Genomic DNA, 71,230 nt, shown 5'->3' on the forward strand with positions numbered 1-71,230 from the left:
AGAGGCAGAAGCTTTGCCTGTTTCCCTCCCTCCTGTATCCCCAGACACTAGAAAAGGAGCCAACACATAGGAGGCCCTTGATAAATATTTATTGAATAAAGAATGGAGAAAATGAGCAAATATTTATTGAGCTCCTATTATATACTGATTAATTAGGTAGACTTCATCCCTACCCTTTAGAAGTTTGTATTCCAGTGGGAGAAAAGGATAAGTAAATGTAACACTGCCACAGAGCAGAGGTACGTAGTGCTGTTCAAGCTTTCAGCAAGGTGCTGACCTAGTCTGGGAGATGGGGATGGCTCCTGGCTCCACTGCAGAAGTGAGGACTGAGCCGAGATTGAAAGGATGAATAGGAGGCAACTAGGTAAAGACAGCAGGAAGAGAGGCCCAGCAGAGGGACTGGCATGGGCAAGGGCCCTGGGGTAGAAGAGAGTATGGTGAGTGTGAGGCTTGACGGACACCAGGGTGGTTGCCCTGAAGGGCTCAATAAGGAACGTTGGAGATGAGGCTGGACTGTCAGTGAGTCAGGTCACTGAGAATCCTTGTAAGCCAAGCAGTTGGTTCTTTATCCCCAGAGCAGTGGGGAGTCATTGACCAGTGAGTAAAGAGTTAACAAACTTTTCCTCTTCTGCATGAGAATTTGACCTTTGGTTAACTGTCTAGCTCTGTTTCCTTGGAAACAGATAAACATATATCACTCTGTTACTAGGCAACATTGCTATGATAAAAATGACCCCAAGGAGGAGCCTAGAATGATCCATGTGGTAATGGATTAGAATTGGAGATATCAGTATGAACTCATGTTTAACATAATATTGATGTAGATGAGTACGTATTTATGATACATGTGATAGATAACTATAAATGTATATATACACAAGTCAGTATACACTATATTTCCTTTCTCTGTCAGCTGAGAGAACCTAGCTGCATGACACTGCATAGCAACAAGCGCACCTGGTTCCCATATCTTGGTTTCTAATACCACTCTCCAATAAAAGGAACCAGGGAGAAATGGCTGATTCTGGAGCAGGAAATGTACAAGACAAGCCTGGAGCATCTGATAGTGCCAGAAAGTAAGGAAGGAACAAACCACACGCACACACACACACACGCACACGCACACACACACAATGATGGGGGTATGTCAAAGGACATAGGGGCTGACTAAAAGAGCTCCTAATAGCCAAAGTTAGAAAAATTTGATCAAAAAAAAAATATTGGATTGTAACCTAAAATATGATAAATGAAAAAATGGGGGGAAAAGAGAAATCTCTGATGCTGAATTCCAAATATTCCATCCTCAAGGAAGCAACGTAACACCCCAATTCTTTTTTTTTTTTAGACTCCTGTGTAGAGATTTTTTATACAATTTTTAAATGTTACATTCCATTTACAGTTATTACAAAATATTGGCTATATTCCCCCGGGTTGTACAATACATTCTTGTAGCCTATCTTACACACAATAGTTTGTACCTCCCACCCCTCCACCTCTGTATCGTCCCTCCCCTCTCCCCACTGGTAACCACTAGTTTATTCTCTATTATTTGTGCATAACTCCCCAATTCTTAAGTGTGGGCGGAGCATAGTGCCTTTCAGAGAGTACAGTATGGAAGTGGGGGTGGAGATAATTTTATAGTGGAGAAACTGACAAACCTGATTACCTCAGCCAGGGGATCAAAGTCAACATCAACAGTCCAATTATGTTAATAGTATGTATCCTTGATATGGTGTGATGGGACTGGCACTTTACCTCTGGGATCTCTCTCACAAAACCCATAACCCCAGTCTAACCAGGAGATAAACATCACACAAATCCCAGCTGAGGAACATTTTACAAAATACCTGACCTCAGAACTGTTGAAACAAGGAAAGTCTGAGAAACTGTCACAGCCAAGAGGAGCCTTAAAGATGCATGACGGCTAAATGTACTGTGGTGTCCTGGATGAGATCCTGGAATAGGAAAAAAGGACATTAGGTAAATACTAAGGAAATCTGAACAAAGTGTGGACTTTAGCTAATAATAATGGATCAATATTGGTTCATTAATTATAACAAAGTTATCATACTAATATAAGGTGTTGATAATAGAAGAAATTGGGTATGGGAACTCTTTGTGCTATCTTCCCAATTTTTCTGTAAATCTAAAACTGTTCTAAAAACTAAAGGGTTTTTTTTTTTTCTTAAAGACCCCTGATTGGTAAATTGCATCTGGGATGAGAGGAACTATAAATACCTGGTGGGAAATCATATTTTGGGCTTCATGAGCATGGTGACTCCTGTAATTGGGCAGGTACAAAGGTATCGGCTCCCAGGGGACATGAAGCTTTTAAGCCACGATGACTCCTGCACCCACCAGATGGGGATTCATTTCCTTGAACCTGTGCTGTACTGCTCTGGTACACATGCAGCAAGGACTCCCCCGCTGAGAGGGAGAGTTGAGTGCTGGTGCTGACATTGAGTGCCATTCTAGCAAGCTGAGGTTCCTGTCTTCCATCCATCAGAGTATGTCAATGCCAAGTATGGCTTGTGGTCATCTGTTGAGTCTGAGTGTGTAGTTGAACCTAAGAAGACTCCTTGTGGACATTGCAGTGGGTGGTAAGCAGGAGAATGACGTGATCAGATTTGCATTTTGCAAACCTTCTCCCTCTGGCTGCTCCCAGGTGCGAGGGGACAAGAGAGAAAGCAGAGACCATCAGGAGGTTATTGTGGTCATGTTGGCATGTGATAAGTCCTCAATCAATTCACTGCAGTTATGTGTCTATGAGACGTGTGGGTCTGTGAGAGAATGTTCTTGTAGAATATTAGAATATCACTTAATCCAGAATTTTCCAAAGGGTATGGTACATGACATGATTTCTTGGTGTTATATAGATAAATGTGTTTGGTTATCTATGGCTGCACCCCAAAATTTATCAGCTTAAAAGAAAATTATTTATTTGCTCAGTTTTGCAGTTTGGGCTGGATTTGGTGGGGACAGCTCAATTCTTCTCTACATGGTGTCAGCTAGGGTGATACAAACAGCTGGGAACTGGCTGTGGGTTCTCCTATTATCTGCCACACTCTCCAGGTGGCTAGCGTGGGCTTCCTTATACAGTGGTGGTCTCAAGGTAGTCAGAGTTTTTATGGCACTCAACTTTCCCAGAGTACAAAAGCAGAAGCTGTTGGAGCTTCCTAAAGCTGAGGGAACAGTCACAATGTCACTTCTGCTGCATTCTATCGCTTTAGTGAATGTCACAGGCCAGCCCAGAGTCAAGGGGAGGGGTCTACATAAGTGTATGAATACTGAGAGGCATGGATCACTGGAGGCAGTAACAGTCTCCCACCATCTATCCTGTATCTGTATACACACCCCCCCATATGTATATGTATTCATTTTAATGGCTAGGTATTTATTTTATTCTAATGTGTTTTAGAAAAATAGATAACTAGCTCAGGAAACTAAAGATATCATGGATAATATTGCTTAGAATGAGGACAGAAAAATATATGCGTCTATATGAAGTTGGAGCAACATATTCTGCTGGTTTCCCCCACTATACACTCTCCTTTTCTTCCACTGGGATAGACTTGTTGACCGATAGCTAGCACAGTGCAATCAGAATAAGGATTCCATTTCCCAGCCTCCCTTGCAGTTATGTATGAACAAGTAGGCAATGAGCCATTATTCATCATCAGAGGAGAAGGTGTGGGCAAAATGTATTAAGTGTTCTTAAAGGAAGGGGATATGACCTCCTTCTCCCCTTTTGTCATTCCTGCAGCCAGGATGCAGACCTGATGGCTGGAGCTGGAGCAGTAGTCTTGGACCATGAGCTGGAAGCACGTTAGGATGGGGGAGCAAAAAAATTGAAGGAATCTAGATCCCAGATGACCATGGAAACACCAGCCTGGGATAGTTTCCCACACTTTTTTTTTTTTTTTTTTGCGGTACGCGGGCCTCTCACTGCTGCGGCCTCTCCCGTTGCGGAGCACAGGCTCTGGACGCACAGGCTCAGCGGCCATGGCTCACGGGCCCAGCCCCTCCGCGGCATGTGGGATCCCCCCGGACCGGGGCACGAACCCATGTCCCCTGCATCGGCAGGTGGACCCCCAACCACCGCGCCACCAGGGAAGCCCTTCCCACACTTTTATTTGTTAGAGAAATAAACTCTTGTATAAGCTATTATTACCTGGAATTTTCTGTCACTCAGAAGAGTTTTCCTATCTAATATGATCGGTTTAAAGACAAATACAAGTAAGTCAAAGTAGAGGTGGTAGGCAAAACCGAGAAGCAGGTATGTGAGTAGCTGAAGTTTGAAAAATACAGATCCAATCTGACCTCCTGTGTTCCAGGTGAGAAAACTCTGAATACAGCCTTCAGTGTGTCCAAAAGGGTCATATGAAAGAATAACCCAGGCAAACTTAAAGTTTCACTAGGGGAAGAAAGGGGGAGAAAGGAAAAGTATTACTGGAGGAGGGAATAACTCTTAACAGGCTCAAGGATGAGGTAATAGTAATGAATTACTTGTGTGTTTATTTTAATTGACAAACACTTATGTAGCCCTCTCCAAATGCCAGGCAATATTCTAAGTGCTGTACAAACATTAACTCACTTAATTATCGTAACCACCTGTCATGCAGGTGCTATGATTATCTCCATTTTAAGATGAGGAAGTGGAGGCAAGAGTGGTTAATAACTTGCCCAAGGTCACACAGCCGGTTTACGACATTTCTGGGATTCAAATCCAGACCCCAACTAAGTGCTGATAGCCACTATGCTGAGTTCCATCATAATTTTCAAAGCATGTGCAAACTTCCTGAGCTGTTAATGTTATTCTCCCCACTCCCCCCCACTTTTTTTTTTTTTGGCCGAGCCACAAGGCTTGCAGGATCTTAGTTCCCCAACCAGGGATTGAACCCAGGCCACCGCAGTGAAAGCGCCGAGTCTTAACCACTGGACCGCCAGGGAATTCCTAATCCCCTTTCCTACATTTAGGAAAATTGAATGCCAAAGAGAGGAGATCGCTCTGTAGCCACACTGAGGGGTAGTAGAAGTACAACCAGAACCAAGGGCCTGGACTTCCAGATGGATTGGGGAACCTCAGATAGACCAGGGCTGATTGGCCGCATGCCTACTCTCCCTACCCCATTCAGTTTTATCTCCCACTCATTCACCTGGCGAGGGAATTGGGACTCACATCAACTGGGCAGCTTGCCTCAGAGTCACACCCAAGGCTAGTTGCGGCCAAGAAACACTTTTCCCACAGTTCCACTCTGCTTCCAGAGTCTCCACCACCTCATCAGGGTCAGAGGCTGTGCTTCCCTGACATAAGGACATAGGGTTGTGTACTGGGTACCTGGGCATGGGACAGGTGTGTATAGGATACACGTACACAGGGTGCCTGTGTACAGAGCAGAAGGGCTAGAATACCCATATACAGGACACTCATGCACAGAAGAGGTGCACGGGACTCATGTGTACAGGGCACACAGGGATAGGATGTGTCATAGGTTGAGTTCCCCCAGAAGCAAACCCGAGACAAGAATTTGAGGGCAAGTGGTTTATCTGGGAGGTGGTTCCAGGAAGCACTGCAGAGGAGTGGGGAAGTTCGACACGGAACGGAAGGGAAGGCTTCCGATGTACCAGTGGGCAAGCCCATGGCTGCTGCAGGCAACTGGGACTCAGTCCTGCTGGACTGAGTATTGTCCCACCAGAGAGCTGAGGGAAGGGAGGTATTTATCCACCAACTCCTTTTTGCCAGCACGTCCAGCCTGTCCTCTGCACAGGTCAAGCACGTTCCTTAAGCAGAGAGTCAGATGTACTTTGCAGTAGGAAGCCCTGGGCACACATGGAGAAGGGGAATGTCAGGGAGATGTGGGTGGAGCTCTGGAAGCATTTGCTACAGGACACAGAGGTGCAGGGCATGTTCAGGACCCATGAGTACACAGATAAAGAGCACAGGCAGAAGACAAATGATCAGATTACCAGCCTTGCTGTCTGGGGTGAAGCGAGGGCCTGCTGGGAGGGGGGAAATAGCACAGAAGAAGAGGCAGTGTTGGGACCCCCAAGTCAACTGGTCCTCCATCCGCTGTGATGGCACGAGCTTGCGTGGTAAGAAAGGTGGGCTTAAGGGCTCTCACAATGTGGAAGCTTCTCTCTGCTAAACTTCCACCTTATTTGTATTTTACAAAGTGGGGATGAGGCCGAAGGTGCCCAGGATAAAAGAGGGACCGCCCTCAAGGCTGGGTAGGGCCCTAGATTAGGAGTCAGACACGGAGGCAGTGAGATCACTGAGCCCACCTGCTGCATCCAAGAGATGGAAATAACTCTGCCCATGTGTCTCAGGGCAGGTCGCCTACTACTCTTACGCCTCGGGTTCCCTGTCTGTCCAGTGAGCATCACGGAAGTCCTCTCCCTGCTATGGACTTCACAGAGCTGTTGTGAGGAGCAGATCAGGTCTCAAACAAGAAGACACTTGGAAGAGAATAAAATATATAGGTGGGGGGATTATGGAAGGGCCTGAGTGGGGGCAGTCAAGGAACCTGGCTTCTCCCTCTAGCTCTGCTGCTATAGTTTTAGGATATTGGTTTGACTCCTGTAATAAAGAGGCCCAAAATGATAGTGCCTTTAATAAAACAGAATTCATTTCTCTTTCGTGTAAAAGCACACACAGCAGTTAAGGCTGATACGGTGGCTTCACAAGTCGCAGGGGACCTCAGTTCTTTCTATCTTGTTGCTCTGCCATCCTCCACCTGGTGGCCCAAGATGGCTGCTCCACCTCCAGCCCTTATGAGTATATTCCAGTCAACAGAAGGAGAAGCAGGGGGAGGTGCAGGAATCCTCCTCCCTCCTTTTAAAGGCACAGCCCAGAAATTGCACACATCACATCCATTCATATCCCACTGACCAGGATTTAATCATCTGACCACACTTCCCTGCCGGGGAGTCTAGGGATAGTCTTTTGCCATGTGTGAATGGGAGAAGGGATATTGAGGAACAACCTGCAATTTTTGCCACAGCTGCTGACTTGTTTGGGCAACTCACATCACCATCTGAGCCATGGTTTCTTCATTTGCACATTTATTCATTCATCCATTCATTCATATATTCATGTATTCATATATATATTCCGGGTTTGTGATATAAAGTATGATTTTTGAACCACTTGATGGCTAACGAATTCTCCTACTAGCTGGACCATAAGCCCTGTGAGGTCAGGTGTGAGGTCTTTTTACTCAGCGCCATACCTCTGGCATCCAGGGCAGAGTCTCGTCTGGCACATGGAGGCCAGCTGCCCATGGATGAGGCATGGATGGCCATTCTGGCTTTGATAATTGGTGAGGACATTTTTCCTCGCTGAGGAGTTTAAGTTCTTTCCTTTCCTAGGCCTCCTGGTTCCACCTCCCCTTCTCCCCATGTGCCAAGGCTTTCCAAGCCTATGAAATAAAACGTTCTCTGAGCCAGGATCGTGAGAGTAGGATTAAAAATAAATGAAAGTGTGTCAAAACAAGTTAACCACAAGAAATGTCTTCCCAGGATAATTCAATGTTGGCACTGGAGGCCAAGGACAGAGCATCAGACTCTAATAGCCAAGCACTCCTATCAACACCACTCCTCTGTTGGGCAGAGAACCTGCTGGGCTGCCCAGGATGGCAGCAGATGGCCTAGCCTGAGCCCCCGCTTGACCCTCCACCCCTGCAAGACAACAGGCAAGACCCTCCCACACAGGTCAGGGAGAACAGGTTCTAATTCCAACCCTGTTGCTTACCTGCTGGGGTGATCCTAGGAAAATCTATGCCTCTTTGAGCCTCAGTTTCCTCACCTGTAAAAAAGGGTTAATAATAGGCTCTTCATCAGCTATAACATGCAGATAACAATGGTGCCTACCTCGTAGGCAGACGTTCCCAAATGTTCTCAGTTCATGGCATCCTTATCATCTCTGTAATTTTTTCACAGTGCACCAGGCCCGAAGAAATGTCTAACAGTTGTTTGTTAAATTAGGTTCAAACAACTTAATGGTAGTTTGTACAGTATTCAACAGATATTATTGTATTTCCCTCAAATTTTAAAAATATTTTGCAGTGCCCCTGTGAGTTTTCTGAAGTGCCTCTGGGTGCCTTGGCGCTCAGTTTGGGAACTGCAGTCACAAGGTTTTGAGGATGAGATGAGGTTGTGTTGTCAAGGGCTTATCACGGTGCCTGGTCTGGAGTCAGAGAGCAGTAAATGTTAATTGTCCTAAATCATCCTCCAGTCTCTCTAGTCCTTTCTGTGTCTCCTGCCGCTGCCACCCAGCAACTCTTCCTGACTCCAGCTCCTGCCATCTCATGGTTTCTGCTTGCCGCCTTCCGTCTGGACCCCTCGGGGTCTGTGGCCCTGCTTCTGAACTAACTTCCTTCTAGTATAGAATCGCCAGCCCCCCTTCTTCATTCCTCCCTAACTCCACACGTGGCACAATCTCTTCATAGGTGGAGTATACATTCTGGCCTCTTAATTTGGGGCTTGGCTGTGTGACTCACTTTGCTTACATGGCAAAAGTGACAGCTTGGGGCTTCCCTGGTGGCGCAGTGGTTGAGAGTCCGCCTGCTGATGCAGGGGACACGGGTTCGTGCCCCGGTCCTGGAAGATCCCACATGCCGCCGAGGGGCTGGGCCGGTGAGCCATGGCCCCTGAGCCTGCGCATCCGGAGCCTGTGCTCCGCAATGGGAGAGGCCACAGCAGTGAGAGGCCCGCGTACCGCAAAAAAAAGAGGCCTCACATGGTTCCACTTGCTCTCTATCCTCTGCCATTGCCAAGAGAAGAACTTGCCCCAGTAGCCCAGTGATTCTAGGAGGAGGACAAGAGACCCATGGCGAAGGCACAAATCTGCAGACCTGAAGACCGATGCAGACCACCTTAGCCAAACCACAAACTCAAGAGCAAAAATAAACAGTTGTTGTTTGAAGGTATGGAGTTTTGGAGAGTTTCATTACACAGTAGTCTTGGGACAATCCAACCCCTCTGACTGTGGCAAATTCAAATTCTCTGAGAGAAGGTCTGATTGGATCATTTGCTCACCACCCAGAACATAGCTGCTTTCACACCATCACCCACGAGCCGAGGGTCTCCCTCCTGTCCAGTCTGCAGGTGGCTGCCTTGGGCTGGGACACCCATTTCTGATCCAAGCAGTTGTCCCATAATTACATGGTCAAGTGACACAAAGCCTGGTGACCTGCCTGGAAGCAATCATTTCTGGCCCCTGTGTTCAGAAGGGGTGTGAGTGTGGTAAGCAGGAGATTCTTGGATCCTCTTTGGTTCTAAAGAGTAACAGCTAACTAGGAGAAATTGCACATAAAATTTTCTCTGCATGTGGCAGTCAGGATGCAACTTAAGCTGTAAAATCCAGGATATAAGAAATGTGATTTTTCTTACAACTCATTTCTGTAACTATTTTGAGCCTCATTATGCTTAAGATGGAAAGGATGAGGCTCAAGCTCACTTAGAAAATTTGGTACAACCGGCTTAGAACCCAGTTGTCCTGGCTTCCTATACAGTGTCCTGGCCCCCTTCCCTGTGCAGTCAGTCTCACACTTGCAAGGATGCTGCAGGTGCCATCTCTGAGCCAGTGGAGCCCCTTCTCCAGCCTCCCTGATCGTCTGGGCCGTGCTTCCCCACTCCACTGGCTGAGTGCCCACTGCCTGGAAGAATTCTAAGCAACACTTTCCTCCTACTGAGTCGTAATCTGCCTCCCTATGTCCTGTATCACCTGCCCTAACTCTGTCTTCTGGCACTACACTTAAATGTACACTCTTTTGTCTTTGATTTATAAACATTTACTATAAATTTTACTTCTATAAGTTCTATTTAGTTATTTTTCATATCTGCCTTTTTAAATAGTGTCTTTTTTCTTATGTTTTTGAATTCTTTTGTATGACTTTAATTCTTTTCAAAGTACTTTTTTTTTTTTTAATCTCATCTGAAGTTCTTAGGGGAAGTGGGTCTAATCCTGCTATTGCTGGTGTCTGCTGACTCTCACTTATAGTGGATGGTTTCCTTGTATAGTTTGTAATTTGGGGCTAAGCGTTCACCTTCAGTGGACCTTTATCTGTGGACAGCTTGTGTAGCCCAGTTGAGGGCAAGTACCTCCAAAACAGGTTACGTTTGCTTTGCTGGTCACCTCAGCTCCTTACCTGGGATCACTATGTTAATGCTTAGTTTGGGGTTCCTAGTTCAAGTGGATAGAATACATTTTTTTAAAGCCCGCATGAGACTAGATCCTATCTTTTGGCGTCATAATATTAACTTGATTATAGTTTGTTTCCACCCACTAGGATGTCAGCTCCAGCCTTTGTCTCTCTGATTTTGGGCTCTACTCCTCTATCTGCCTACAGCAGAATTTTAAACACCGTAGGCACTCAAAAGTATTTGTTGAAAGAGAGAATTAAAGGATGCCCACTTCACAGTGTGTTGTGAAGAATAAATGGGGTGTCAGTTAGAACTGTGTTTGCCCAATTAAAAATTGGGTTTCTTGTCTCATATAACAGGCAGATGATGTTGGGGGTTCTGTGACTGAGTGATTTCAATGACTCTGCAATTTTCTTGGCCTTTGTCTTAGGGTTGCAAGATGGTTACTGTAGCTCCAGGCATCACATCCACATTCAAGGCAGAAGGAAGTAGAAGAAAGTAAGAGTAAAGGGGAAGCACCCCCGACATTTTTCCTTATCGTGTAGGTAACATTTTCCTAGAAGTCTAACAGCAAATTTCTGCTTTGGTCTCATTTGCTAGAAATGGGGCGCATGGGCATCCAGAAGAAAGGGGACTTGGAAAGTGAGCATTTCCCTTATCTATAGACTCCATAGGTAGGTGAGGGAGGGAGGGAGAGGACTGGGGACAAAGCTGTGCCATCTGCCCCCGATGAGCTTTTATCTCTGTGTGTGTGTGTGTATAACAAAGCATTGAGAGCAGAACAAGCCCTCAGAAAGCGGACACCTATTTCCATAATAATTATTAATTTTATCATTTAAAGCTTTATAGTCTCTGTGATCTTGTTGGCATCAGATTGGGATTCTGGAGCCCACAGGCTCTGAGGCACCCATACCCCAGTGATCTCCCTCCCCCCGCCCCTTGTTCTATTCAGAGTACTGAAGCCCTTTAAAAAAAAAACACACACTACATTTTCCAATGTCAGCTACTTCCTGCTCTCATTAACTCCATCCTCAGTGACTTAGCCAGACTCTGCTCCTGGCCTGAAGCAGAGAGCAGACTGTCCAAATCAAAGGTCCCTCAGGTCCGTCACCAGGTCAGCATCAAGGTCTCTCCCAAGGACGCTGAGATGAAAACAGCAGAAGAGCCAACCTCAAGTCTTGGGCAGACCCTGGAGTGGCTGAGAAAGGAGCTGGTAAGTCTTTACATTTCTTTTTACCTGGTGCTTTCACACCATATATTCCAAGGCTCCCTGGTTCCCCACTCCCAGGTGCCCCCTAGGCTGGGGAAGAGCTTCAGGCTGGGGTATAGGCCCTGCAGGCACCCCTCTGGGACCAGCCACACAGTGCACAATCACCACCTCAGGTGCTGGGATAAGTAGGTCGTGGCCTACATAGGAGGCTCTGGGTACAGTACTTGCCTGACTGGTTTTAGAATTACACTGAGTCCTGGTATGTGCCCAGCTCTGCAGCTGTGTGACCTCTAGCAAGTGGCTTTACCTCTTTGAACTTCAGTCTCCTTATTGTAAAATGGGGATAACCATAGTACCAGCACCACAAGGGTTATTGCAAGAATTTGGTGAGGAGATGGTGTAATTCACTTAGCGCCTGCGTTGGCTGTTACAATCCTGACCCAGCTGGATATGGAGTACATCAGCTGTCTTAGCCTGGGTCTTCTAGAAAGCAGAGGCTTGCAAGGGTTGGGGTATTAACCGTTTATTTGGAGGTACAAGCCCAGAGTGGTGAGAGTGAGGGAAATAGGGAGTGGAGGCAAAGGCCGATGCTATTTGAGGAGATGCCTTGCGTTACCAAGCTGGCTGCCACTTAGAAAGGAGCCCTAAGGAGGCCCAGAGGCCCTCTCAGCAGCCGGTTTACCTGGCTGCAGGATTCTCTGCAGGGGTTGAAGGAGGATCTGCACCCTGGGGGAGAGAAGAAGAGGAAGTTTATCTGCCCAGCTCACTCCTGTCTCCCATTTCCTGTCTGTAAGGCTCCACCCCATGGGGCACTAACTCACCTGAACTTATGAGCTGTGTCACTTGGCCCCTCAGTGGCCGCTCAGGAAGCCAGGCCTTATGTCTCTCCTTGTGATGTTTTCTCCAAGTCCAAAAACAGAAGGGAGCCCCAAAGTATGTGGGGACACCAGCCCAGAGAGAGAAGGAGGTGGTCTGGGGAACCACAGAAGGCACCCAAAGTTTGTATTCCAATAACGCCAGCTTCTTCTGGGGAGGGACAGAGAGGATTGTCCAAAAATGACCTGTCTGGGTTGCCAGGCAACGGATGAGCTGGGAACCAACCCTGTCCTCACCTCGGTGGGAGGGGCTGACCCAGTAGGGCTTCTCATGGGCCCGGGGGACTCCAGCAGCAGGAACTGCAGCCACTTACAGTCCTCAGGGATCTAGAGGCTGGGTGGCAGTCCCACCCCGTGCTCCCCCTAAACACTAGGCACTATGCTGGGACTGCTTAGTACCTGAACCCAAAGTGCCAGCTTCCACTTGATAAAGTACCTCTCTTCTCTCCTACCCATGAGGAGGGAGAACAGGTAGGGGTGGGGGAAAGCCTACCCAGGGCACAGCCTCCCGGGGCCAAATGTCCTCTGCCTCCACATATGACAAGAGATGAGCCCTGAGTCTCCACTTGCTGGTCCCTGACTTGCAAATTTCTCAGTCAAGTGTGTTTTTAACCTCCATCACAGGGAATTTACATGACATCACAAGGGCTCCCCTGTGGAGCCCAGCCAAGAAGCCCCCCTTGACCATCAGTGAAGTATGTCAGTCACTTTATGCAGCAGAAGGAACAAGTCAGTAACCCCAGCAGCTACCACTGATGAGCACTGATGAAAGTCTGGTGCTCTCCCTCCTTTCCTGGGATTATATGAGCCCCCAAAGTCCTGGTGGGATCTAAAACAGGGAGAGAGCCTTGAAAGGCAAGTAATTTGCTTTCTAGTTTGCAAATGAAGAAACTGAGGCTTCGGTGGACATGGCTTCTATGAGGCTGTGGGCTTGTCTCCAATGAGACAATGATAGGAGCAGGCTTTCTGGGGGAACATCCAGCACCCTGGCCGCCCCCTCACAGACTCCTTCTTTCTCCTAGGCTGAGATGCAGGTCCAAGACCAGAGACTTCTGCTCACGCTGAAGCATCTTCACAGTGTCCTGCAGGAGCTGCGTGCGGAGAGTGCCCACTGGGAGGATGCCAGATCCAGTGGCGGAGCCTCCCCCATCAGACCTCGGGCGGGCTCTGAAGGCAGGGGCCACCAGCCCTTTTCCTCCAGGGACCTGGCCCAGCTCCTCCAAGGGGCAGACAGCAGACGAAGCTCCCTCCCTTAACAGGCCAGAGATGACCCTGACTTTAAACCCTCCCCCCACTAGTCTAAACTTTGATTGTGATGAGAGAGAGCACTGGAATGGGAGTCAGGAAGGCCGGTCTCTGGGTTCACCCCTGCCCTCATTCACTGTGTGTCCCTGGACCTGTCACCCAGCTTCTCTGTGTCACTCTTTCCTCTCCTGTCACTTCTCAGGGTTTTTGCACAAATGAAGTATCAGATGTGAACACATTTGGAAAACGCAAACATGTGACATGGCTTCTGGCAAGCACCACGGTGGTAATCCTATTCTTAGGAATTTCCCACAAGGTGATTGTTAAAACAAAGAAAGAGCTCAGTGTGCCCGGATGTTTATCTAGTGTTGCCATGGCAAAAATACAGAACCCCGTGCAGTGACTTGATGGTTGTTTTCTGTCTTCCCGGCAGGCCTTCTTATTCCCCTTTATCTGAAAGAAACAGGCCCTACAACCAGCCTGGCCATAAGGATGGGCATGTAACCAGGCCTGGCCAATTACAATTCATGGTCATCCTAACAACATGATTGGCCCAATGAGTGGGCATGTGGCTCAAACAGAGCCAATCACAGCCCTTCTCTGGGATTGCCCTCTTGATTCTTGTTCTACTGCGGTCGCAAACCTGGGGCTGCCAGTGGCCATGATTCCTGTCAGGTGAGGGAGACCTGCTGGCAGTAGGAAAGAAAGAGGCTAATCTTCAAAGAGAAGCAGAGAGAGGACCACACAAGAGATGGGCAGAGAGGAAGGGTGCTGGCTCTTTTTAGTCCCTGGTTTCAGACCCTAATTCTGTGAGTTACTCCTGCTGTCTTTCCAGAGCAGAAGCCAGTAGATTCTACCACCACCACCCACAAAGGCACACACCAGTTTGTTTTTGCTTAAGCTGATTTGAATAAAGTTTCCCTTATTTGCAAGCAAAATAGTCCGGATGGTCAAAGAAGCAAAGAAGAGAAATCATGAAAAAAAATGGCATTTCTGACAACCGAGTTTGGCAGGCAGGCAACAAGGTGTATGTTGTGGCAGAACCCTCAATTCTTTGGGGTGCAGGAGTCATAACTTTGAAAAATTATATCTTCCTATAAGAAAGATATAAATGGAACAGGTAAAAATAAAGTCCTGGTGTTAACATGGTCCGATTATCGTCAGGCCTTTTTATTTTTGAAAATCTTCTTGCATGTTGCTAGGATATTGCTTTTAATGGCCTTGAAAAAGTAAATCCATTGCATACAGAGGCAAAGGGTGGGAGGGCTGCATTATATGTACTATGGTTATGGTCAGACTAATCTGGGGTTTCTATATAATATTTGATAATACAAAAAAATAGTTCTCCATCAATGGCTGAATGGAGAAACAAAATGTGATATATACATGAAATGGAATATCATTCAGCCTTGAAAAGGAAGGTAATCCCGGCACATGCCACAAGATGGGTGGACTTTGAACACATTGTGCTAAGTGGAGTAAGCCAGTCACAAAAGGACAAATATGATTCCACTCATACGAGATACTTAGAGGAGCCAAATTCATGGAGACAGAAAGTAGTTCTGGTTGTCAGGAGTTTGGGGGCAGGGGGTTGGGGGGTCATTTAAGGGGTGCAGAGTTTCAGTGTTGCAAGATGGCAAAAGTTCTGTGGATGGATGGTGGTGATGGTAGTATAGCAACGTGAATGTACTTGATGCACTATATACTTTAAAATGGTTAAAATGGTAATATTTGTCATATGTTATATTTTACCACAATTAAAAATAAATACTTTAAAATTTTAAATTACCTGCTCTGTGATGCTAGGGCTGGAGTCCCACAAACCCTATTTCTGCATTACTAGCTGCTCCAGGTTAGACTTTGCCAATAAGCAGGGTGGGGCTAGAGGGACACCACAGGGCTGGAGGAGCGAGAAAAGACTTGCTTCTTCATCTTTGTTCTTTGTAGCTTCCTGTGGCCTTCCTACTCTCATGAACATCACCCAGCAATGCTCCTTCACCTCAAAGCAGCAATTCCTCCCTGTGGCACCAGCCAGAACCCCCTTCTCAAGGCTGTAGGCGCCAGCCCTGGGGGGCCCTTCCCCCAACCTCAGAGACACCAGCTCCAGATGGCCAGCATCCCCTCCCCTGAAGTCTCAGTTCCTGTCCTCCCTGGCTCCTCTCTGCTCTCTGAGACTTGAGCCCAGCTGAGCAGAGCTCCCTTCTCAGATGCCTGAAGTGGAGCTCTGCAAGGCTGAAAGCTTTAATAACTTCAGTCTCCTCTCTTTGCTCCCTCAGCCCTGGGAGTGGTAGATGCTTCCTGCAAGTGCTACCTTCATTCTAAGAGTTCTTTTTATAACCTTTCGGTCATCCAGTTAACAACTTTATACCTAGTTAGCAATTCTTTATATTAAATTCTCTCTGTTAAAATAATCAGTTTTTGGCTATAATTACCAATGCTGCTGTGATCACTTTTGTTCACGTGCCCCGGTGCACAAGCCCAGTGCCCCTAGGATATACAGGTTTTCTCCCACTAACTGAAAGTAAAGCATTCCTATGGAACCTTTCACAAGCCCAAATTGGGTATAGTGAAGAAGCAATTACCTTAGGACACATCTTGCTAAAAGAGGCCCAAAATAAATTGAGATAAAGCACAGATGCTCATAGACACAGGTCAAAGCCAGGTCAAAGCTATGGTGGCTTCGTGCAGAAATGCTGAGTGCCGTTCCTGGGGAAGTAGCTTGGCGGTGCCACTCCCCCCCAGGGTGTTTGCTGCCTCTGTAACGGCTCACCCCAGATCAAACGCTGAACACCATTTTCACTTTTCACCTGTTTTTGTAAAAGTGAAAATCATCTTTGGCTTTCTTTCAGTTCATGAAAACAGGTACTAATGTAGCTCTTTCATGAAAGCAAAGTGGCATAAAGTGAGCTTTCGAAAAACAACGGATACCTGTAGAGCAAAGAGTTGAACTGGAAGTACGTGTGTGAATACTCAAGTTTACAAGAAGCGTGTTTTCCAAAGTGGGGTATTCACTTAAACTCCCACAAGCCGTGTCCAAGAGTTCCTGTTGCTCAACATTCTTGCCAACACTTGGTATTATCAGTCTTCTTAATTTTTGCCAATATAATGAGTGCAAAATGGTATTACACTGTGATCTTAACTTGCATATTCCTACAAATGTGGTGGTTAACCTGAGTTTTAATTCCACCTCTACCATTTACTTACTTTTTGATCTTAGATGAATTACTCAACCTCTCTGAGCCTCATCTGTAAAAGAAGGGATAATAATATCTACCTCATAGGATTATTATTTATATTGTATAGGAGAATGCATATAACTCACTTTACACAGCACTGAGCATTGTAAAGGCTAATAAATGACAGCTTGTTATTATTGCTGTGTAATCACAAATATAATGATTTCTGAAACTATGACTATTACAAGTAGACAAGCTTGCTAGCAACCATCATTAGGAGAGATATCTGCCTGGCCATGCAAAGTAACAATGACATTGGTTTTCCATGCCCAATGCCAACAACCTGCACCCTCTGCCTCTCCCAGCTTCCCACAGCTGGGCCCCCAGACCAAAAACATCTGCCAGTCCCCCCTCTACCAATCTGCAAAGATAAACCTGACCCTCTGCTTGGGTATGTGTTGTTCTCCAGACCCCACCTCTGGAACCAATGTTCAGTTCCTGATCCCAGGTCAGAACAAGCTCAGTCTGAGCCCAGATGCTGGGGGACAAGGGGGTTGGAGTGGCAATGACATCCTCAGTGTCGGTTCCTCGAGGGCTGGGTTATAGATCATGTTCATCCACGAGAGCAAGTGAGCACTAGAGGGAGCCTGTGGATCATGGTCACAAAGGAAAATCTGGGGTTTTCTCTGCTGAGGCAGCAAAAACAGGACTGTACACCCAAGCCTCCCATCCAAGGGTGAGGAGAGAAGGGGACACAGGTGGGGAAAGGACGGATGGGGGTCAGAAGCTAAAAAATTAGGAGCAGAAGAAGAACAGTTCAAGATGTGATACCTATTGTCAGGGCCGGCAGTTCAGGACTCACCCTGTGACTAACCAGAAAGGATCAGAGGCTCACTTTTACCTGGGGCCAGCGTCCAGCCCTGGGCCAGGCTTGATGCCTTACAGTGCCCAAGTGTTCTGGCAGGTGTGTAACAAAATGCTCCCAAACTTAAAACAAAAACAGTCACTTCATTATTGCAACAACCATTCATCATTGCAGTAAAATCACACTTCCCACGGTTCTGGGGATTGACTGGGTTCAGCTGGGTGGTTCTTGCTTTTGGTCTCTCAAGTGGCTGCAGTCAGATGGTGTCCAGCTTGATTCATCTCAAAGGCTTATTCACATGTCTGGCAGTGGACGCTGGCTGTTACCTGGGACCTTAGCTGATGCTGTCACCTGAAACACCTACCCATGACTCCTCCCTGTGACCTAGGCTACCTCATAGCATAGTGGCTGGTGCCAAGAACAAGCATCTGAAGAGAGCCAAGAGGAAGCTGTATAGCCTTTATGACTCAGTCTTGGAGGTCACACAGTGTCACATCCATTGCATCTTATGCAGCAGAAGCCAGGCACCAAGGCCAGCTCACATTCAAGGGGAAGAGAATTAGACCACCTCTTGATGGGAGGAGCATCAAAGAACTTGTAGACATGTTTTAAAGCCACCACACCATGTAAGACTGGATGGGTTTCCAGTGTGGCACATCAGCTGCAAGGAATAGGCATCGACACTTTGTAACCTCAGGCAGAGTGATAAGACAGAATCCCATCAAAATCCACGGGCAGGAACTCCAGGAGGTGAAGGGTAGGTCTGGATCTACAAGAGTTCACTCCATCACTCCAGCATCACTGTGTTTCAGTGTGCTACTGAGAGGTGGGCTCAGCTCTGCTGCTGTGACAAACGAACTCAAGGCCTCAACACGACCAAGGTCCATTCCTGGCTCACACTACATGTCCTATGGCTCTATTATGGGGGGGGGGGCTCCTGCTCAGGGACCCAGCCACCATCTGTGCTGTCACCAGATGCTACAGCAGGGAAGATACATAAGGAGAGTCACACACTGTCTCTTCCACACTTTAGCCAGGCAGTGAAATGTGTCCCTTCTGCCCACAGCCCATTGGCTAGAGTTAGTCACGTGGTCTGTCCCAGCGTGGGGGCTGGGAAATGTGAGGAGTGGATGGAGAGTCTGGTGAACACCTCCATGTCAGACACATCCTCCATTCTCTCTCAACAGACCAGCTTCCTCAGCGTGTCAGAGTGGGTCCTCATCAGTCTCCACCACTGTGCGCACTACGAGTGCGGACCCCCAGGCCCACCCATGCCTGCTGAACCAGAGCCTCTGAATTGGGGTCGGGGGATTGAGTTTCCACAGCCCCCACTCCCCCAAGGGAAGTCTGAGAACCGGGGCTGGGGGCTGTTCTGCCATCTGTCCTAGCTCCTAGCTTCAGTTTCCTTTAACTATGTCTGGGCTTTACTTTGTCTTCTTTCTGCATATTTTCATTGTCCACTCCCACTGCTAAAGATAGCACTCTCCTGTTATTTCTCTCTGTCAAAGTCTAGAGAGAGGTCTAAAAACAACAAATGCTGGAGAGGGTGTGGAGGAAAGGGAACCCTCTTGCACTGTTGGTGGGAATGTAAATTGATACAGCCACTATGGAGAACAGTATGGAGGTTCCTTACAAAACTAAAAATAGAATTACCATATGATCCAGCAATCCCACTACTGGGCATATACCCAGAGAAAACCATAATTCAAAAAGACACATGAACCCCAAATTTCACTGCAGCACTATTTACAATAGCCAGGTTATGGAAGCAACCTAAATGCCCATTGACAGATGAATGGATAAGGAAGATGTGGTACGTAAATACAATGGAATATTACTCAGCCATAAAAAGGAATGAAAATGGGTCATTTGTAGAGATGTGGATGAATCTATAGACTCATACAGAGTGAAGTAAGTTAGAAAGAGAAAAACAAATATCATATATGTGTGGAACCTAGATATATGTTCCATATATATAGATATATGGAACACATATATATGGAACCTAGAAAAATGGTACAGATGAACTGGTTTGCAGGGCAGAAATAGAGACACAGATGTAGAGAACAAATGTATGGACACCAAGAGGGGTAAGCGGCGGGGTGGTGGTTGTGGTGGTGTGATGAATTGGGCAATTGGGATTGACATGTAAACACTGATGTGTATAAAATTGATGACTAATAAGAACCTGCTGTATAAAAAATAAATAAAATAAAATTCAAAAAAAAAGTTTAGAGAGAGGGAATCTGATGGATCAGCTCAGCCTTTGACATCTGAACACATCATAGGTGGTTGGTATAAGGTAGGTTTGTTTTCTCCTCCCCCTCCTCTTCTTCTACCTCTTCTCCTTCATCATCATCGTCAATACACAGGTAATACAATGTAATGATTAAGAGTGAGGGCCTTGACACCAGGCTGTCTGGGTTTGAATCCCAGTTCTGCTACTTATTAGCTCTGTGACGTTAAGCAAATAACATAAATTTTCTTGCCTCTCTTTGCTCCTCCATAAGGCAGGGATACCACAGAAATTACCTCATACGGCTATTGAGCAAATGCAGTGAGTCAACATGGTCCTGGCACATCAATCTTAGCTATTATAATTAATAATAACAGCTACCATTTTAAAGCTCAGGATAGTGTAGTGGCCTCACTGCCAGTCTTTGAATCCTAGCTCTACCATTTACTCATTGTGTGGGCTTGGGCAAGTCATTAAACTCTCTGTGCCTCAGTTTCACCATCTATAGAATGGGAATAATAATGTACCTACCTCCTGAGGATGATGTGAAGAACAATGAGTTAATACATGCAAAACGTGATTGGAACCAAGATGGTGGAGTAGAAGGACGTGTTCTCGCTCCCTCTTGCAAGAGCACCAGGATCACAACTAGATGCTGGACAATCATCAACAGGAAGACACTGGAACTCACCAAAAACGATACCCCACGTCCAAGGACAAAGGAGAAACCACAGTGAGACAGTAGGAGGGGCACAACCACAGTAAAATCAAGTCCCATAACTGCTGGGTTGGTGACTCACAGACTGGAGAACACTTATACCACAGAAGTTCACCCACTGGAGTGAAGGTTCTGAGCCCCACGTCAGGCTTCCCAACCTGGGGGTCCAGCAACAGGAGGATGAATTCCTAGAGAATCAGACTTTGAAGGCTAGTGGGAATTGATTGCAGGACTTCGACAGGACTGGGGGAAACAGAGACTCCACACTTAGAGGGCACACACAAAGTGGTGTGCACATTGGGACCCAGGGGAGAATGAACCACACCTACCTGCTAGTGTTGGAGGGTCTCCTGCAGAGGAGGGGGCTGGCTGTGGCCCACCGTGGGGACAAGGACACTGGCAGCAGAACTTCTGGGAAGTATTCCTTGGCGTGAGCCCTCCAGGAGTCGCCATTAGCTCCACCAAAGAGTCCAGGTAGGCTCCAGTGTCGGGTTGCCTCAGGCCAAACAACCAAACAAACAACCTGGGTGGGGAACCCAGCCCCACCCATCAGCAGTCAAGCGGATTAAAGTTTTACTGAGCTCCGCCCACCAGAGCAACAGTCAGCTCTACCCACCACCAGTCCCTCCCATCAGGAAACTTGCATAAGCCTCTTAGATAGCCTCATCCACCAGAGGGCAGACAGCAGAAGCAAGAAGAACTACAACCCTGCAGCCTGTGGAAAAAAAACCACATTCACAGAAAGATAGACAAGATGAAAAGGCAGAGGGAGGGACAGATGAAGGAACAAGATACCAGATGAAGGACCAAGATAAACCCCCAGAAAAACAACTAAATGAAGTGGAGATAGGCAACCTTCCAGAAAAAGAATTCAGAATAATGATAGTGAAGATGATCCAGGACCTCGGAAAAAGAATGGAGGCAAAGATCGGGAAGATGCAAGAAATGTTTAACAAAGACCTAGAAGAATTAAAGAACAAACAAACAGAGATGAACAATACAATAACTAAATGAAAACTACACTGGAAGGAATCAATAGCAGAATAACAGAGGCAGAAGAACGGATAAGTGACCTGGAAGACAGAATGGTGGAATTCACTGCTGCAGAACAAAATAAAGAAAAAGGAATGTAAAGAAATGAAGACAGCCTAAGAGACCTCTGGGACAACATTAAATGCAACAACATTCGCATTATAGGGGTCCCAGAAGGAGAAGAGAGAGAGAAAGGACCAGAGAAAATGTTTGAAGAGATTATAGTCGAAAACTTCCCTAACATGGGAAAGGAAATAGCCACCCAAGTCTAGGAAGTGCAGAGAGTCCCATACAGGATAAACCCAAGGAGAAACACATTGAGACACATAGTAATCAAACTAGCAAAATTGAAGACAAAAAAAAATTATTAAAAGCAGCAAGGGAAAAATGACAAATAACATACAAGGGAACTCCCATAAGGTTAACAGCTGATTTCTCAGCAGAAACTGTACAAGCCAGAAGGGAGTGGCATGATATACTTAACGTGATGAAAGGGAAGAACCTACAACCAAAATTACTCTACCTGGCAAGGATCTCATTCAGATTTGATGGAGAAATCAAGAGCTTTACAGACAAGCAAAAGCTAAGAGAATTCAGCACCACCAAACCAGCTCTACAACAAATACTAAAGGAACTTCTCTAAGTGGGAAACACAAGAGAAGAAAGGACCTACAAAAACAAACCCAAAACAATTAAGAAAATGGTCATAGGAACACACATATCAATAATTACCCTAAAAGCGAATGGATTAAATGCTCCAAACAAAAGACACAGGCTTGCTGAATGGATACAAAAACAAGACCCATATATATGCTGTCTACAAGAGACCCACTTCAGACCTAGGGACACATTCACACTGAAAGTGAGGGGATGGAAAAAGATATTCCATGCAAATGGAAATTAAAAGAAAGCTGGAGTAGCAATACTCATATCAGATAAAATAGACTTTAAAATACAGAATGTTACAAGAGACAAGGAAGGACACTACATAATGAACAGGGGATCAATCCAAGAAGAAGATATAACAATTATAAATATATATGCACCCAACATAAGAGCACCTCAAAACATAAGGCAACTGCTAACAGCTGTAAAAGAGGAAATTGACAGTAATGCAATAATAGTGCGGGACTTTAACACCTCACTTACACCAATGGACAGATCATCCAAAATGAAAATAAATAAGGAAACAAAAGCTTTAAATGACACAATAGACCAGATAGATTTAATTGATATTTATAGGACATTCCATCCAAAAGCAGCAGATTACACTTCTCAAGTGCGCCCGGAACATTCTTCAGGGTAGATTACATCTTGTGTCACAAATCAAGCTTCAGTAAATTTAAAGAATTGAAATCATATCAAGCATCTTTTCTGACCACAACACTATGAGATTAGAAATGAATTACAGGGGAAAAAATGTAAAAAACACAAACACATGGAGGCTAAACACTACATTACTAAATAACCAAGAGATCACTGAAGAAATCAAAGAGGAAATCAAAAAATATCTAGAGACAAATGACAATGAAAATACGACAATCCAAAACCTATGGGATGCAGCAAAAGCAGTTCTAAGAGGGAAGTTTATAGCTATACAAGCCTACTTCAAGAAACAAGAAAAATCTCAAATAAACAATCTAACCTTACACCTAAAGGAACTAGAGAAAGAAGAATAAACAAAACCCAAAGTTAGCAGAAGGAAAGAAATCATAAAGATCAGAGCAGAAATAAATGAAAGAGAAAATAAGGAAACAATAGCAAAGATCAATAAAACTAAAAGCTGGTTCTTTGAGAAGATAAACAATATTGATAAACCATTAGCCAGACTCATCAAGAAAAAGAGGGAGAGTACTTAAATCAATAAAATTAGAAATGAAAAAGGAGAAGGTACAACAGACACTGCAGAAATACAAAGCATCCTAAGAGATTACTACAAGCAACTGTATGCCAATAAAATGGACAACCTGGAAGAAATGGACAAATTCTTAGAAAGGTATAACCTCCCAAGACTGAGCCAGGAAGAAATAGATAATATGAACAGACGAATCACAAGTAATGAAATTGAAACTGTGATTAAAAATCTTCCAACAAACAGAAGTCCGGGACCAGATGGCTTCACAGGTGAATTCTATCAAACACTTAGAGAAGAGCTAACAGCCATCCTTCTGAAACTCTTCCAAAAAACTGTGGAGGAAGGAACACTCCCAAACTCATTCTATGAGGCCACCATCACCCTGATACCAAAACCAGACTAAGATACTACAAAAAAAGAAAATTACAGCCCAATATCACTGATGAATATAGATGCAAAAATCCTCAACAAAATACTAGCACACAGAATCCAACAACACATTAAAAGGATCATACACCATGATCAAGTGGGATTTATCCCAGGGATGCAAGGATTCTTCAATACATGCAAATCAATCAATGTGATACACCATATTAACAAATTGAAGGAGAAAAACCATATGATCATCTCAATAGATGCAGAAAAATCTTTTGACAAAATTCAACACCCATTTATGATAAAACCTCTCCAGAAAGTGGGCATAGAGGGAACCTACCTCAACATAATGAAGGTCATATACAACAAACCCACAGCAAACATCATCCTCAATGGTGAAAAACTGAAAGCATTTCCTCTAAAATCAGGAACAAGACAAGTATGTCCACTCTCGCCACTATTATTCAATATAGTTTTGGAAGTCCTAGCCACGGCAATCATAGAAGAAAAAGAAATAAAAAGAATACAAATTGGAAAAGAAGAACTAAAACAGTCACTATTTGCAGATACCATGATACTATACGTAGAGAATCCTAAAGATACCACCAGAAAACTACTAGAGCTAATCAATGAATTTGGTAAAGTTGCAGTATACAAAATTAATGCACAGAAATCTCTTGCATTCCTATACACTAATGATGAAAAATCTGAAAGATAAATTAGGGAAACACTCCCATTTACCATTGCAACAAAAAAAATAAAATTCCTAGGAATAAACCTACCTAGGGAGACAAAAGACCTGTATGCAGAAAACTATAAGACACTGACGAAAGGAATTAAAGATGATACCAACAGATGGAGAGATATACCATGTTGTTGGATTGGGAGAATCAGTACTGTGAAAATGACCATACTACCCAAAGCAATCTACAGATTCAATGCAATCCCTACCAAATTACCAATGGCATTTTTTACAGAACTATAACAAAAAATCTTAAAATTTGTATGGAAACACAAAAGACCCCGAGTAGCCAAAGCAGTCTTGAGGGAAAAAAATGGAGCTGGAGGAATCAGACTCCCTGACTTCAGACTATACTAAAAAGCTACAGTAATCGAGACAATATGGTACTGGCACCAAAACAGAAACATAGATCAATGGAACAAGATAGCAAGCCCAGAGATAAACCCATGCATCTATGGTCAACTAATCTATGACAAAGGAGGCAAGGATATACAGTGGAGAAAAGACAGTCTCTTCAATAAGTGGTGCTGGGAAGACTGGACAGGTACATGTAAAAGAATGAAATTAGAACACTCCCTAACACCATACACAAGAATATACTCCAAATGGATTAAAGACCTAAATGTAAGACTGGACGCTATAAAACTCTTAGAGGAAAACATAGGAAGAACACTCTTTGACATAAATCACAGTAAGATCTTTTTTGATCCACCTCCTAGAGTAATGGAAATAAAAACAAAAATAAACAAATGGGACCTAATGAAACTTCAAAGCTTTTACACAGCAAAGGAAACCATAAACAACACGAAAAGCCAACCCTCAGACTGGGAGAAAATATTTGCAAACGAATCAAGGGACAAAGGAGTAATCTCCAAAATATATAAACAGCTCATGCATCTCAATATTAAAAAAACAAACAACCCAATCCAAAAACGGGCAGAAGACCTAAATAGACATTTCTCCAAAGAAATCATATAGATGGCCAAGAAGCACATGCAAAGCTGCTCAACATCACTAATTATTAGAGAAATGCAAATCAAAACTACAATGAGGTATCAGCTCACACCAGTTAAAATGGACATCATCAGAAAATCTACGAACAATAAATGCTGGAGAGGGTGTGGAGGAAAGGGAACCCTCTTGCACTGTTGGTGGGAATGTAAATTGATACAGCCCCTATGGAGAACAGTATGGAGGTTCCTTAAAAAGCTAAAAAAAGAACTACCATATGACCCAGCAATGCCCTCTGGGCATATATCCAGAGAAAACCATAATTCAAAAAGGCACATGCACTCCAATGTTCATTGCAGCACTGTTTACAATAGCCAGGTCATGGAAGCAACCTAAATGCCCATTGACAGACCAATGGATAAAGAAGATGTGGTACATATATACAATAGAATATTATTCAGCCATAAAAAGGAACGAAATTGGGTCATTTGTTGAGACGTGGATGGATCTAGAGACTGTCATACAGAGTGAAGTGAGAAAGAGAAAAACAAGTATCGTATATTAACACATATATGTGGAACCTAGAAAAATGGTACAGATGAACTGGTTTGTGGAGCAGAAATTGAGACACAGATGTAGAGAACAAACATGGACACCAAGGGGGGAAAGCCGTGGGGGGTTGTTGGTGGTGGTGTGATGAATTGGGAGATTGGGATTGACATGTATATACTGATGTGTATAAAATTGATGACTAATAAGAACCTGCTGTATAAAAAATATATATATGTATATATATTATTCAAGTCATCCAGTGATGGAATGACCCAGTTGATTGTATGACTGATTTGACCAATAACAGAGTGATGTGAGTAAAAAAAATATATATATATATATTTTTAATATATATATGCTTACACCAAAAAAAAAAGCATACACTGTACATCTGCTCTAACCATTAAAGAAAAGTGTGCATTGTCCAGAAGTAAACAACGTCTGTTTTGAAGAGAGAGATAAATACCTCCCTTCCTGGAACATCAATGCTAATACTCCTTTGATGATAAGACTCTCTTCACAGGTGCCAAGGCCAGGCTGATTTGCTGTGTACGTGCTCATCTGTCTTCTTTGAAATTTTGAAGGAATGTATCCTGTAATGTTTGATGTTGTTTGCTCTGACAAGATACAAAACTGTGCTAAAAACCATGCTTCTTTGGAACAATGCCTCAGAGCTATCTGAGAGACTGTCTCCTTGGCTATAGTCCTCAGTTTGGCTCAAATAAAACTCTTTTCTGGTCCCATTTAAAAAAATACATGCAAAATGTTTTCAGCAGAGCCTGCCATCTAATAAGGGCTGTGTGTGTGCCATGTAAACTATTCATTTTTATTACCAATTATCTACCCTAACTACCAGTACCATAAGAAACATTGTAAAGATACTGTTGCTGTGAACCCACTCAACAGCTCTGCAAGGGTGATATTACAGATATCAGATGAAGAAATTGAGCTTTAGTGGAGCTAAGTGGCCCAAAATAACACACTGAGTAAATCTTAGATCTATCTTCTGCCTAAGCAGACCTCTGACCCACAGCATGATGGTGCTCTTCCAATCAGCAGCAGTGGAGGGAGGGGTGCCGTGGGAAAGAGGATGCAGAGATGCTGGGTTCACATGCCCCCCTACCAACCCCTCCACTCTTTCTGGCAGAGTCTGAGGCAAGACAGTCTCTGTATGTGTGAAAGGAACTCAAAGACATCTCTAGACAACACCATCTGGAATCACCATGGTTGGTGAGTAGGCCTAGAGTCGGGGTGTCTCCAGTAGCGTGCCCCCTTCCCTGCCTCCAGCATATCTTGAACCCAGTTCATAGGTGGGGTTTCTGCCCTGCCTCTGCCCCATGGTCGCAGTTCCGCTCCTGTTTCACTGGACCAAAATCGAGGTGTGGGCCAGGCTGCACTCCCTTTGGAAGCTCTAGGGGATAATCTGTTCTTGACCTTGTCTAGCTTCTGGTGGCTGCTGGTACTCTGATTTGAAGCCACACCCATGCCTTCTGCTCTGTGTAAAATCTCCCTTTGTCTTCCTCTTACTGAGGATACATGCGATTGTATTTAGGGTGCACCTGATAATCCAGGATAATCTCCCCATCTCAAGATCCTTAATTTAATCACATCTGCAAAGGAGGACCCCCCCCCCTTTGCCACATAAAGTAACATTCACAAGCTCCAGGGATTAGGATGTAGGGGTCATTTTTCCACCTACCACAGTAGGTGATCAACAAAAAGGAATTTTCTTCTCATTCCTGCTGGAAATCATTCTCTTATGATTTATGTATTTATATAATTTATATAATTTATAAAATCATGTACTTATAATACCTAATACAGTGTAAATGCTATGTAAATAGTTGCCACTGTGTGGCAAATTTAAGTTTCGCTTTTTGGAAATTTCTGGAATTTTTTTTCAAATATTTTTGCTGAGGTTGATTGAAACCACGGATGCAGAGCCTGTGGATACGGAGGGCCTACTATACTACTTTTATTACCATCTACAGGCCATTTCTTCTGTAAGACATTGCTAGGGCAGAAATGCTAAGTAAGGCATGACCCAACACAATGAGATCATACAACACTCAAATTCCCTCATGGACATACTCGCTGTTTACAGTTCGCCATATCCCTACAAACATAGGACTTTGATATCTTCTAGTTTGTGCAATTCCTATTAGAAAGGAAGAAAAAACGTGCAGTGCATTTATAATTGTATAGGCTGCACTGCCAAATATACTTCTGCTTTTAACCAGCCTTTGTGGGGAGCCAAATCCTCTGCATATAGTTTAATACATCTGATGATCAGAAGAATTTTCTGTAGATTAGCTCTAGCACTGTATGTTCCAGATCTTGTTCCACCCATTTTGCACTGATGCTGGGCAATGATACAACATGTGGCCCTGCACCTTCCTGTCACAGTGCAGGGTGAGTCAGCACAGTGGACAATAGGGATATTCCTGGAAGCCATTCCTACACTGAGACGGACAGCAATGACACAACTAAAGATGAAAGGGGCTGTGAACTGTATAAATTGATCCTTCTTGTCCTAATCTGTTCAGGCTGCTATAACAAACTACCATAGACTGGGTGGCTAAACAACAAACATTTGTTTCTCACAGTTCTGGAGGCTGGGAAGTCCAAGATCAAGTTGCCAGCAGATTTGGTGTCCGGTGAGAACCTGCTTTCTAGTTCACAGACAGCTGTGTCTTCACAAGGCAGAAAGGTTGAAAGGTCTCCTTTATAAGGGCACTAATCCCATATTATTAACCCATCAGGGTGGAGCCTTCATGACCTAATTACCTCCCAAAGGCCCCATCTCCCAATACCATCACATTGGGGATTAGGATTTCAACATATGAATTTGGAGGGACACAAACATTCAATCCATAACACCTCTGAACCTAAATTAATGTACACCTAACTCAACTCTGCCTTAGCTGCATCCTTCAGGTACTCCATTGCCACAATACAGTATGATAAAGGGAGAGTTGAAAGACATCGATCTTAAAGGATTACCATTAAATATCTTACTTCTGCAATGTTTACAAAAACACACACCCAGGTGAACACACTGCTATGTTTCTCCCAGGGCCTTGGAGGGGCCCATGCAAGGAAGGGCCCTGAAACTGAAGATTCATTGTGGTCAGGATAAATCCACCCATAGGACATGAAGCTAGAATAATAAGTAAGGGGGAGACTATACAGGACCCTGTAGTTGTTAGGCGGGAGTTTGTTTTTATTCTAAGAGCAACAGGAGGACTTAGAGGGCTTTAAAGGGGGGAGACCCTTCTGGCTTCAGTGTGGACAATGGGCTCAAGGAAGGCAAGTGACATGAGGGAGATTGCTGAGAAAGCTGTTGGAGCTTTTCCAGGAGGGAAGTAGCTTAGACCAGGGTAGAGAGGGTAGAGGCAGTGAGAAGTGGATAAAGTCCTATTTGAAGGTGGAGTGATGGGCATGCTTATGGAGTGATATTAAGGTAGAGGTGAGGTTGGCATCAAGGGCATCTCCCAGATGTCTGCCTGAGTGGTCATTGTGATACCATTCCCTGAGGTGGGAAAAGGGGAGCTAAACCCGAGCTGAATTCTGTCTCTAACATCCCCAACTATGTGACCCTGGACAGGTGGCTTCTCCCTCCAGGCCATTTCCTCATCTCAAAAGGAGGGAAATTACTAACTACCTTGTGAGGTTGTTTGAAGAGTAAATAAGACAACCCATCAGCAAGGAGCCTGGGACCTTATCAATAACCTATATATTGGATGCCATTGTTATTCCAAGATTTATCAGTATTTACTATGAAGTTCCAAGGGAGGAAAACAGCCTTTGATCCATATGCTTTTGTATGATTTTTCTTATGTTGTAGCAGTTGGCTTTAGCTATTGAAAGCTGTGATATTCCAGGCAGGAAAATGTTTGCTGTCCCTAAAGTGCTGGTCAACGTGAATGATCTTTTTAACAACAACAATAATGATAGCTAATATTTATTGAGCAGTTATTATTGCTAGGCTCTTTACATGCTTCATCTCACTCATCTCTTACAATACCCTATGGCACAGGTACTTTTATTATCATCATTTCCATTTTACAGATGAGAAAAACTAAGGTTAAAGAGATTTAATAACTCTCCAGGGACCTCCTCGCTCTAAGTGCAAAAGATGAGACATCGTCCTGGTGATGTTCAGAGGTCAAGCAGAGGGGTCAGACATTACCACCCCTCACAATTGTTGCAGTGACTAGTGACCGGGTCGCTGAACAGATAAGCTCCAAGAGCAAGCACCACGCGGGAAACTGCTCTCAGTGTCCCCCATCCCCGCCCCGGTCCGGGTCCCTGTCCCCTGCCCCGCCCTTTGCCCCACCCACTCATGCCGCTGGCCCTTAGCCCCGCCCACCCTGCCGCCCCGCCCTAGGCCTGCCCTGTTCCCCGCCCACTGCCCCGCCTATAGCCCCGTGCCGTCCCCATATGCCCCTCCCCTCGCCCCGCCCCGGTCCACTGCCCCGCCCCTCCCCGCCCTGTAGCCCGGCCGCGCACTCCCAGACGCACAGCAGCTCAGGGCGTGGAGCGCCAGAGATCTAACGGGAGGATCTAGCGACTCCTCCTCCAGCCCCTGTTCGGGCACGCCTCGCTTCAGACCCGGCGCTGGAAGTAGGGCGATGGGCGGGACCCGGGGGCTGGAGGCGGGCTGGATTACGGCGGCCGCGGCCACCCTCATCCCCACACGTGTGCCGCCGGGCTCTTCACCGGCACGAGCCCTGAGGGACCCCGCCTGAGGGGAGGCGATGGGCGCTTGCGGTCACTCCTCAGCCTCGGTGTCCCTCTCTGAGTACCCGGCCTTCAACTCTGAGGAGTCGTGTGTGGAGGGAGCCCTAGGCGTCCGAGCCCTTGGCTCTCGCCGTCTTCTCCTCATACCCCTGCCCCGCTCCCCGACCCCAGCACCTTCCATTCCTCGCCCCTCCCCCCTTCTCTCTTCCTGGAAGGAGCGCCCTCTGTGGCTCTCTCCACCCCCGACGCCACTCGCCCCCAGGGTCCGCTTTCTAACCCTTCCTCCCGCCCTCACTCTCCTCACTGGGACCCTTTTCCACGAATTAAGCCTGCCTGTCTCCTAGTTCCATGTACTATCCTTAGCTTTACTTTGCATGAAGTCAATTCAACCTAGAAATAACTCAGAGGACAATGGGGCTTCTGTGGGGGATTTTTTGTGGGGTGAGGTAGGAAAATCAACGTCTCAGGAAAATCAACGTCTCAGGAATAGTAAATCACAGGGTTGTTTTTTTCTTAAAGTTTACTAGTAATCATACACCTGGGAGCAATTGAAAAAGACAAATTGGAATTTATTCTAAAATACCAGACACAGGAGAAAGGAAGAAAGTGGAGCCAAGGCAGGCAGAGGCCACACACATTAAAATCTCTAGCTGTGGGCTTCCCTGGTGGCGCAGTGGTTGAGAGTCCGCCTGCCGATGCAGGGGACACGGGTTCGTGCCCCGGTCCGGGAAGATCCCACATGCCACGGGGCGGCTGGGCCCGTGAGCCATGGCCACTGAACCTGCGTGTACGGAGCCTGTGCTCCGCAACGGGAGAGGCCACAACAGTGAGAGGCCCGCATACCGCAAAAAAAAAAAAAAAAAAAAAATCTCTAGCTGTCCCATTGAGGAATGTGGTTCGGTAGATTGCATAACCTTTATTTTGGGCCCAATGATTTGATTCTTGGGGTGGAAATGGGCATTGATCAAAGGTCATCTAAGTTTTTAATTCCGTGGCTGATTTTGTTTTTGTATTCGCTTTGGTTCAGTTTTCTCTTTTATCAGAACTTTAAGTAGGAAAGAAGTTAAAAAATGGTTCTCTAGTGGCAGTTTAAGATTACCTATATGTAAACAATGACTTGATTCTTCTCTAGAAGTCAGCCAAAGCGTTATGACATTCCTTTGCCTAGTACTGGAGCCTTATGATGTTATTGAGAATAGTACAATTTGTGGAAATGTGCATAATTATTTTGTCTTTAAGTGAAGGTTTTCTTTTACCATTCTTATTTCAAAACATTAAATTGGATTCTTTTTTTTCTTTCCTTCTTCTGATTCTTTTCCTATAGTTTCTTTTCTTTTTTTAAAAAAAATTATTTATTTTTTGGCTGTGTTGGGTCTTCATTGCTGCGCGCGGGCTTTCTCTAGTTGCGGCGAGCGGGGGATACTCTTCGTTTCGTTGCAGTGCGTGGGCTTCTCATTGCAGTGGCTTCTCGTGTTGCAGAGCACGGGCTCTAGGCTCATGGACTTCAGTAGTTCTGGCACACGCGCTCAGCAGTTGTGGCTCACAGGCTCTAGAGCTCAGCCTCAGTAGTTGTGGCGCACGGACTTAGTTGCTCCACGGCACGTGGGATCTTCCCGGACCAGGGTTTGAACCCTTGTCCCCTGCATTGGCAGGCGGATTCTTAACCACTGCGCCACCAGGGAAGCCCAATATAGTTTTGTATTTTAAATAAAAGTTTCTTTTTATAAGAAAATAATTTGAATTGAATAATGCATTGAATTAGAAGATAATCTATTTTATATAATTAATGAAAAATGGTTTTGCTTGCTGTAAAATAGCACTGAAAGATTTTTTTATTAAAATTTAAATGTCTTTTAATGTTCTCTGTAGTTCATTAAATACTACTAAGGAATACGGGCGCCATGTTCTACACACATGTGCTTATGAGTAAGCGAGGGCCATTGGCCAAAATCTGGCTTGCAGCTCACTGGGAGAAGAAACTCACAAAGGCCCATGTATTTGAATGTAATCTAGAAATAACCATTGAAAAAATTCTTTCACCTAAGGTATGTTATTCATTAAAATTATAGTATGTATTTGCTATGACTTATGGAGAGGAAAGGAATTAAAATACATTATATCATGAAATATATTTCCAAGGAAGCTTTACTTCTTAAATGGTCTTCTCTTTTTTATTTCCTATAGCATTTATTTTCTGGACATAAACATATATTGATTTCTGTTGGTAATTAACTCTTATATGTTTATCATAAATTGATTGGATCCTGAAGGACAGAGGCCATGTTTTATACATATTTTGTGATTGTTTCTTATTCCCTAACAAAATATTGTATACACAGTAGGTACCAAATGAGTATTTCTTAGAAAAATAATGGATGAATGAATAGGGAGAGTAGAAAGAAAGGAGGATTGAGTATAAATCAAAATATATATGAAGTCACTTCATAAGCAAGGTACTATGTTCATTATAAAATACTATAACAAGCTATTAGAATTTGCATTAAAATATCATTTTAATATTTTTATAAGTTAAGTAGTTTTCTTCTTGAGAGAAGGATGAATTATAATTGAAAATTTACCATGTGTCAGGCATTGGGCTAGACTTTATGTATGTTCATTAGTTTACTTAATCTTCACAATAACCCTATGAGATAGGCTTCTTTTAGCCTCAGTGAAGTGTGGTAATTAAGAGCATGAACTTCTGAGTTGGTCAAATTTAAATTTAATTCCTCCTCTATCACTTAATAGTTTTGTTACTTTGGGCATGCTGCTTATCATGTCCGAGTCTCAGTTTTTGCTTCTGTAAATAGAGGTTGTTGTCCAAATTAAATAAATTAGTGTATGAAAAGCTCTTAGGACAATGCCTGGCACAAAATAAGTATATAATAAATTGTAGCCATTATTAATAAATTGAAGTTCAGGAAGGTTAAATGACTCAGCCTCAGCAACTGAGCCAAGGCTTGACCCCAAGTCTGCCCGACTGCAAAGGTTATATACTTCCCATAAAACCAATAATAGCATACTTCACTTAAATGCCACATTAGATTATCTTCACTGAATTAAAAAAGTTAATCATTTTACAAGGTGAGGTAAAAGTTAAGTGATTCACCTTAAATAAGAATACAAAATGTCTGCTTTTTAAAGAGAAGACATTCTCATTATTTTATAATTTTCAAAGAACAGAGTTTATGAATCTAATTTTTAATATTCTAATACTTTAAAAATTTTTTGAAAGGTGAAAATTGCACTTCGAACTTCAGGACACCTTCTTTTGGGAGTTGTTCGAATCTATAATAGGAAGGCAAAGTATCTTTTGGCAGATTGCAGTGAAGCATTGCTTAAAATGAAGATGACATTTCGCCCAGGTATACATGCAATATTGATTTGTCTCACTCATCTTTGTTCCCTTTTGCATTTTTATTTTGGGTGGGCTCTTGTAATTGGCAGCACTCTGTAGTTCCAGTGTGAATATGGTGAATGTAAACTTCCTTCTGACTGAATCTAAGTTTCCATGGTTAAGAAAAAATTATATTATTTTCCTTGCTCTTTTCCTGTGTTTGCAGGAAGAGGTTATGCTTTCAAAAACTTGGAATGTTCCTGCATATTTACACAAGAAATATACTTAATGCTACCACACTTGTGTAAGAAACTCTGATATTCAGTTTTAATGGGTCACTTGGTTTGCCATATCTGTTTTTGCCTTTATGAGATAAATTAGAAATAGTGTGATTGACAAAACCTAGATATCAGTAATTGTCATTGTTTTCACAATTCTCAAGACTCTAAGTACAATAGCATGCTATTTATGAAATATTATAGAAAATTTTTAGGCATTCCAAAGTGCTAGAGATTTACATATGTCATAAATAGAACGCTTTCAAATTTTTATTTTAGTTTTAAGACTTTAGTCATTTTCCACCTTGTATTATGTTTATCTAGGTACAGACCTTGCCTCTCACACTAGACTGCAAACTCCTTGAAGGCAACATCTTTGTCATACTTATTTTCTGAATCTCTTATAGTGCTTGTCTCAGTGCCTTGCACATACTGTTGCCTCAGTTAATATGGGTGAATCAGGATTGACAAGTTTTTTTTTTCTTTATTTAAAATATCTGTAGAATCTCTTAGTAGATTTATAATTATATCAAATATGGTTCAGTGAAATAAATTTGTTCATTATTTCACTTATATATTCCATAAATATTTATTGATCTCATACTTTGTGTGAAACACTATGTTAGGCTCTGGGATACAAGGACAAACAAGACAAATAAGGTCCCTTTGAGCCTGGTGAGAAAATCAGATAATGAAAAAGATTTTCTAAAAAAATTATTATAATAATTATAGATTGTGCTATGAAGGAATATAAAAAGAGTACTACTACAGAAAATAAGAGAGAAGTGTATTTTAGTTAGGCTAATTGGGAAAAGCCTTTCTGAGAGGAAAGAATTTAAGCTCAGACTTCAAGAATGAGAAGTATCCAGCCATGTAAGAAGTCCATGAGGGAATAGCATTCCAGAGAGAGGGAACTGCAAGAGCAAAGGTCTTGAGGTGGTAAAGTGCTTGACTCATTCAGAGAGCAAAAAGACCAGTACGGTTGGAGTAGAGTGAGTACGGGAAGGTGTTGTTAGATGATGCCTATAGGTTTTGTAGGGATACAGGGCCCTGATTAGAAATTTGGATTTTATTTAAGTGCACTAGGGAAGTCCCTGAGTCATTTTACATATGGGGGTGATCTGATATAATTGCATATTTAAAATATCACTCTGGCTGTTTTGTAGAGAATAGACTGAAGAGGAGCAGGAGTGGATACAGGGAAACCAGTTAGGAGACTAAACAGTTAGTCCAGTGAAGAGAAAGTAGAGATTTAGTTGGAAGTTGATTTTATATAGCATCATGGCTTATTGAATGTGATATTTTATCCTTTTCAGGACTGGTTGACCTTCCAAAAGAGGATCTCGAAGCAGCTTACAATGCGATCACATTGCCAGAAGAATTTCATGATTTTGATCCCCAAAATATGAAGTAAATTATTTTATTTTCCTTCAATTTGATTTTCCTGATATTTTGTTGTTTTACATTTTCAGATTTCATGAATGCAGATGGAACATAGTTAACAACTGAAGTACACATGCAGTTGACAAAGACTTAAATTTAGTGTGAAAGTTCGAAGTAGAAAACCAAAAATGTATCATTATATTTGCTGAATGTAGTTTGCAATATTGACAGTATATTCATTCATTCAATATTTGTTGGGTGCCTGCCATATGCCAAGCACTGTTCTAGGCACTGAGGAGATAGCTCCTGGCCGCATGAATCTTATATTTTAGTTGGGGGAGACAGGTAATAAACAAACAAGTAAATATATAGTATGCTAGGAGATGATCAGCATTATGAAGAGAAATAGAAAATAAAATAACAGAGAGATTAGAAAAGGCTTTTCTAATAAGGTCCAAACAGAAATCTAAAGGAAATGAAGGAACAAATCATTCAGTAATGTGGGGAAGAATGTTCCATGTAAAGCAAATGGAAAGGCTCTAAGGCAGAGCATGTTGGACCTATTCAAAGAACAGCAAGGAGGCAAGTGAGACTGGAGTGGAGTAAATGAAGGGCCCAGTGGTAGGAGATGAGGTCAGAGAAGTAGCTGGGGTGCAGATGATGGAGGGTGTCATAGGCTGTAATGAGGACTTTTCTTTTAGTCAGATAGGGAGCACAGGAGGGTTTTGAATAGGAAAGTGACTGGATCTGACTTGACTTCAACATGCTTCCTCTGGCTACATACTATAAGGGCGAAAGGAAGGAAGCAGAGAGCCTGTGAGAAGATTATTGCAGTAAGAAGTCCAGACAAGAGATGATAGTCTCTGTGATCAGTTCTCAGTCTTCATTCTATCAAGGTGGTAGCAGTCAAGTTATGGATATATTTTGGAGGCAGAGCTGACAGAGAAAGAGAGAAGTGAAGGTTGACTATATGATTTTTGGCATGAGAATGGAGTTACCAGTTTAATGAGATTAGGATAACTAGAGCATGGCAAGTTTAAAGAGGGCAAGGTAAAGGAAGTAAATTAGGTTTTGGATATAGGTTTTGAGATGACTGTTACACATCCAAGGGGAGTAGGTAGGTAGTTGAATATCTGGGTCTGAAATTCAGGAAAGATGTTTGATGGGATATATAAATTTGAGAGTTGTGAGTATGTAGATGGAACTTCAACCATGAGTCATAAGAAATCCCTGAGGGAATGAGTGTAGATTTGAGAGAGAGAGGTCTGAGGACTGAATGTTGGGTCATTCCTAATAGTTAATAATCTGGGAGATGAGGAAGAACCAATAAAGGAGATGGAAAAGGAACAGCCAGTGAGGTAGGAAGAAAATCAAGAGACAGTAGTATTGCAGAGGCCAAGAAGAGAATGTGTTCCATGAGGAAGGGAGTGAACATCAATTTCAAATGCTGTTGGGTATGGTAAGTAAGATAGGGACTGAGAATTGCCCATTGGATTTGACAACCTGGAGATCATAGTTCATTATATCATATGTATAATGAACTAGTGTTTGTAAGGAATACTATTGAGAAAATAAAATTCTCCTTTGTTTTTATAATAAAACATGTTTTTGTTTAAGGGTGTTTGTTTGTTTTTCAGTATACTGCAAAATCATTGTGTTCTGTTCACATGCTTTCCTCAATCTTATGTTTCTCCATAGTGCTATTGATGTTTCAGAATACTTTACTCAGAACCAAAGCAAACCAGAAGAAATCACACTTAGAGAAGATTATGGCAATGATCTACTATTCCACACTGGGAGCTTTGGTGAGAATATTTGAGAAATTCAAATTACAAGTCATAATCAATTATATTTGCATTTTTGTATTAAAACAATGCCAAAGCTATTTCTATGCCAGTAGAAATATCTTTAGAATGAACGAGTTTTTTGATGTATAAGTGTAACCCCCCAATAAGCTTATTCTTGCCTTTTTCTACTGTAGGTGTCAATGCCAAGACTCAGGCTTAGCCTATGCTTCCCTTCTCAGTGTACAACCGTTTATTAAATATCTACTATATGTCAGGTGCTATCACAGGCATGGGCAATACAAAGTTTAAAGAAGCATTTCCTGCTCTCAAGGAGCTTCAGGCTGGGAGAGAGACATATAAGTAAACAGTTGCTGTAGTTAACATATACACAAGGTTTTACACATGTGCTGCATACAGAGCCTTCAAAATATATTTCCTCTAAATATATATCAATAACAGATTTTAAAATAGCTTGGGAGTGAGGAGGAAATACACACTAAATACACATTGATTGGGAAACAGAAACTGTTGAATGTATTTTAGAATTAAAGCTATATGGTGTAATTTAACTATATAGTATTTGTTCTTTTTTATGGCGTTTACCACTCTCTGATTTGTATCACGATATTTATTGTATTGGTCTGTTTTGTTCTGAAAACTCCATGAGGGTAAGATCTGTGTCACATTCATCTTTGACTTTCTTATAGTGCCCAAAGCAGTGAGCATAGGAGAAGGCTGGCCTAAATTTGTCTTAGGTGGAGGAGGGTGATCAAGCATCAGTAATGCTCGAGCTACCTCGTAACCTCCACTTCTCATCCTGACTCTCCTTCTATAACTCTTATGATCTATAGCTGTGTTTCTCAAATGATTTGTGGTGAAGGACCAGTTTTATAATTTTTGTCAATTTCTTATCTGTCATGGAATGACACTTTTGTAAAATATAATAAAAATTAATTACTAGAAAAATTTAAAAACTTACTTAAAAATCAACATGTAGCCTCAAGTTTTTGTTATTAGATCCAACATGTATAAAATTACTCTGCGACGTTATATTAAAACTTTGTGAACATTTACCTCTAATTTGTGTATTTACTCTGTTGTGGACCAACACTGTCCACAGACCCTACTTTGAGTAGCACGCATCTCTTACTGGCTGTTACCCCAAACCTTGAAATATAACACATTGGTAAAAAGTTAATCATATTTCCTACTGCCCAAGATATTCTTTACACATTTCCCTGTAAATGCTACTGCTCTTCTTCAGCCCTGCAACTTTAGGATCACTTTTAACTATGCTTTCTATAAGCTTCATACCAGTGCTAATTAAAAAAAAAAATGGAAATGTCTCAGGTATTCTTTCTGTTTCCCTAGCCACCAGTACTAAATATATATATATATTTAGTTCACCAGTACTAAAGTGCTGAAGTGCTGTATACCCTCCTACACAGTTTCTTCCAGGCCCCACATTTTATACAGCTCTGCAAGAGGAATTGTCCTTAAATTCCATTTTTTTCCACATCACATTTCTCTTCTTAAGTGCCTTGGGTCCCTATAACTTACTGATAGATACTCCTGCCTCTCCTCAAGGCCCTCTACCAATTTATCACCATCTTTATTAACTTTGTTTTACCTTAATATAGACTTTTGGCTCTAGTCAAGCAAATGTCTTACCAGTCAACCAATACAATTTAGTTGTTCTCAGTTTTGTCTACTACAATTCAAGAAGGTGGGGAGAACATGTCCTGAGTAGACTGACAGTCCTGGGTTTGAATCTGGACTTCCTCTGTTGATTTGCTGTGTGATATTGGGCAGATCACCTAGCTTCTCTGAGCCTTACTGCCCTATATGTTAAATCGGGATATTACTAGCAACATCACAGTTATTTCCCTTATTCTCTCCTTTAGTACTCTCTACCAATAAGGGATTTTCTCTCCTTCAAAAACTATTTCAAACCTAATGTCCTCTAAGAAATATTTAATGTTAATCCATCCTATTCTGGATTATAGTATAAGAGTGAAAGCAAAGATTATTTCTTTAATTTTTTGGTGTACTCTCAGGTTCTCATGATGTTCAGTGCTCAGAATATACTGTCTGTTCGTAAATGTTATTATCTTATTGACCAAGAATGATTTTTCTTTTGGGAGCTATCAAGGTGCATCTGGAAGATGTGAACAATATCTTTAGTTCTTTTGAAAAAGTTAATCTTTTCTATTGAGGAAATCTTTAGTCCAATACAATGAAGGTTGCCTTTTTTAGCTCTTTATTTCTAGAAGATGTAGGCCTGTAGAAAAATTTCCAGTGAGTGATACTTCATGAGTTTCTTTACTGACTAGCAGTGACGTGGGTTGCTAGAGGAAGGAAAGAGAGGACCAACCTCTGACCTCTGGGATTTCAGACTTCTAGACTCTGACCCCTGGGGTTTCAGACTTCTGGACCCAAAGATTCAAACCCAAGGAAGGGAAAGAATATGCATGTACTGACAGCCCATCTGGAAGCAGGCAGTTTGAAGCAGGGAGTTCATTTTATCTGCTGCTGTCAGTGTCTTAGGAGTTTTCTCTCATTAGTCTCCATTTTGCTAGAATTCTAACACCGTTACTAAGACGATCTTTGCTGCCTTCAGATCCTGGCTCTATCATTTATTAGGGTGTGACTATGTGCAAGTTATGAAACCTTTCTGTGGATGTTTCCTTGTCTGTACAATGAGGATTATAATAGTATCCTCTACTACATAATACAATGCACATAGTAACCACTCAGTTTATGTTAGCTGACCAGTTTTATCTTTTTTACTGCTGTATCCAACCCCTAGCATATTGCCTAATACCTAGTCATTCAATAAATATCTATTGAACAAATGTTATAAGCCCATTGTTTAATATTTTACCTACCTTTCCATTACTTAGAAGGCAGACATACTCCTTATTTTCCAATCCCTCCTTATGGACAAACAACTCAAGCAACTGTCCATGAAATAATACTCAATCAAGTGGGATATGACCCACCTAAGGTAGAAGAAATCATTCGACTGCCAATAATAACCTTCTGGGAAGTATTAAACTGTACCACCACTAAAAACTCTATCCTGATATTTTGGAAATTTTTGTTATTGTATTGGAAAAAGTGTTAGGCTAGAAATCCAGTCTCCACTGATTAGCAGAATGACTTGAATAATTCAAATATTTTTTTCTTTTTTCTTTTTTAAATTTAAGTATAATTTACCATGTTGTGCTGATCTCTACTGTACAGTAAAGTGACTCAGTTTTACACATATATACATTCTTTTTTTAATATTCTTTTCCATTATGGTTTATCCCAGGAGATTGGATATAGTTTCCTGTGCTATACAGTAGAACCTTGTTGTTTATCTATCAACCCCGAATTTCCAGTCCGTCTGTCTGCCTCCTCCGCTCTCCCTTGGCAACCACAAGTCTCTATGTCTTTGAGTCTGTTTCTGCTTTGTAGATAGGTTCATTTGTGCCATAATTAGGTTCCACATATAAGTGATATCATATGGTATTTGTTTTTTTCTCTCTGACTTACTTCACATAGTATGATAGTCTCTAGGTCCATCCATGTTGCTGCAAATGGCATTATTTTGTTCTTTTTTATGGCTGAGTAGTATTCCATTGTGTATATATATACTACATCTTCTTTATTCATCTGTTGATGGCCATTTAGGTTGTTTCCATGTTTTGGCTATTGTGAATAGTGCTGCTATGAACATAGGGGTGCATGTATCTTTTTGAATTATAGTTTTGTCCAGGTATATGCCCAAGAGTGGGATTGCTGGATCATATGGTTATTCTATTTTTAGTTTTCTGAGGAACCTCCTCAGAAAAACCTCCATACTGTTTTCCATAGTGGCTGCACCAGCTTACATTCCCACCAACAGTGCCAGAGGATTCCCTTTTCTCCACACTCTCTCCAGCATTCATTATTCGTAGACTTGTTAATGATGGCCATTCTGACCGATGTGAGGTGGTACCTCATTGTAGTTTTGATTTGCATTTATCTAGTAATTAGTGATGTTAAGCATCTTTTCATATGCCTACTGGCCATCTGTATGTCTTTGAATAATTCAAATAAATGTTTAGCTCTCACTTTTCTCATTGTAAAATGAAAGGAGCTATTCAAAATGATATCTAAATTCTAGCTTCTAACCCTAAAATTCTATGTTTCTATGACTAACTCAATATTAATTATATGTATTTATTTAGAGGAGGAACCTGAAATTCTCAGAAGACATAGCTTCTTTGATGACAACATATTGCTAAATTCCAGTGGTCCTTTAGTTGAACATAGTTCTGGAAGCCTCATTGGAGAAATGTTTCTGTTCTGTGACAGTGGAGATGGATTTGGAGATGAAGGAGCTGCAGGAGAAATATTTGGTATACTATCTGGTCATATAGAAATTGGATATCTGTTTCAGTCAAATTACATAACATACTGGAAGTTTTATTCCATCAAACTAAAATTTCAGATATGCTTCTGTGTCATATAGGTCAACACAGTTTTTTACACGAGTTTTCAAAGTCTATGGTATATTTAAAAATTTAGGCTAGTTCCAAGTAAATAGCTATCTGTTTAAACACATTTATCATATAAGTTCTTGTTTTTATTTTTATAAATTTCTAGTCTTTAGAGGGGAAGAAGTGAGGTAAATATATTCCTCACAAAATATACTAGATTGTATACTAGAAAACAGTGTTTTCTTTAGCAGAAATTGTGGGACAGCTATTCTAAAGGATCTGTCCAGCATTTTATATTATTATTTTATATTTATATTATGATATTATTTTAAAGTCATCATAGAAATAGGATAGAGAAAACTTGGAAATCGAAATGCACTTAATTTTAAAGATACTGACTATTATATATCAAATCTTTTTTTTTTAATTCTCTAGTTTACAGTAAAAGGCTGGTTATGGCAACCTTTTTGAAATTTGAAAACTACGAAAAATAGTGGCTCTACCTTAGATCTCTATCAAAGGAGTTTGAAAACTTTTACTTCTTAATTTGAAATCTAAACATGGCTTTGTAACAAGGCTACTATCTTGGTAGTTTAGTAAATATTTCCTGAAATAAACGTTTATAAATAGACTTTTAATAAAGGAAAGGAAATTAAATATATAAAATTCTATGTCATACTGCATAAAATGTGTTAGTCTATATAACCAGTCAAATCTAATTAAGTAGGGTTCACTCATTTTTGTATCCCATCACAACTCCTTGCATGCAATACTGTCAAGTGTTTAGTGAACAAATGACAGATTCAACTCTGTATAACCAAAGTGTTTATTGTGTTTTCAAGACAATCTATTGCAAGATGATCAGAATATCCTGTTAGAAGACATGCATTTAAATAGAGAAATTTCCATGCTTCCTGAGCCTCCCGATACTATAGTGGGTATGTTGTTTCTTTTGTGTAGAATGTGAACAGATACTAATATTCACATTAAGCCTCAAAACTTATGGGTTTAAGTAGCAGTATAGTATAGTGAAAGATAATAAAGAGTGTTGTCCCTCAAACTCTTAGTCTGACTTTAGATAATATAGAATAGAAAACTAAGTTCTGGGAAAAGTACAATGATGGGTATTTAATCGGGATTGGGTTTATTTGTTATGAGAGCACATTTAAATACTCTGCCAAAATACCCTGCTTTTGAATCATTAAAATAATATATGTTACATAGTAAAAGCATCATTAATGTTTGACACTAACATGGTTGTTAATTATTAATATCACATTAATATTAATATAGCTTGACAATCTATATATAATTTGATAGAAATTATAAATTTGGGGATATTTTCTACTTGAAATTGATGTGAAAGTACCTCAGATGATTTGAAGTCTTGTAGTCTGATTTTTCTTAAGAATTAAAAGAATGATTAGCCCCATTTTGATTTTTCACTCTTTTTGATGTTACATTTGCTTTCTAACACAGTAGTAGAAATTTTAAATGTAAAAAGAGGCAATAAAAATTTAGTTATGTGTGGTTCTTTATGGGTCAACTAATCATTAACAGAACACAATTTTTTTAGCAGACATATTGCCAAATTTATGTCAATCACTTATTGTGGTTCCTATCTCTGTTTTCACTTCTGATGTGACTGTAGCCCAGCCTTAGATGTGACAGGTGCAAAAGAGGGTGATACTACTTGACTCACCTGAACACTGCAGGCCCCAGACTGTATAATCTCTGAGTCTCTTCAGCTCTATTAAATACATGATTCTAAGAATTCAGATGTGGCTCCAGTTAGCAATATAAATCTACAGTTAGTTTATCTTTCACTTTAATTCTCATACAGTCCTCTAGTTTGCAACATAACCATTATTTTTTTTAATAAATCCTTTTATGGCAACGTTGATTAGTAGAACCAGATAATCCTGAGTGTGTATGTCCACCTGAAAATGAAAAAATGGATGAAACCACATTATCAAATGAAGAGGAAGGATTTACCCTTGAGCCAATTGATACTTCAGGTCAGAGTCATTCATGTTTTTATGTTTAGTTTTGATGCACTACTATCTTATTTACCCTGAGATATTTTAATAATTATTAAAATATTATAGGAGGTAGTCAATCTAGTAATAACATTCATAATACAATAAGGGAAAGGTGTGAAGAAAATTTGGGATGGTCCTTTCATTATATTCAGTCTTGGTCAAACCATCTATCCAGCTTGGGAAATTGGAAAATGTAAAACAGAGTTCAGTTCCAATAGTTATCAAGCCATTATTCTGGGCACAGAAATGAAGACATAGTTCCTGCTTTTAAGAAGCTTACAGTCTGATCAGGAGATAAATAAGCATGCAATATAAAATAAGACAGAGTAAAAGGGTCGGAACAGAGGCACTGAATATGAATCTAATATATAACTAGATCTTTTAAGAATATCCTAATTTTAAGTAGTATAATTGATATTTCAGTTTATAAACTCAGGCATGCAAAGAATAAAGCATTCAACGTTTTCTTTGCGAAATTCAACTCTGAGCCTCTATCCCACTTGGTTGGCAAGAAATGCAATCTGCAAACCTCCCCTATCTGCCCTGAGCCATGTATAGTATCAAAGTTTGGGGGAGGGGCACAGCAGGTGGAAGGGAACCTCTGGTCATCAGCCACACCACCGTGTGATACCCAGTGTCCCAGCCTACATAACCTCTGGAGTCATCACACAGCCAGCCCCTTTGGAATCTTGTCCTATTCCCAAGATTTTACTGAGGCACATCAGCAAGCAAGTTCCTTTGGCTCCATCTGATCTCAGATCTCCACCCATTCCAGAAAATCTGACTGCCCCCCACTCCCCTTTTGCAATTACTAAGGAAAAGCTTGACTTCTACTTTCTACCCAGCCAAATTAGTTAAAGGAGCAAAATCCCATGGCCCTAACTACCTACTAGGAATTTGTATATGAATTTCAATGGGGGAGGGAAAAATACACTGGACAAATACAAATTAATGTTTTAAAAAGTTATCCTGTTAGGTAGATATCTCAAGGAACTTTAGAACTGAGTGACTTCCCTCTCAATATACTCTCTGCTCCACATTCCTCAGTTGTCCACTTAGTAGATCAACAGGGTGCCTGCCTCCTAAGCACTTTACAAAATGTGTTAACCCTTGGCTGCTGAGACACACTAGCTGTGCAAAAACCGTATAAAACATAATTTTCGGTAGAGAGAAGGGGATTTTCTTCCCAAGTCAACTCTGTAGGTTGTATTGTGGTAGACATTTCTTAGATATGCAATGCCTAGAATATCATTATACAAAGTTGTACAACCTATCACATTTGTATGTATTTATTATATTTAGACATTGCTGAAAAAAGAAAAGGCAAAAAGAGGAAACTGCTCATAGATCCAGTCAAGGAGCTCAGTAGCAAAATTATGCATAGACAGCTTACTTCCTTTACGGACACACTCATGGTTTTGGAACTTGCACCTCCTACCCAAAGGTTGATGATGTGGAAGCAGAGGGGAGGAGCAGACACACTTCTGTCAACTGCTGCCCAGGATCTGACTCATGCTGAACTGAAAATGGTAATAGTTTCTATTCTTTTACATGGATGCAATGTTTGGTGATAAATAAATACATATTTATATTCATATATACAACGGAATTTAAACTTGTGAAAAAATACCCCCTTTTGAATTAATTTGCTGGATGTGTGTGCATGAATAATAGTTTTAACGTTTTAGCATATATGCTTGTATTTTGTTGAATTGCTTTACTTGTACAAAAGCGAGAAACAAAAATGTATATTTTTGCAGTTGTTTACAAAATGCTTTGTGTCCTCTGGCTTTAAACTTGGAAGAAAATTGATGCAGAAGGAGTCAGTAAGGGAAGAAATGGGAAGCAAAAACATAGTAGGTGAGACATCCTAATTCTGTTGGTGTTGAGGGGAATGTTGTAGAAACAAAACTTTGATTTTACATTTCAAAATTAAGATGGGATCCAAGTCCATATTCCCAAGTATAAATGCTCTTAGAAGAGTACTTGAACTTAAAAGAAATTGTTAGATCAGCCTTGCATTCTTCTCTATGGATTAATTTTTGTCCAACAAACTACCTTAAAAAGATGAAGTATATATACTATGTGGACTATTCTTAATCTCACTCTTTCCTACCTCCCCCACCCGCAAAGGCAGTACTCACAAGCCTTCAACAAAGAAAATTTTATATCTCGTAGGATAATGTTTCACTTTAAGACAACTAACATGAAAAATCACTTAGTGATAAGAATAGCATTTAAACAATACAGTTAACCTGAGATATAGATATATCTATCCCCCTAGAGGATACATGAAATTTTAATAATATTAATAATGAATTATTATTGTGACTATTATAAAGGAATAATAAAGCTAACTTATGTGGTGAGTGAACCTCTGCTTACTGAAGGCATTAAAATCTGCTGAACAATATACTAAGATGGGCTTGGTATATCCATGTTGTCTTGTGAGTTAAATGTGTGGGAACGAGAGTGGAGGAGATAGGTGGTGGAACATGGGGAGTCGAGGTGATAAAGAGGCAGATGAAGGAAAATGGAAGATAAATATGTGAGACTTGGGGTGCTATAAGAAAGTTTGTGCACGCTTAAATTCTTGGATTTTAAGTTGTCTGTCAGAAGTTTTCTTTTGTAACAACCATATCCCAATTTTAAGTTTGAAAGATATGTTAGTGAAATCTTTTTTACTTCCTTAATAATTCAGAGACCTCCATGATGGAAGAGCCAAATTCCCTGCAAGAGTTAAGTCAATCCAAAACTTGGAAGGAAGCTACTGATGGATCTAAGTGTAGCTCTTGTGAGGATACCAATAAAAATATTAACTCTGATGTAAGTTAACCAAAGAGAGTAATAAAAATATTATTATCTTCCTGTCACATACAGTGAAGGAACATTGAGACTCTGGTATATCGTCTTATATTTATAGTTTATATTTCGTCTTACGTTATCCTATAACTTCTTTAGTATGTAGCAGTACTACAGGGTAAAACATAATTTACATCTGCAGAACAGTATTTTCTAGAAGTTTAGGATAGTAAATCACAAGATTAGTAGTTTCATACTGGAAGAGTATTTTTCATGGTACACTGAATAAATTATTATACCTGAATCTGGTTATATGCTGAGGTCTCACATTCAATATGTCATGGAATCCTTTAGAACTCTAGAAAATACACCCATGCTTTGCTTCTGATCATAAGTTCACCCTTCCTAACTCTAAAAATAATATGTGTTAGACCCACCAATTATCTTAGCCTGAAAGACTAAAGATCCATGACCAAAAAAATTTTTTTTAATTTTTACTTGAAGACATAATTTGTATTTGAAAAACAGTTACTAAAAAAATGTAGGGGCTTCCCTGGTGGCGCAGTGGTTGAGAGTCCACCTGCAAATGCAGGAGACACAGGTTCGTGCCCTGGTCTGGGAAGATCCCATATGCCGCGGAGCGGCTGGGCCCGTGAGCCATGGCCGCTGAGCCTGCGCGTCCGGAGCCTGTGCTCCGCAACGGGAGAGGCCACAACACTGAGAGGTCCGCGTACCGCAAAAAAAAAAACAACGTAGTTGGAAAAAGTGTGCTGTAAAATATTTTCCCAATGTCACTTTACTGACTGTACAAGTGTAAATATTATACCACACCAGATAAAAAGAAAACAGTGCTTTTCTGGTTTGTTCCATCATCACTGTATTTTGATAACCACTCAGGGAATTGAGAGTCAATCCACATTGAAACTGAATGCCCTTGGAAGGAAAGACAATTTCGTAATACATTAAAACAGAATGTGTTTTAATTTGATCATATACTGGATATTGAGATACTGGGTTGCCAGTACTACTCTCTTCCTTATTTGGATTCAGACATTTCTTAGAATGCACCTACTGAAATTATGATTAGGTAAATTTGTTTAGTTTATTATTTTTTAACATAGTGACAAAATTTTGGTGCTTGCAGTGAAGGAAAGATTGTTGCACTACTTCTTTTGAACCTTTTACTCCTTTACCCTATACTTATGCTTTAACCTTCAATTTCATTCTTATTCTGCTTCCAAAAATGGTGAACAGATATGAAATATAGTCAGTAATGGAAGCACAGTCAATTTAAATGGACAGAAAAATATTGATTCTGATAATCATTTTCAAATCTTTCAAAAATTCAAACAATTTTTTGTAAAATAACTGCACAATTGAGAGTATCTAAAATGTAGAATATTCATAGAAATTAAAAGGGAAAAAACATGATAGGGCTCCACAAACATGTATATTAAAGAATAAAATGCAACCTCATACTCATGAAAATTTTTAAAAGCTAAAATGAAAAATCAAGTAAGCTATGTTGTGGGAAGCTTCTAACTTAATCACAACCACGGATAACAGCTGGGGAATGAAGCTTGGAGACAGGCTGAAGATGAGAAAGGGGCCAACAGCTTCCATAGCAATGAGAAAAGAGAGTGTTGATGAATGGAGAATTTCTCTTTTTCCGTCTTCCTTTATGTCTTCACTCCCCTTCCAGAGGACACAGTTTTTCTTCCCTCTTGCTAGTGGCAGCTCCAGCAGCAGTGGCAAGAATCCTGTCATGGCCCTAGGTAGGGATATTAATATCCCTTCCGCCATTCTCATTCCCTCTGCTTACAGTTCTTCTTCCTCTGCCACCTGGTTCTGGCATAAGAATAGAGGTAGGGCACTGGGGCAAAGACAAACTGCTTCAAAGAAAGTGGTCTCAGCTGTGCAGCAGCAGAGACTTTTGATATGACATCTGTAGTGTTGAGGGAAATAGGAAGGGAAAAGATACGTAGCCAGGAGGGCAGAACATGCAAGTTCTTCATTGCGGGAGGCATAAAGAAAACAGGAATATTTAAGTCAGGGATTGCCTATTTGGGATATTTCAGAAATAATATTTTGAGAATGCAGGTAGTATTTTAAATTACTTTTAGAAATGAGCATCCATGTGATTAAAGCATTTAATAAAATGAGATTGTTCCTGTGATGACTACTACTACTGTGATAACTTACCTATATTTCCCTAATTTGCTTTAGCAGGATATTGCTGAAATGGTATCTTCAGCTGCTGAGGAATCATCTTTAATGAATGCCATCTTAGCACAAGGAATTGAAAACTGTCCAATTGAATTGGTAAATAGATGTATAGTCTTAAGAATGTTATTTAAAACTTTGTTCCTAAATAGTTAACACCTTATTTACCTAAAAATTGTTTTTAGCTGTCACGTTACTCTCTAAAATTACAATTTAAATTTGTGTTCTTAACAAAGATGTATATGAGTAGCTTGATAAAACATATTCAGAATTCCTTTGATCTTTTATTCTTTAATTTATTTTGAAACTTTAAGTAATTTTAAAGAAATGTATGGGATTTTTATGCTTATCACAGGTAGTCATGGGTTTAAAATGTTGAGAATCATTGTTTTAAGTTATTCTTATAACAACTGTAAAGAAGCAGAGCTGTATTATGGCTATGTCCTAGGGCATTTGAAATTTCATTTTATTTAAAGAAAAATGTATGGGCATTATTTCCCAAAACAATGACTCACGGTCTATACCAAGACCGTGGCTGATATAGACCAAGGTCTGACTCAAGACTTCTAGAGATCAGAAAAAGGGAATGGTCTGCACAGAGGACCACAAGTCAGTAGCAAAGCCAGAGCTAACATGTGACTCACCTGACTCCATATAGATTACTGTCTTATTTCTCTAGTCCTCGTCCCATAGTGCTGAAGGCATTTTTAAGATTGTAATGAATTTTAACAAAACTTCTTAAATAATATCAAAACACTTACTAATGCCTAATGTTAGTTTGTTTTTAAATAAATTATCTTTACAATGAGTTCCAAGACTATTCAATTGTTTTTTTCATATGACTGACTTCTCTGGATAATCTAGGACAGAATAAATACATGAAATTTTTACCTGAAACATCCAAACAACTGAGCCAGAAGAGAGTTGAGTCACTTTCGCCTTTCTCTTTGCTTCTAGACACAGGTTATTTTCATACATGGTCAAGAAAACCACAACACAGCACAAGTTCAGCTGTTTTAATAATCCACAGGGCTTTCCACACAATGGACTCAGCTGTAGGGTGTCCAGATAGATCAAGTGGACAGGCTTCAGCAAAATGCACAGACTATTTTTTTCTGAGCCTTTTCCTGATTTGTTTAGTTGTACAATGTAGGTGAAGCTGCAGTCTCATGGATCTTTAAAAAAGAGTTGGGCCATTGCTTTTTACATTTGAAAAATACATTTGTGTATTTAACAATAAAATAAACATTAGTAATTGGGTGAACTAGTTTATCCCAGAATAAACCAGAAAGAAATAAACATAAATTTTACCTGGAGGAATTCAGAAAACTCTTCAGAATAAAATTGACCATGTTTTCAGATCACTATCTTTGGAATGTAAGAAAGGATGCTGTATAGGCAGAACCAGGAAGCCAGTACAGCTGGCAAGAATGGGGACTTGGCAGTCCCCTTAGCCTCAAAAGATTTAAAATATCATACAGGATATGCTGAAGCTCTCTGAAATCATCTCGGAGTTCATGAAATTGAATGCAATTTTAAGAAGTGTCTGGGCTCCAGAGGTATACACGAAAACTTGACAAACAGTGGAGCTGTGATAAGGGTGACACAGAAGCTGTTAGGTTTCATGGTCAGATATAGCATTGGGAAAATTATAAAGTAGGTCAGATCTGTGCCACTTGCCTCCCCCAACCCTTTGTAGTCTTGCTTTTTTATCAGACTCATCAGCACCTTTCCTATGCCCAGTTCTGTTCTCAGCTTATAAGGTGTTAGTTGGTAAGGGCTTAGAATGAGTTCCTGTGAAGGGATTTCAACTCTACAAGTTTTAAATATTAAGGTGTTTCTGAAAGTGGCTAAAAACTGAAAAGATTGAATCTATTCAAATAACATGAAAGGCAGTGGGTTGATCTTTTTCGGACAAGGCACCCTTGAAATTCGTAAGATTCCTAACCCAATTGTACATACTAAACATCAGTTATTGTTACAGCTTTTATATCACCAGATAAATTCATATAAAGGCCTTTACAAGGTAGTTCTTCTATAGCTTTTTGTTTACTCCTGTCATCTGAGTTCAGATTGACCAGAGCTGGGACAGTCCTAGCCAAAAGTGGTCATCTTTACTTTTAAAAGTAAGTGCACAATGCCTGGGATGCATCACCAATAGAGATGGCAGAATCTCCAACTCTGGAACCCCTTGTCAGAAGATAGCCTGGGAGTATAGATATAATCCTGTAAAGACTGAGCTATATTTGTATGTTAGTCATATTCTCTCAATTATCAGATTATAAGCTCCTTATTTGGCAGGACCCAGTGTTACAGTTGTGTTTCTTGTGGCAGCTAACACTATGGTTGGCAAATAGTAAACATTCAGTAAAATTTGGTTAAATGAAATATTATATCAATTATTCAAACAGGAGTCATTGGGGAATGAACAAAATATTGAGGCGGAGAGATGGAATCGAAGAATACTTCAGATGTTAAATAGCTTGCGGGTAAGACTTAGTAGGGTTTGTCAACCCTATTTTTATTTTTAAAAATAAGTAAAATGTTGAGTTCAACCTTCTAAATATTAATAAAAATAAAACAATTTTCATTGTGTTTTTGTTGAGGCCAAATTACACTAGAGTGAAATGATTTTTAAGCTGTATACCCGAGCCTAAATGTGAGTTTGCTTTTAGTGCCTACATGTTCTAATCAATTCTTACCTATTTTCATGTCCCTAGACATCTATTCTATGTCCAATTCTTGTGTTTAGCAGCCTGTTAACTAATTCTCAATGTGAAACTAAATTTATAACAGTTTAAAAATGAAACAGATAATTTTAAAATTTAACTTATATTTTTATCAAAATAATACATGTATATAATTTTGAAAGTTCAGTAGTACTATGCTTAAGGCTGAAAGGGAAACACAGAAGTCTTTTGTCCCGCCCCTCCTTATGCCTAAGTTCTGCTTACCAGAGGAAACTATATAAACTGTTTCTTTTAGTATTTATATCTATGTTTCTAATTACATGTTCTTACTGCTCTTTCCTAATATTTCAGCTTTATATTTTATCTGTTGACTTCTTTCAGAAGAAAATGAAAATTTAGCTTAGTTATTATATCTCCCCCGCCCCAGTGTATTTTCAGCACAGTATTCAGTACTTACAATATTATAATTAGAATAGTCACGATGCAGGTTTGATTGTGACACAGAGCCAAAATGTCAGTGGCTTAAAAAGATAGAAGTTTATTTCTCTGTCAGGTAGAGTACTATCTGGTATGGCAGCTATGTTCACAAAGTTGTCAGAGGTCCAGGTTCCCTTTATCTCATTTTCTTTATTCTTGGGATCCGAAATGGCTAACTATCCACCATGTCTGCATTCCAATCAGCAGCAAAGTTTCCTTTAAGGGTATATCCCAGAAATTGTATGTATCACTTTTCACATTTAACTGACCAGCACTTAATCACCTTGCCACGTCTAGCTGGGAAACGTAGTCCTTATCTGGCAACCATGGGACCAGCTAATAATTCTATTACTATGGAGGAAGAAGAAAATGGATATTAAGGGACAACCATCAGTTGCCACCACTATGTAAAAATTAGTTTAAATTGAGGCTTCATAAGCATAATTACATTTCTTGCCAACTTTATGGGTTTTTTATTTTGGTGTTAATCTTTACCTCATTTTTCACATTTGCTTAGTATCTATATACCCATCCTTAATTCTTTTTCAAAACTCTCTGACAATAAAATAAAACCCCTTTTAGTATGGTCAAATACATCAATTAATTCATCAGTTCCTTTCTTTTTTCTTGAGAATATCCTTCCCAGAGCTCATCCTCCTCTTGTTCTAATCTAGACTAGTTGCTCTCTAGGTCTGCTCCACAGTTTTTGTCTTGGGACATTCCTTTACCATAACATGGGAATTCCTTTGTCTCTTTCCTATGTTAGTCCCTCTATTTTTGATGATTTGATCTTTATCTTGAATTTTTTTGGTGGTTAACATCCTCTCATAATTTCCTGAGACAAAGAGTGCATAGGAGGTCAACTAATCTATGACAAAGGAGGCAAGGATATACAGTGGAGAAAAGACAGTCTCTTCAATAAGTGCTGCTGGGAAAACTGGACAGCTACATGTAAAAGAATGAGATCAGAACACTCCCTAACACCATACACAAGAATATACTCCAAATGGATTAAAGACCTGAATGTAAGACTGGACGCTATAAAACTCTTAGAGGAAAACATAGGAAGAACACTCTTTGACATAAATCACAGCAAGATCTTTTTTGACCCACCTCCTAGAGTAATGAAAATAAAAACAAAAATAAATAAATGGGACCTAATGAAACTTCAAAGCTTTTGCACAGAAAAGGAAACTATAAACAAGAGGAAAAGGCAACCCTCCAAATGGGAGAAAATATTTGCAAATGAACCAATGGACAAAGGATTAATCTCCAAAATATATAAACAGCTCCTGCAGCTCAATATTAAAAAAACAAACAACCCAATCCAAAAATGGGTAGAAAACCTAAGTAGACATTTCTCCAAAGAAGACATACAGATGGCCAAGAAGCACATGAAAAGCTGCTCAACATCACTAATTATTAGAGAAATGCAAATAAAAACTACAATGAGGTATCACCTCACACCGGTTAGAATGGGCATCATCAGGGCTTCCCTGGTGGCGCAGTGGTTGAGAGTCCGCCTGCCAATGCAGGGGACACGGGTTCGTGCCCTGGTCCGGGAAGATTCCACATGCCGTGGAGTGGCTGGGCCCATGAGCCATGGCCACTGAGCCTGTGCGTCCGGAGCCTGTGCTCCGCAACGGGAGAGGCCACAACAGTGGGATGCCCGCGTATCACAAAAAAAAAAAAAAAAAAAAAGAATGGGCATCATCAGAAAATCTACAAACAACAAATGCTGGAGAGGGTGTGGAGGAAAGGGAACCCTCATGCACTGTTGGTGGGAATGTAAATTGATACAACCACTATGGAGAACAGTATGGAAACTAAAAATAGTATTACCATATGACCCAGTAATCCCAGTACTGGGCATATACCCAGAGAAATCCATAATTCAAAAAGACACATGCACCCCAGTGTTCACTGCAGCACTGTTTACAATAGCCAGGTCATAGAAGCAACCTAAATGCCCATCGACAGACTAATGGATAAAGAAGACGTGGTACATACATACCATGGAATATTACTCAGCTACAAAAAGGAACGAAATTGGGTCATTTGTACAGACGTGGATGGGCCTAGAGACTGTCATACAGAGTGAAGTAAGTGAGAAAGAGAAAAACAAATATCGTATATTAACGCATATATGTGGAACCTAGAAAAATGGTACAGATGAACTGGTTTGCAGGGCAGGAATAGAGACACAGATGTAGAGAACAAACATGGACACCAAGGGGGGAAAGTGGCGGGGGGGTGGGGGGCGGGTGGTGGTATGAATTGGGAGATTGGGATTGACATGTATACACTAATATGTATAAAATAGATAACAAGAACCTGCTGTATAAAAAATAAACAAATTAAATTAAATTTTTAAAAAAAGAGGGCTTCCCTGGTGGTGCAGTGGTTAAGAATCCGCCTGCCAATTCAGGGGACACGGGTTCGAGCCCTGGTCCAGGAAGATCCCACATGCCGCGGAGCCAAGAAGTCCATGCGCCGCAACTACTGAGCCTGCGTGCCACAACTACTGAAGCCCACGCGCCTAGAGCCTGTGCTCTGCAACAAGAGAAGCCACCACAGTGAGAAGCCTGCGCCCCACAACGAAGAGTAGACCCCGCTCACCGCGACTAGAGAAAGCCTGTGCACAGCAGCGAAGACCCAACACAGCTATAAATAAAAAATTAATTAATTAATTAATTTTTTTAAAAAAAGAGTTCATAAGAGATAGAGACCCTACATACAAGTCTGAAAATGTCTTTATTTTACCTTTAACTTTATTGGGTGTATCTGAACATAGTTTGAAAATAATAACTCTCAGATCTTGAAGGCTTTGCAACATTTCTAGGCATCTGTGTTGTTATTGAAAAGTCAGATGCTGCTTGGTTGGTGGTCTTTTGTAGGTGACCTTTATTTTCTCTCTGGAAGCTTTTAGATCTTTTCTTTATTCCCAGTGGCCTGAAATTTCATGATGATGTGCTCTGGTATGGGTCTTTTTCATTTATTGTGCTAAACATGTAATAGATTCTTTATTCTGAGAGTTCATGTTCTTGCATTGGAAATTGTTTTGGATTTCCTCCTTGTTAATCTAGTCTCCTTTTCTGCACTACCTATGCGTCAGATGTTGGATCTCCTGAATTGCACCTTTCCTTTTTTTTTTTTTTTGCGGTACGCGGGCCTCTCACTGTTGCGGCTTCTCCCGTTGCGGAGCACAGTCTCCGGACGCGCAGGCTCAGCGGCCATGGCTCACGGGCCCAGCCGCTCCGTGGCATGTGGGATCCTCCCAGACCGGGGCACGAACCCGTGTCCCCTGCATCGGCAGGTGGACTCTCAACCACTGCGCCACCAGGGAAGCCCCTTAGTGATTCTCTTGAATGCATTCTTTTCTGCTCTTGAATGTTAGAAATTTTATCCAAATGTCTCTTAGATCTCTTTTTTTTTTTTAAAGAGTGAGACACCAAAAAGCTGATTGGAAGTTAGATAAGCATGGATGGGGCTTGTGGACTTGTGGTCTTTATAGTGAGATAATTGGGTGGTGCCCCCCCAATACACACACACACACACGTCATTATCTATAGGATTTTTTTCCTTGGAATGTTCACTTTCCCAGCTTAATCTTCAGATCTACTGCCTAGGAGATATAAGCATGATGCCCGTGGTTCAGGAACCAAAGGGAGTAAGGGAGAGGCTGCAGTCTCACTGCTTAGACATTAGAATTTCCCATATTCCCCCAGTCTGTAACACTTCTCCTCCACCATCCACAGTGCCTATTATTCCAAGTCTAGAACCTCACTGGTTGATATCTCCAGAAAGACAACTTCCTGCTTCCTGCTAGGTATGGGAGTAGTGGTCTTAAGGTTCTGTGAGGTGGTGGAGTAGACCTGAGGATCTAACTGTTCCCAAGTAACCTTTTAAGGAACTCTCATGTTTTTAGCTTCACCCCTCATTTCCAGCTTATGACATCCTGCTGCCTACAATTCCTGAGCTTTTCCTAGGTTTTGTTTCACTTTGGGGTTTTGTCTTTTGTTTTATTCAAGTGTGTTTATAGGGATGGTATCCCTCTCATCTTGATTCAGGATGCTTTTAGAGCTGCTTCTGTCTGAAGGAGCATCCTTCTGTAAGCCTTGCTTTTATTCCTGTAGGCTGGCGAGAACAAGGAGCAACCAACACACAAAACTACTGTTTGTGCATTGCTAGAGGTGGTAGTGATTTTATGGCATCCTGGGTATTTCATAACCATGGAGTAGGAATTGGGGCTCTGGACCAGGTGCTTCTTCTCATGTTTCCTCTTCTCTTTTGGAGAGGGTTGAAGGAGATCCTTTGCAAGAGGCACATACTCATGGGGAGGCTGTCACTGCTGGAAATGCTTTTTTTTTTTTTTTAATTATTTTACAGTTTTCATGTTTTATTGTACTTAACTTAAATTTCACCATTAAATACTGAGCAGAAGTATATGCTGGCCTTATGTCCAGATTTTTGACATGTAAAGATAAACGGACGGATGGCCTTAAGGATGTGATATATTAGAGGTTGTAGAATATATTAAATAATTAGAGAATCTGGGGGTAGTAACATTCTGTCTATATACATTTACACATTTAGTGGCACAAGTAAACTCTATAGGGACAGGAAGACAGATGTAAAGCTTTGGGTTGCAATTAGAGGAAAAGCCCATTCAGGACTGAACTGAGAGGTCCTTGCCTGCTGACAGAATCTCCCCTTGACTTCAGACTTTAGACAAACTAAGTAGTTTTTTTGTTCAGTGTACAAAAACCACTGAATTGTACAAAATCCCTATTAGTCATGAGAAGCAGTAGCAACAAGATAGATTAAGGAATTGGCTCAAGCCAATTCAGATTGTAGGGTCTGGCCAGTCAGAAGTGAGCAGGGCTGGCTGGAGGCTGAAAATCCAATTGGATGTTGCAGTTCAAGTCTGGGATCTATAGATTAGAACAGCCAGCAAGAAACTCAGTCTAGAGGCAGAATGGTTAGTGCATTCCTCAAAAATCCTTGTTCTCCAAATAAGTTCCTAAAAGACTTTCCTCAAACAGGGTCAAATTTCTGTATCTCAAGTTGGCTTGCTTTTTGCTGGCTTTCCTCTCTGCTGGCATGTAGGGTTCGGCTTTCTCTAAGTCTGATAGTCTTCCACTTTGTATTTCTCTCCTTCCTTTATTCCTTTACCTTCATTTTAGAGGAGTTTCTGGAGGAAACAGAATAATCCTCTCAGGGCGTTTTTCAAAAGGATTCTTGGAATTGAGAAGGCTGTCCCTGCTCTCTCCCTGGGGAAAAAGCCACCCGATCTGCATTTTGTCTCCTCAAGACGGGGGGGATAAATGAAGGCTTGGCATGCCATCTCTGAAAGGTTGCTGACACTGGGCTGCTCCTTTGGTTGAGATAAAGTATGATAAATTATTTGACTTATTGATTTGTTAAGTGTTATGGACTGGCAAAAAAACCCAAAACAAAACAGAACAGAAAACCCTTGTATATGTTATTTAAAAAAAAAAATGCTTCACAGCTATCAAATTAGTACAATACTCACAGGGATACTGACCAGTATTCACCACAGTATTTCTAACTAAAAAACAATACTCCTGTTCTAGAAATCTGATTCCAAGTACGTAGTCTAATTAAATACTTTATTGTACCTCAGTTTTTTCTAGTAGATTCACAGGTGTTCTATAGTGAATCCAACATCTTTTTAATCTGTGCAAAGAAACTGGGAGATGTATTTAGTCATATTCCCCTGCCATTACATTTACCACTAGAGTTGTTTAGTCACCCCCATCCTGCAGTACCTTTAAAGAAAACAAGCCTGATAGGCTGATAATTTTCATTGATTTTGAAGACTCCCAAGGTTCTGTGGACTTTTTTCTGCCTGCAAGTCTAAATTAATTTGCACTTTCTCCAGGAGCCATTTATGTTAACATCAATTTTTTAAGACCTAACGTTTGTACAACACATTAGAAATTTGTGTAATACTTTAGAGTTCTTTTGCACGTATTTTCTCAATGAACCAAGCTGTGCTCAATGACCTATGATGTTTTTTATGTTTCCTAATAAGTCATTTGCATTTCTCCATTTAAGAATTTCACAGTCACTTATCAAAAATATCAATATTTTGTTGTTCATTATGCATCCACAGCCTGCTCTATTTCTAATCATCTTGTTTCCCTTTCCTTTCTTCTTTTATAATTGTTTTCCCAGGAATCCAACAAGATGGGAATGCAGTACTTTAGTCTGATGAAGCTCTGCAGAAATAATGACCGAAAACAAGCTGCAGCCAAATTTTATAGCTTTCTTGTCCTAAAAAAACAGCGGGCTATTGAGCTGAGGCAGAGTGCTCCCTATGCAGATATTATAGCTACAGAGGGACCAATGTTCCATAAAATGTGAAGGAAATCCAGAACATGCAGATTTATGTCACCACTGGAATTTCTTTATAGATTGTTCAGTTTAATGCCAAAGCTGTCTGGAAGCAACTGAAGGTCTGATCCATTTCATAGATAGGTTGATCTCCTATTTCCTCTTTGTAAGCTCAGAATAATCATAGCTAGAATTGGAAACCTATATGCTTACAGCAATACTTAATTATAACTAAGTAATATTTTAACTTAGCTGACTTGAATGCATATCATTTACCATTTCCCTGACTTGAACGTTGCATTTAGAATACATTGTTAGAATACTTTATGCCTTCAAGAAACATTCAAGGATTTTTTAAAAATTGGATTATTTACTTAAATTTTATGGGATTAATTAATAATTAATGCTTTCTTATTTCCCCACAGACAATAATTTATTTGATCCTAATGCATATCATTCTTGATTTGCTATGCCCTGGCTTTTAATCTAATATTTTAATTGAAGAGTTATAAAATTCACCTTAGCTTTTAATTATCTGAGTGGCTTTAGTCTAATAATAGATCATTCAACCTATTTATATACTATTTAATGATGATTATGACCATTATTTATGTATCAGCAAAACTGCTTCTTAACATTAAAAAAATAACGCATACTTATTCAGCATGTTTTCTGCAGCTACAATTCAAGTAAAGGTCACTAAAATAAATGTTCTTCATGTGGTGTTTACTGAGCATTTTTTTTTTTTACATCTTTATTGGAGTATAATTGCTTTACAATGGTGTGTTAGTTTCTGCTTTATAACAAAGTGAATCAGTTATACATATACATATGTTCCCATATCTCTTCCCTCTTGCGACTCCCTCCCTCCCACCCTCCCTATCCCACCCCTCTAGGTGATCACAAAGCACGGAGCTGATCTCCCTGTGCTATGCAGCTGCTTTCCAGTAGCTATCTATTTTATGTTTGGTAGTGTATATATGTCCATGCCACTCTCTCACTTTGTCACAGCTTACCCTTCCCCCTCCCCATATCCTCAACTCCATTCTCTAGTAGGTCTGTGTCTTTATTCCTGTCTTACCCCTAGGTTCTTCATGACATTTTTTTTCCTTAAATTCCATATATATGTGTTAGCATAGGGTATTTGTCTTTCTCTTTCTGACTTACTTCACTCTGTATGACAGACTCTAGGTCCATCCACCTCATTACAAATAGCTCAATTTCGTTTCTTTTTATGGCTGAGTAATATTCCATTGTATATATGTACCACATCTTCTTTATGCATTCATCTGATGATGGACACTTAGGTTGTTTCCATCTCCGGGCTATTGTAAATAGAGCTGCAATGAACATTTTGGTACATGACTCTTTTTGAATTATGTTTTTCTCAGGGTATGTGCCCAGTAGTGGGATTGCTGGGTCATATGGTAGTTCTATTTGTAGTTTTTTAAAGAACCTCCATACTGTTCTCCATAGTGGCTGTACCTATTCACATTCCCACCAGCAGTGCAAGAGGGTTCCCTCTTCTCCACACCCTCTCCAGCATTTATTGTTTCTAGATTTTTTGATGATGGCCATTCTGACTGGTGTGAGATGATATCTCATTGTAGTTTTGATTTGCATTTCTCTAATGATTAGTGATGTTGAGCATTCTTTCATGTGTTTGTTGGTAGTCTGTATATCTTCTTTGGAGAAATGTCTATTTAGGTCTTCTGCCCATTTTTGGATTGGGTTGTTTGTTTTTTTGTTATTGAGCTGCATGAGCTGGTTGTAAATTTTGGAGATTAATCCTTTGTCAGTTGCTTCATTTGCAAATATTTTCTCCCATTCTGAGGGTTGTCTTTTGGTCTTGTTTATGGTTTCCTTTGCTGTGCAAAAGCTTTGCAGTTTCATTAGGTCCCATTTGTTTATTTTTATTTCCATTTCTCTAGGAGGTGGGTCAAAAAGGATCTTGCTGTGAATTATGTCATAGAGTGTTCTGCCTATGTTTTCCTCTAAGAGTTTGATAGTTTCTGGCCTTACATTTAGGTCTTTAATCCATTTTGAGCTTATTTTTGTGTATGGTGTTAGGGAGTGATCTAATCTCATACTTTTATATACAGCTGTCCAGTTTTCCCAGCACCACTTATTGAAGAGGCTGTCCTTTCTCCACTGTACATTCCTGCCTCCTTTGTCAAAGATAAGGTGACCATATGTGCGTGGGTTTATCTCTGGGCTTTCTATCCTGTTCCATTGATCTATCTTTCTGTTTTTGTGCCAGTACCATGCTGTCTTGATTACTGCAGCTTTGTAGTATTGTCTGAAGTCAGGGAGTACTGAGCATTTTTGATATTACATCCATTCTTTTTCTTTTTTCTTAGTTGAAGTTTAAGTTAAGAAATTTTCATGTAATGTTCTGTGAGCTCCATAGTGTGCTATAAAATGAAGCCTGTGGGACTGTCTAAAATACTATTGTATCTGGAATTATGCTACAGACTAAATTCTAAATGACCCCTTTGAAAGTATTAACTATAAGTTTTAAATGTCAAAATTGCCTTTTTATAAATTTCCTTTAATTCTTAATCAGCACACAGAAAAAATTGACTTTTTAATTTTGGTGCACAGTTCTATGAATTTTACATGTATAGATTCCTGTAACCACCACCAGAACTAGGATACAAAAAAACTATGTTGTACTATCCCTTAGTAGTCACACCCTTCCCCCATTCTAACTCCTGGCAAGTACTCTTCTACATGACTATAGTTTTATCTTTTTAAGAATGTCATACAAATGGAATTACATAGTATGTAACCTTTTTGAGACTGGCTTCTTTCACTGGGTGTGTCTTTGAGCTTAGTACAAATTGTAGCAAGTGTCAGTGGTTCAATCCTATGTATTGCTAAGTAGTGTTCTGTTGTCTGGATATACCACAGTTTATTTATCCATTTACCCTCTGAAGGACATTTAAGTTGTTTCCAGCTTTTGACAATTATAAATAAAGATGCTACTTATACCTGTGTATAGTTTTTTTGGTTTTTTTTTTTTGCGGTATGTGGGCCTCTCACTGTTGTGGCCTCTCCCGTTGCAGAGCACAGGCTCCAGACGCGCAGGCTCAGTGGCCATGGCTCACGGGCCTAGCCGCTCCGCGGCATGTGGGATCTTCCCGGACTGGGGCATGAACCCGTGTCCCCTGCATCAGCAGGCGGACTCTCAACCACTGTGCCACCAGGGAAGCCCTGTGTATAGTTTTTGTGTGAATAAAAGTTTCTTCTCTAAGATAAATGTCTAGGCCTGGGTCATATGATAAGTGCATGTTTTTTGTTTTTATAATTAGAGTATAGTTGCTTTACAATATTGTGTTAGTTTATACTGTACAGCAAAGTGAATTAGCTATATGTATACATATATCCCCTCTTTTTTGGATTTCCTTCTCATTTAGGTCACCACAGAACACTGAGTAGAGTTCTCTGTGCTATACAGTAGGTTCTCATTAGCCATCTATTTTATACATAGTATCAGTAGTGTATATATGTCAATCCCAATCTCCCAATTCATCCCACTCCCTCCTTCCCCCTTGGTATCCATACGTTTGTTCTCTACATCCATGTCTGTATTTCTGCTTTGTAAATAAGGTCGTCTATACCAATTTTTTCAGATTCCACATATATGTGTTAATATATGATACTTGTTTTTCTCTTTCTGACTTACTTCACTCTGTATGACAGTCTCTAGATCCATCCATATCTCTACAAATGACCCAATTTCATTCCTTTTTATGGCTGAGTAATATTCCATCTTCTTTATCCATTCCTCTGTTGATGGACATTTAGGTTGTTTTCCATGTCCTGCCTATTGTAAATAGTGCTGTAATGAACATTGGGGTGCATGTGTCTTTGAATTATGGTTTTCTCTGGGTATATGCCCAGTAGAGGGATTGCTAGGTCATATGATATTTCTATTTTTAGTTTTTTAAGGAACCTCCATACTGTTCTCCATTGTGGCTGTATCAATTTACATTTCCACCAAAAATGCATGAGGGTTCCCTTTTCTTCACACCCTCTCCAGCATTTATTGTTTGTAGATTTTTTTGTTGGTTTGTTTTCTTAACATCTTTATTGGAATATAATTGCTTTACAGTGGTGTGTTAGTTTCTGCTTTATAAAAAAGTGAATCAGCTATACATACACATATATCCCCATATCCCCTCCCTTTTGCGTCTCCCTCCCACCCTCCCTATCCCACTCCTCTAGGTGGTCACAAAGCACCGAGCTGATCTCCCTGTGCTATACTGCTGCTTCCCACTAGCTATCTATTTTACATTCGGTAGTATATATAAGTCCATGCCACTCTCTCACTTCGTCCCAGTTTACCCTTCCCCCTTCCCGTGTCCTCAAGTCCGTTCTCTACGTCTGCATCTTTATTCCTGTCCTGCCCCTACGATCTTCATAACCAATTTTTTTTGCCTTAGATTCCATATATATGTGTTAGCATACGGTATTTGTTTTTCTCTTTCTGACTTACTTCACTCTGTATGACAGACTCTAGGTCCATCCACCTCACTAAAAACAACTCAATTTTGTTTCTTTGCATGGCTGAGTAATATTTCATTGTATATATGTGCCACATCTTCTTTATCCATTCATCTGTTGATGGACACTTAGGTTGCTTCCATGTCCTGGCTATTGTAAATAGAGCTTCAGTGAACATTGTGGTACATGACTCTTTTTGAATAATGGTTTTCTCAGGGTATATGACCAGTAGTGGGATTGCTGGGTAGTATGGTAGTTTTATTTTTAGTTTTTTAAGGAACCTCCATACTGTTCTCCATAGTGGCTGTATCAGTTTACATTCCCACCAACAGTGCAAGCGGGTTCCCTTTTCTCCACACCCTCTCCAGCATTTATTTGTAGATTTTTTGATGGTGGCCATTCTGACTGGTGTGAGGTGATACCTCATTGTAGTTTTTTTTTTTTAATTTTTGAATTTTATTACTTTTTTATACAGCAAGTTCTTATTAGTTACCCATTTTACACATATTACTGTATATATGTCAATCCCAATCTCCCAATCCATCACACCACTGCCATCTTCCGCCCCACCACTTTCCCCCTTGGTGTCCATACGTTTTCTCTCTATATCTGTGTCTTTATTTCTGCCCTGAAAACCGATTCATCTGTACCATTTTTCTAGGTTCCACATATATGCGTAAATATATGATATTTGTTTTTTTCTTTCTGCCTTACTTCACTCTGTATGACAGTCTCTAGATCCATCCACGTCTCTACAAATGACCCAATTTCGTTCCTTTTTATGGCTGAGTAATATTCCATTGTATACATGTACCAAATCTTTTTATCCATTTGTCTGTCGATGGGCATTTAGGTTGCTTCCATGACCTGGTTTTGTAAATAGTGCTGCAATAAATATTGGGGTACATGTGTCTTTTCGAATTATGGTTTTCTCTGGATATATGCCAAGTATTGGGATTGCTGGGTCATATGGTAATTCTATTTTTAGTTTTTTAAGGAACCTCCATACTGTTCTCCATAGTGGCTGTGTCAATTTACATTCCCACCAACAGTGCATGAGGGTTCCCGTTTCTCCACACCCTCTCCAGCATTCGTTGTTTGTAGATTTTCTGATAATGCCCATTCTAACTGGTGGGAGGTGATACCTCATTGTAGTTTTGATTTTCAGTTCTCTAATAATTAGTGATGTTGAGCAGCTTTTCATGTGCTTCTTGACCATCTGTATGTCTTCTTTGGAGAAATGTCCATTTAGGTCTTCTGCCCATTTTTGGATTGGGTTATTATTTTTTTAATATTCAGCTGCATGAGCTGTTTATATATTTTGGAGATTACTCCTTTGTCCCTTGATTCGTTTGCAAATATTTTCTCCCATTCTGAGTGTTGTCTTTTCATCTTCTTTGTAGTTTCCTTTGCTTTGAAAAAGCTTTTAAGTTTCATTAGGTCCTATTTGTTTATTTTTGTTTTTATTTCCATTACTCTAGGAGGTAGATCAAAAAAGATCTTGCTGTGATTTATGTCAAAGAGTGTTCTTCCTATGTTTTCCTCTAAGAGTTTTATAGTGTCTGGTCTTATATTTAGGTCTCGAATCCATTTTGAGTTTATTTTTGTGTATGGTGTTAGGGAGTGTTCTAATTTCATTCTTTTACATTTAGCTGTCCAGTTTTCCCAGCAGCACTTATTGAAGAGACTGTCTTTTCTCCATTGTATATCCTTGCCTCCTTTGTCATAGAGTAGTTGACCATAGGTGTGTGGGTTTATCTCTGGGCTTTCTATCCTGTTCCATTGATCTATATTTCTGTTTTGGTGCCAGTACCATATTGTCTTGATTACTGTAGCTTTGTAGTATAGTCTGAAGTCAAGGAGTCTATTCTTCCAGCTCCATTTTTTTCCCTCAAGACTGCTTTGGCTACTCGGGGTCTTTTGTGTCTCCATACAAATTTTAAGATTTTTTGTTCTAGTTCTGTAAAATATGTCATTGGTAATTTTGTAGGGATTACATTGAATCTGTAGATTGCTTTGGGTAGTATAGTCATTTTCACAATATTGATTCTTCCAATCCAACAACATGGTATATTCCTCCATCTGTTGGCATCATCTTTAATTCCTTTCAGCAGTGTCTCATAGTTTTCTGCATACAGGTCTTTTTGTCTCCCTAAGTAGGTTTATTCCTAGGTATTTTATTCTTTTTGTTGCAATGGTAAATGGGAGTGTTTCTGTAATTTCTCTTTTAGATTTTTCATCATTAGTGTATAGGAATGCAAGAGATTTCTGTGCATTAATTTTGTATACTGCATCTTTACCAAATTCATTCATTAGCTTTAGTAGTTTTCTGGTGGCATCTTTAGGATTCTTTATGTAATGTCATGTCATCTGCAAACAGTGACAGTTTTACTTTTTCTTTTCCAATTTGTATCCCTTTTATTTCTTTTTCTTCTCTGATTGCCGTGGCTAGGACTTCCAAAACTATGTTGAATAATAGAGGCGAGAGAGGACATCCTTGTCTTGTTCCTCATATTAGAGGAAATGCTTTCAGTTTTTCACCATTGAGAATGATGTTTGCTGTGGGTTTGTCATATATGGCCTTTATTATGTTGAGGTAGGTTCCCTCTATGCCCAGTTTCTGGAGATTTTTTTTTTATCATAAATGGGTGTTGAATTTTATCAAAAGCTTTTTCTGCATCTATTGAAATGATCATATGGTTTTTATTCTTCAATTTGTTAATATGGTGTATCACATTGATTGATTTGCGTGTATTGAAGAATCCTTGAATCCCTGGGATAAATCCCACTTGGTCATGGTATTTGATCCTTTTAATGTGTTGTTGGATTCTGTGTGCTAGTATTTCGTTAAGGATTTTTGCATCTATATTCGTCAGTGATATTGGTCTATAATTTTCTTTTTTTGTAGTATCTTTGTCTGGTTTTGCCATCAGGTGATGGTGGCCTCATAGAATGAGTTTGGGAGTGTTCCTTCCTCCACAATTTTTTGGAAGAGTTTGAGAATGATGGGTGTTAGCTCTTCTCTAAATGTTTGATAGATTTCACCTGTGAAGCCATTTGGTGCTGGACTTTTGTTTGTTGGAAGATTTTTAATCACAGTTTCAATTTCATTACTTGTGATTGGTCTGTTCACATTTTCTATTTCTTCCTGGTTCAGTCTTGGAAGTTATACCTTTCTAAGAATTTGTCCATTTCTTCCAAGTTGTCCATTTCATTGGCCTAGAGTTGCTTGCAGTAGTCTCTTAGGATGTTTTGTATTTCTGTGGTGTCTGTTGTAACTTCTCCTTTTTCATTTCTAATTTTATTGATATGAGTCCTCTCCCTCTTTTTCTTGATGAGTCTGGCTAATGGTTGATCAATTTTGTTTATCTTCTCAAAGAGCCAGCTTTTAGTTTTATTGATCTTTGCTACTGTTTTCTTTGTTTCTATTTCATTTATTTCTGCTCTGATCTTTATGATTTATTCCTCCTACTAACTTTGGGTTTTGTTTGTTCTTCATTCTCTTGTTCCTTTAGATGTAAGGTTAGTTTGTTTATTTGAGATGTTTCTTGTTTCTTCAGGTAAGCTTGTATTTCTGTAAACTTCCCTCTTAAAACTGCTTTTACTGCATCCCATAGGTTTTGGATCATTGTGTTTTTCTTGTAATTTGTCTCTAGGTATTTTTTGATTTCCTCTTTGACTTCTTCAGTGATCTCTTGGTTATTTAGTAACGTAGTGTTTAGCCTCCATGTGTTTGTGCGGTTTTTACATTTTTTCCCTGTAATTGATTTCTAATCTCATAGTGCTATGGTCAGAAATGATGCTTGATATGATTTCAATTTTTTAAAATTTACTGAGGCTTGACTTGTGACCCAAGACGTGATCTAATCTGGAGAATGTTCCGTGTGCACTTGAGAAGAAAATGTAATCTGCTGGTTTGGGATGGAATGTCCTATAAATATCAATTAAATCTATCTGGTCTATTGTGTCATTTAAAGCTTGTGTTTCCTTATTTATTTTCTGTTTGGATGATCTGTCCATTGATGTAAGTGAGGTGTTAAAGTCCCCCACTATTATTGTGTTACTGTTGATACTCTTTTATAGCTGTTAGCAGTTGCTTTATGTATTGAGGTGTTCTTATGTTGGGTGCATATATATTTATAATTGTTATATCTTCTTCTTGCATTGATCCCTTGATCAATATGTAGTGTCCTTCCTTGTCTCTTGGAACATTCTTTATTTTAAAGTCTATTTTATCTGGTATGAGTATTGCTACTCCAGCTTTCTTTTGATTTCCATTTGCATGGAATATCTTTTTCCATCTCCTCACTTTCAGTGTGTTTGTGTCCCTAGGTCTGAAGTGGGTCTCTTGTAGATAGTATATATATGGGTCTTGTTTTTGTATCCATTCAGGGAGCCTGTGTCTTTTGTTTGGAGCATTTAATCTATTCTCGTTTAAGGTAATTATTGATATGTATGTTCCTATTACAATTTTCTTAATTTTTAGGGGTTTGTTTTTGTAGGTCCTTTTCTTCTCTTGTGTTTCCTACTTAGTGAAGTTCCTTTAGCATTTTTTTGTAGAGCTGGTTTGGTGGTGCTGAATTCTCTTAGCTTTTGCTTGTCTGTAAAGCTTTTGATTTCTCCCTTGAATCTGAATGAGATCCTTGCCGTGTAGAGTAATTTTGGTTGTAGGTTCTTCCCTTTCATCACTTTAAATATATCATGGCAATCCCTTCTGCCTTGTAGAGTTTCTGCTGAGAAATCAGCTGTTAACCTTATGGAGTTCCCTTGTACGTTATTTGTCATTTTTCCCTTGCTGCTTTCAATAAGTTTTCTTTGTCTTTAATTTTTGCTAATTTGATTACTATATGTCTCGGCGTGTTTCTCCTTGAGTTTATCCTGCCTGGGATTCTCTGAGCTTCCTGGACTTGGGTGGCTAGTTCCTTTCCCACATTAGGGAAGTTTTCGACTACAATCTCTTCAAATATTTTCTCAGGTACTTTCTCTCTCTCTCTTCTCCTTCTGGACCCTTATAAAGCAAATGTTGTTGCGTCTAATGTTGTCCCAGAGGTGTCTTAGGCTGTCCTCATTTCTTTTCATTCTTTTTTCTTTATTGTGTTCCACGACAGTGAATTCCACCTTTCTCTCTTCCAGGTCACTTATCCATTCTTCTGCCTCAGTTATTCTGCTGTTGCTTCCTTCTAGTCTGTTTTTCATTTCAGTTATTTTATTGTTCATCTCTGTCTGTTCTTTAATTCTACTAGGTGTTTGTTCTTTAATTCTTCTAGGCCTTTGTTAAACATTTCTTGCATCTTCTCGATCTTTGCCTCCATTCTTTTTCCAAGGTCCTGGATCATCTTCACTATCATTATTCTGAATTATTTTTCTGGAAGGTTGCCCATCTCCACTTCATTTAGTTGTTTTTCTGGGGTTTTATCTTGTTCCTTCATCTGGTACATAGCCCTCTGCCTTTTCATCTTGTGTACCTTTCTGTGAATGTGTTTTTTGTTCCACAGGCTGCAGGATTGTAGCCCTTCTTGCTTCTCCTGTCTGCCCTCTGGTGGATGAGGCATTCTAAGAGGCTTGTGCAAGTTTCCTTATAGGATGGACTGGTTGTGGGTCAAGCTGGGTGTTGCTCTGATGGGCAGTGCTCAAAACTTTAATCTGCTTGTCTGCTGGTGGATGGGGCTGGGTTACCTCCCTGTTGGTTGTTTGGCCTGAGGCGACCCAACACTGAAGCCTACCTGGGCTCTTTGGTGGGGCTAATGGCGGACTCTGGGAGGGCTCACGCCAAGGAGTACTTCCCAGAAGTTCTGCTGCCAGTGTCCTTGTCCTAACGGTGAGCCACAGCCACCCCCTGCCTCTGCAGGAGACCCTCCAACACTAGTAGGTAGGTCTGGTTCGGCCTCCTTTGGGATTACTGCTCCTTCCCCTGGGTCCCAATATGCACACTACTTTGTGTGTGTCCTCCAAGAGTGGAGTCTCTGTTTCCCCCAGTCCTGTTGAAGTCCTGCAAGCAAATCCCGCTAGGCTTCAAAGTCTGATTCTCTAGGAATTCCTCCTCCCGTTGCTGGACCCCCAGGTTGGGAAGCCTGACGTGGGGCTCAGAACCTTCACTCCAGTGGGTGGACTTCTGTGGTATACGTGTTCTCCAGTTCGCGAGTCACCCACCCAGCAGTTATGGGAATTGATTTTATTGTGATTGTGCCCCTCCTACCATCTCATTGTGGCTCCTTCTTTGTCTTTGGATATGGGGCATCTTTGTTAGTGAGTTCCAGTGTCTTCCTGTCAATGATTGTTCAGCAGTTAGTTGTGATTCTGGTGCTCTCGCAAGAGGGAGTCCAGTTTTATATATTTTTTTAATGAGTGTATGTTGAAACTTGTTAAATGCTTTTTCTGAATTGATTAGATACTGAGGTTTTTCTCTAGACTATTAAATATTACACCAACCAAGTTTTTTATTTTTTTGGCTGTGTTGGGTCTTCGTTGCTGTGCGTGGGCTTTCTCTAGTTGTGACTAGTGGGAGCTACTCTTCGTTGCAGTGCACAGACTTCTCCTTGTCCTGGCTTCTCGTGTTGCAGAGCACAGGCTCTAGGTGCGGGGGCCTCAGTAGTTGTGGTATGCAGGCTCAGTAGTTGTGGCCCTTGGGCCCTAGAGCGCAGGCTCAGTAGTTGTGGTGCGTGGGCTTTTTTGCTCTGCGGCATGTGGGATCTTCCTGGTCCAGGGCTCAAACCCATGTCCCCTGCATTGGCAGGCAGATTCTTAACCACTGCACCACCAGGGAAGCCCACCAACCAAGTTTTGAATTTTTAACCAGCTTTACATATCCAGGATAAACTCTACTTGGTCATGGTATATTATTTCTTTTATGTATCATTGGATTCAATTTGCTAATATAGTTTAACAGCTTTACTGAGATATAATTCACATATGATAAAAGTTTTAAAGTGTTAAAAAACCCTTTTATAAAGTGTTAAATTCATGGTTTTTCATATATTCACAGTATTATGCAACCAATACCATGATCTCATTTTAGAACATTTTAATCATTCATATAGCAACCCCATACTCATAAGCAATGACTCTTCACTCCCTCCTTCCCCACAGCTCCTGGCAACAAGTAATCCACTTTCTGTCACTCGTATAATATATGGTTTTTTGTTTCTGGCTTTTTTTCACTTAGCATAATGTTCATTTATGTTGTAGAATATATCTGTACCTCATTCCTTTTAATGGTCAAATCAATATTCCATTATATGGATATGCATTTTGTTTATCCATTCATCTGTTGCTAGACATATGAGTCGTTTCCATTTTTTGACTCTAATGAATAATGTTGCTGTGAACAACAGTTTATAATTTTTTGTGTATACATGTTTTCATCTTTCCTGGATGTATATGTAGGGGTGGAATTGCTGGGTCATATGATAATTCTATGTTTAACTTTTTAAGGAATTGTCAAGCTGTTTTCCAAAGTACCTGTGCCATTTTAAATTTCCACCAACAATATATGAGAGTTCCAATTTCTCTATATCTTTGCCAACACTTGCTATTGCCCCTTTTTTGATTATAGTTATCCTAGTGAGTATAAAATAACATCTCATGGTGTTGATTTGCATTTTCCTAATAACTAATGATGTTGATCATCTTTTCACATAGATTTGCTAGTATTTTGTTTAGGATTTTTGCATCTGTGTTCATGAGGGATATTGGTCTGTATTTGTCTTTTCTTGTACTGCCTTTTTCTGATCTTGGTATCAGGGAAGTACTGACCTCATAAAAATAACTTGGAAAGTGTTTCCTCCTATTTTATTTTTCTGTGAAAAGACTGTGTAGAGCTGGTACTATTTCTTCTTTAAGTGTTTGGTAGAATTCACCCATGAAACCATCTGGATCTGGAGATTTATATTTTGGAATGTTTTAAACTATGAATTCAATTTTTAAAATAGTTGTAAGGCTATGCAGTTATCTATTTCATTTTGGGTGAGTTTTAGTAGTTTGTGGTTTTCAAGGAATTGTTCCATCTCATCTAAATTGGTGATTATGTGTGTAGAGTTGTTTAGAGTGTTCCCTAATTATCCTTTTAATGTCTGCAGGATCCATAGTAATAACCCCTCTTTCATTTCATGTATTGTTAATTTGTATTTTCTCTCTTTTTTTCTTTTAAATCATATTA

The 71,230-nt window shown here is 40.5% G+C and overlaps 2 protein-coding genes and 1 pseudogene across 5 annotated transcripts; 2 read left to right on the forward strand and 1 right to left on the reverse strand.

Annotated features, from left to right (window-relative positions):
- Positions 1-11,290: 11,290 nt before the first annotated feature.
- On the forward strand, positions 11,291-13,484 carry LOC307198694 (uncharacterized protein C20orf202; the record flags this gene model as incomplete). Its single annotated transcript, XM_079945795.1, has 2 exons — positions 11,291-11,356; positions 13,251-13,484. 2 exons carry the CDS (start codon positions 11,291-11,293, stop codon positions 13,482-13,484), a joined length of 300 nt encoding a protein of 99 aa, XP_079801921.1.
- Positions 13,485-32,619: 19,135 nt separating this feature from the next.
- On the forward strand, positions 32,620-58,596 carry RAD21L1 (RAD21 cohesin complex component like 1; the record flags this gene model as incomplete). Of its 3 annotated transcripts, none has more annotated exons than XM_079946171.1 (13): positions 32,620-32,763; positions 33,954-34,083; positions 35,650-35,743; positions 37,415-37,521; positions 41,721-41,891; positions 42,815-42,910; positions 43,880-43,990; positions 45,317-45,543; positions 45,775-45,874; positions 46,716-46,840; positions 49,043-49,138; positions 51,451-51,528; positions 58,408-58,596. In XM_079946171.1, the coding sequence occupies 13 exons, from the start codon at positions 32,620-32,622 to the stop codon at positions 58,594-58,596; spliced, it is 1,668 nt and encodes a 555-aa protein (XP_079802297.1). The 3 variants fall into 3 exon arrangements, with proteins under 3 accessions (XP_079802297.1, XP_079802298.1, XP_079802299.1); XM_079946172.1 differs by having other exon boundaries at positions 49,046-49,138; XM_079946173.1 differs by lacking the exons at positions 32,620-32,763; positions 43,880-43,990 and having other exon boundaries at positions 33,873-34,083.
- On the reverse strand, positions 56,284-57,387 carry LOC307197992 (small ribosomal subunit protein eS27-like; annotated as a pseudogene). Its single transcript has 2 exons — positions 57,382-57,387; positions 56,284-56,536 (listed from the first exon to the last, which is right to left on the reverse strand). The product of its transcript is annotated as a small ribosomal subunit protein eS27-like (transcript).
- Positions 58,597-71,230: the final 12,634 nt, after the last annotated feature.

The sequence above is a fragment of the Stenella coeruleoalba genome, assembly GCF_951394435.1.
Source record: "Stenella coeruleoalba genome assembly, chromosome: 15".
Taxonomy (NCBI): domain Eukaryota; kingdom Metazoa; phylum Chordata; class Mammalia; order Artiodactyla; family Delphinidae; genus Stenella; species Stenella coeruleoalba.